We start from the raw sequence: 72,089 nt of genomic DNA on the forward strand, positions 1-72,089 counted from the left end.
GTCCACTTTTGAAATCTAATATTTTTGGGATGAGAATACATGCAGTTTTATATATGTTTAACAAAATAGACACAAGTACGCGAAACTACATTCTATGGTTGGATTATCGAAATTGAATATCGTCCTTCAAGTCTGGTAACCTAAGAATTAGGGAAATGGCCCCTAATTGACGCGAATCCTAAAGATAGATCTATTGGGCCTAACAACCCCCATTCATGTCTATGGATGGCTTTAGTACTTCGAGATTATTATTAAACAGACGACGATGTCTGTGGGGATATTCTATGCATTATGGTTAATGTCGGTTACCAGGTGTTCAATCCATATGAATGATTTTTATGCAGATGGCTATATGCATGCATGATGTTTATGAGAAATGGAAATATGAAATATTGTGGTCTATTATTACGATTTGATAAATATATAGGCTAAACCTATAACTCACCAACATTTTTGTTGATGTTTAAAGCATGTTTATTCTCAGGTGATTATTAAGAGCTTCCATAGTTGCATGCTAATTTAAGGACAAGAATTGGAGTCAGCATGCTTGTAATATATTGTTTAAAAACTGTATTCGGAGATTTAAATCGATGTGTAATATTATTGTAAACCATTATGTAATGGTCGTGTGTAAAATGTTATCTTTTAGATTATCATTACTTAATAATCTACGTTATGGTTTTAAACCTTTATCGATAAAATAAAAGTTATGGTTTGTTTTAAAACCAAATGCAGTCTTTGATAAACGTCTCATATAGAGGTCAAAACCTCGCAACGAGATCAATTAATATGAAACGTTTATAATCGATATGAACGGGAAATTTCACTATTGATGTCAAGCATGGACCGAACCCGACCCGATTATTCCATGCATGATCATTTGGCGCCATCCGTGGGACACACAAGTTACAAGATTTCGATTTGATCTTTTTTCTGTATGTCTGATAACAACTCGCTTGTCTCTTTTTGATACAGTAATAGGTGTTGAAATGACTAGCAATCAAGAGATACCCAAGCCTACACAAGCGCGAGCTACCTCGCCTACGAGATCTAAGCCAGCAATCAAGGGATCAGCGGGAACTTCTAACAGCGCGCCACCAAGGGGCGCCCAGATGCCGCCCCCTGGTGCACCCGCGTCATCTTTCAAGACCCCAGAAGCAATTAGGCAGATACCATGGGCCTCGAACACCACAAGTACGGGATTCATACCCATCTACCCAACAACTGAATCCGCGCGCAATAGCCCTAGCCACACTAGCAGTCTTGCTGGTTCACAGGGCGCATGGCCTTCACATTCGCCCCGAAGGGATGCCTCCCCAACCACCCCAGGATCTAGCGCTGCCACCTTTGCGCAGGGAACTTCCTCTGCAGGGAGAGGTGCATCCATAGAGTCACCGACTCGAACACGCGAACAATGCGCCCAGAGCCAAGCTAATCTGATTTATGCTTTGATGAACGTCGCGCCAGATGATATGGTGCATGAGTTTGAGCAACCCGGAAAGGCCGAGCTCATGGTCAAAAACTTGTACGTGGGAATGAAAGGAGTACCGATCAAACCTTCTTTTGAAACAGCTCCCAGTGGAGAAAAGTTTTCAGCGCAAATACTGAACCACATCTCAACATCGCTACCCGTGAAACCGATAACGTTGGGATACTATGACAGATTCTCAGACCCTGATGACTTCTTGCAAAAGTATGAAGGAATAGCGCGAAACCAGCACTGGGTCGACGAGACAAAATGCATGGAGTTCCCACCGCTACTTGAACGCGTAGCTCGGCAGTGGCTTAACAACCTACCAGCGCCAGTTATAAGCTGCTACGATGATCTCCGAACGCGCTTCCTGCTTAACTTTCATAACATGCGCGCAACTCGAAGGACGCATGTTGAATGTCATGACATCAAGCATGAGCGAGGGGAATCCTTGGGACAGTTCATTGACAGGTACTGCCAAGAGGTGACCAGAATCCCTAACTGTGCTGAATCATTGAAAGTATCCGACTTCATACACGGAATCTTTCGGGAGCGCCACCTAACGTTGCGGCAGAGGCTTAGGAAGCGTCCTCCAGAGACACTTGCAGAAGCAATAAGAGAAGCGCACGAGCACATGCGCATTGAAGAAGACACTACCAGGTATTCGATTTACCGAGGTTCGGGAAGTGGTCGGCGCGACGGTTACGAATCGCCAAGGGGTGGGCGCCCGTCAGGCGGTTTCGGGAGAAACCAACACGACTCTACTCTAGCCACGACAGTAACAATCATCATAGTGATAGGAAGCACCAGCGACATCACTAAGGGAACAACAACAACCAGCAATATCATCGGAACAGGGATAGCGACACCAGGGAGAAAAAGCAAGACTTAATCAAAAGCCTCACCAAGAGTTTGAAAGAAATCTATGTGATTAAGCCCATCTCAAAAACGTTCGAGAAACCCGCGCGCATGTCTGTGTACGCGCGACGTGATAAGTCCAAGTTCTGCGACTTTCACGATGACTTCGGACATGAAACTAATCGCTGCAAGGCGTTGGTTGATAAGGTGGTCATTTACCTCAAGCTCGGAGAGTTGAAACATTTGAAACCGGGAAAGGATGAGTCAGGCTGGCATAAGAAGGAAAATGAAGGAGTCGAGAAAGACAAGGTCATCTATGTCTTTTCATGGGAGAAAAGGAAGAAAGTTGAGAAAGAGCCACTGTTGCCGTATGAAACCCTCAAGGCGCACCTCCCACACGAGCCCATTTACGAAAGGAAATGCGATCCGCTGGTGGTAGAAGGCTACTTGCCTAAATGTACTCAACACATTGACAAAATTCTCATCGATACTGGCAGCTGTGTCAATGTCATGTTCTTTCACTGTTTCGAGAACCTAGCCTACAAAGTGAAGCGCAACCTAAGAAAGGTAAAGCAGCAGTTTAGGGGAATAAGTGGGGACCCCGCTTGGTCAAAGGGGATACTCGGGACAGCGTTAACCTTACGAGATGATCAACACAAGGAAAGGGTGTACACGACGGTGGTTGACTTTAAAGTGATACGCGCTGAATCGGAATACGATGCTATCCTTGGACAACCGGCGTTATCACACTTCGCCATCAGCACCTGCCTTTACCGAGGGATCATAACGCTACCCACCCCGCTAGGGGAAGCCACACTCAAGTCCAAAGTGACCGCATAGGACTATCGACTTCGACAGGTAGCATAAACATAGGTAGCTAATCGTTTCGAAAATTAAAATCACAGATCACGCGCAGCCATATAACAGCAAAATTGGCGCTTGCATACTTCGCCGAATGAAATGCAATAAATGTGCAACAAGTCTGCGCGCTTACCGCATTAAAAATGAGCACAATCTTACATAATCCGAAACATAAGAAGCATATTAGAGTGTACTTGCACACATAATCGCGCATTCGTTGATTTGTAACACTATTTAACTGGTATCCATAGATCTGAAGTATTCAAGCCGCGGCAAAGGTGAATAAAGATGGGCCGGTTCTTCTGGATCCGGAAACGACGAGGGAGACGAAATTGCCAGTGTGGACTATGAGTTCGAAGTATACAAGGACGAGAAGTTGAGGGAGGAGAGAGAATGTGGCTACAGTTATGATCAAGGTGGATACAGCTATTACTGGTATTAGAAAGTTTGGAAGTTCTTAAGCGCAGCCTGTTTAGCGCGTATTTGAAATTTGTAATAATGACAATCTCTAAGCGCTTTACGCGCATTATCTATCTATGTTTAATTATTGTCTCCAAGTTATTGTCTGCCATAATCTTTGTGCCATTTACATTCAAAGTAGTTCTGTAACTTGAAAACAGTGCACACAATTATGTAGGCAGCGCACTCCTGCCTTTGAAGGGTTGCTTTCTCCGGTACCCGTGCGGCAGAAGCTTGTTTGGCGACAAGCTAGTCTATTATAACCGGACGGTTAAGCTTCATTGGATTGACCTAACCACCCCACGCAGAACTTGAGATCTGCAAGTCATGACTATAAACGACGGCGTTGGTCGCGCATAACCTCAATCCTAAGTGTTGGCACACTTAGAAGACTCTCGATGTGCACACACGGATGCTTAACTTAAGCATATATTGTGTGTACAACAATATATGTGATAAGTTAAACATTGACATGCCTCGAGTATAATTACGATGAAAATTAATGAAAACTTAGCCAAACATTTTAAACAAACGATCTTACGTGCATGATCATACTATAATCGCAAACAAAACACATATACTTGGTCGTGCTAGTACTTAACTATCGTCACATAGAAACGTGCAAATCACAAAGGGTGGAATCATGTTTAGCGCACATATACAATCTGTGACTAACAACGATGAAATATGCTCAAGTATAAATTACTGACGCACATTTATAAGCTTTCACGCATTACAATATACAAGTAATACACAATGAAGAGAAATGAACAAGATAAAATTTTTATTCCCAAAAGAGTCATTACATTTTTAAAGAAAAAATATAAATTACAATGTATCATTCAACAAACGCTGAGCGTCAGCAGTAGGGCCATTAGACAGAGCTACCAACGAAGGGACCATGATGTTCATCAGTGTCAGCGCCACCTCTTGGCTCTTTTTCACCGCAAGAGGATCCACCTCCTTAGCAATAATGGCATCCAGGACCTCGGAAGATTAGACATGAGGCTGGATCTTCTTCCAGAACTTAAGCCGCTCTTCCGCCTTGAAGGCAAGAATGGCGTCCACAAGCAGATCGCTCACATATTTGGAATTACAGGCACGAGCAACTAGCGCTGGAAGGCCCTTCTTCAAGGTCTCAAACTGACACTTTGCAGTGTCACGATCAACCTGGCAAGTAGTCAAGCGATCAGTCAAATCTTCGCGCTCTTCTTCCAGAGAGCTCTTTTCAGACTCAAGGGACTTGATCTTTTCAGTCAAATCCTCAACTTGAGAGGCTAAAGATACCTTCTCCACAGCTAGAACAGACGAGGCGCTGATTGCCTCTTCGCGCGCCTTTTCAGACTGCTCAAGATCCGACTTCAGATGCACGATACTATCATGCAACTGTTTAGCAGTCAGTGCGCCTGGTGTAGAAGAGCCAGCGCCGTCCAAACGAGCCTTTACTTAATTAAGACAACATTTAGAGCGCATCAGGTTCAACATAGCCAGTTGAACATCAAAGTGCCACGCTGCCTCGGGCGACAGATGCCCAAAGTAATTGGGAAGTTTGATATCTTCCAAGTAGTTGAATTGAAAGGTCGTTGTAGCCTCCGGGATAGATAGCAAGTCGTTCATGCCGTAAAATTGCAGGCGAGCCTCTGCAAATAAGAAGATAACTGGTCAGCAACATAAAAGGTAGCACAAATTTCAGTGACTTGAGGAAAGTAAGACTACCTTTTGCCTTTTTAGCGGGCTTGCGCTTACTCCCACTCTCGGTTGGGGGCTCAATAACTTTGGCCCCTTCAGCATCCGTTTGATTCGTCACCTGTACGACCCTCGCGTTGGCTGGCGTCACCGGGACCACCAGTGCCAACAGCAGTGTTACCATGAGCTTGCTCATCAACATCCATGTCCTGATCGTCCTTGTTTTCTACTTCGGGCGTCTCAGTATGAAAGCCCTCGATATCGCGTGAAATAAGAAGTCTGTCTAGACGCATCTCTGCAAATTCAACAAGCTAAGTTAGACAAAAGTAATGATAGGAGAACAAGTACAAAAATAAAGCCCATCTGCCGCCAACCATTATCATCAGCATCTTTGATAACTGGCATGGCAGGCGGATAAGGGCACATATTAGCAATTCGTAAAATGTCTGAGCTATATTGGCGGATGGGGAGCTCGCGGTTGTAGAAATGCCCAAGTCTCTGCTGATCGTCTGGGGAAAGGGAAGGCCTGACATTTAACTGCGCATTCGTAGCGTCTGTGTGCCATGCGCAAATATTTCTATACACAAGAGGGATAAAAGAATCATCGATAAAGAAGAACGAGTTCTTCCACTTCTTGCGCACACCGGCTTTAAGGCGCTTTACAAAGTTAATCCGATCGTTGAAAGAATACCAACTTTGTTGGTTTTTACGGTACAAAAATACGTTCTTAAACAAATCCAGCGATCGAAGAAATTGATAGTAGCGGCAAATCATCTCGAAGAGGGTAACGCGACACGCGCTATAAGGGTGCATCGGGCCAATACCAATATTAAAATGGCTAAGGACCTCCATGAAGAAAGAAGTGGGAGGATAGCGCACATTCCTTTCTACCATTACTTGTCGATAAACGGTAACCTTACCGTCAATAACGTCATTCGCGCGCTGGTTAGGCAAGGGCGCTATAGGATTCAAATCGGCCAAAGGTGGGTACCAATCCACCAACAGCGCGATTTTGCGCTTTGTCATAATAGACCTAATAACCTCGCAGTTTGGAGGCTCAGAAGTAGACGAAGAAGACGCCACCTATTAACACGTACTTCAATAGATCGTAAGAAAAGAAACTAAGCGTGCGCTAACCTAAAAAAGCTAAAGAAGCAAAGTCGAAGTAATAAGCCGATATGATTTGCGCAGGATTAGAGAGCATAGTTGATGTAAAAACTGAAATAGATGATTATGAGGTATTTATTGGGGAGTAAAAACACGGAAGAGGCTTCAAGAGAAGTTGAAAAAGGGCGGTTGAAAAATGGAAGGCGGAGATGGAGCCACATGTCGCAAGATGGAAAGGAAAGAGTACGAGGTAAACGAGGGCGGCGAAACGGCGGAATGACAACTGTAGCAACTGACAAACGTCGCTTCGATTTCTTTGCATTTAATGCAGCAAGACAAAAATATTTTGTTGAAATATTAGAAGAAAGCGGAAGCGCGTGGAAAAGAATAGATGAACGGTGGTTACAAGTTGAGTTCAACGCCATGCGCAGTTCCTGCGCATACCATTGAACTGGGGGGACTTAATGATACACATACCCGATTAGCTCGTGTAGCGCATCAAACAGCATCGCCATAAGGATTTACAAAGGTGCGCGCTAAGGCATATAGCGTTATATTCACAACCATGGCGCAAATCCCATCCGCGCGCATTGGCAGCATCCACATGTCAGACGATGTTGTAGCTGGTAGAGGACACCTGGCAGACAAAAGGTCAGGTTCGACAAGAACACTTTTTGCTTTTGTCGGACCAGCTTGCTCGAAGATGTACTATTGGCGGGCCACGATCCTTTTAACCTTATTACGTGGCGATAGAAGACAAGAAAGATTACCCTATAAATACAGGACTTCATCCACAACATAGGGGATCTCCAAAATTCACTTTTACACATATATGCTCTAAAGAACAGCAGCGCATAGCGCAACTATACCCGCGCTACCGGACTTATAGCCATTCACTAGATATCCTCGATATACAGGTAACGTTCCATGAACATAAACCCTCCAACTTAGCGCGAGCCATCGCTGACCGGTATACCCTCCGATGGTGGGTCTATGTTTAACCACCCCTGTTGAGATCTGCATCTCGCAAGGGGTTATTCACGGTATTCCGGACCGGAGAGTTAAATCCAATTGACCCTTAAATCCCCCTCTATTGATGTCAAGCATGGACCGAACCCGACCCGATTATTCCATGCATGATCAGGTACCTTGGTCTATAAAATAAAATAAGATCCGAATTTAACTTTAGAACACGGTTGCTAACTTGCTACTTGTCAAACACTCAAACAGGAGTACTTAATCATCATCTCATAAAAGACTTCGAAATGTTAACTTTAACAAATTTTAATGCATTCAACACTTAAATCAAGTTTTGTAGCGACACTGTGATTTCATCATCACTTATTTTTCACAAGTGCGACGTAACAAGTATTGTAATATTTGTATTATATATATATGATATAAAAATAATCATATACTCCGTATATGTTTGCTGATTCAAAGATGAAGCAAGCATCTTAACGATTTCCCTTGAATCAGCAACTCGAAAGCTTGATCGATATCATTGAATGAAAGCTCGTGCGTTATGAACTCGTCCAAGGGCACACCCTCCTGAAACATCCATACACATACCATTAGATTCATTGTTTCAAACTTTATATTATACTTGAACACAAAATAAGTCAATAAATAAGCATACCGGTTTCATACAATCATCGACAAAGAAAGGGATTTGGGTCTTCCCTTTACAACCACCAAACACCGAACCTGTAATCGTTCGTCCATCAAACAACTCCATTGGATGCAATGGCAACATTCTTGGTGTTGGATGAATCCCTAATATTATTGTCAATCCCCATCCCTAGATATTCAAATAAACATAGGGTTATGTCTACCTACCCTGACCAACATATAAATCTATAATCTATAAATGTATGTATATTCAAGTGAAACTCCAATAAAGTATAGATAGTTGTGTGAGAACCGTTAAACTACAAAGGATTTTCTGTTTTTCACCTATAAGTAGATTAAATCATTTTTTTAACAGCAGTTTGAGATCATTTAGAGGGACTAAATCACACACGTGATCATCTCTTGCAATTGCATAACCGCTCCCAACTGCTACCCTGAAGGAAACCGAATCAATCAGATATATAAAAATTGTGCAATGAGAGTTATGTAACTTTTGTGATTCTCGGATGAATCTAATTCCAAGTTACATTTTGACATGAAAGGTCAGGTTTCAATAACTACTTTGTATCATGTTAGAAATGTTAATTAGGGTTGCAGTACATAGAGATGATAATGATCAATATCTTTTATTGAATGAATAATGTAAAGACTACACACCACAATATATAACCAAGATTGCAAACCTAATGAGCTGGAAAACATTATGGGCCCTTATAAGATGGGCTAGTATACATAAATGATAGGCTAACATATATTAGTGAATAGCCCTCTAACATCCCCCCATAGTTGTAGCGGGAGCTGGGCGAACGCTTAAACTAGATCGAAACTCATCAAAAAGTGTAGTAGGTAGGCCTTTGGTAAGATGTCTGCAAACTGATACCGAGAAGGAACATGAAGGACACGAACATGACCCTTAAGAACAAGATCACGTACAAAATGGATGTCAATCTCAATGTGTTTGGTGCGCTGGTGTTGCACCGGGTTGCCAGACATGTAAACAGCACTAACGTTGTCACAATAGACAAGAGTAGCAGATGAAAGCGGGCAATGGAGCTTGTAACGACCCTGGAATTTCCAACGTTTATTTATTAATAATTGTTATTATTAATACGTGTGATTAAACGAATGTACGTTACTACATTTACATGTTGCCATGATTGCCCGAACTTGACTTTAATTGCCCGAAACGTCTTTGTGACACCCGGAACTTTCACGAATAATATTTTTAGAATATTATTTACATTCATGATTAAATTTATTAATCATTTTAATTAACTAAGACTATTAGTTAGTTACTTGGGCTTTGTTGGACTTAACTTATTATTATTGGAACTTGGGCTTGTCTTAAGTTAATGGACTCTTGAACTTGGGCTTATAAGCCCACCCTACATTATTAGTGGACTTAGTTAGCCCACTCTTCCACTTGTAAGTATTACTTGAAACATTAACTAGTTAGTTGAAAGAATTGGAATCTAGTTACCTTATAATCCCCATGTTACCCATTCTATTAACCAACTTTTAACCTCTTTGCATGCTAGAGACCACCAAACAAATCCCTCCTCTTCTTTTCTGCAGCTGACCATGGGCTAGAGCTCATGGGGAGGTGATTTTGGCTTTCAAATTTTGATAACTTGGCTACTAGTTCTCTCACACTTCATTCATTCCAAAATACACACTTAATTCTCTCAACTTTCTCTCTCACTTTTCTCTCTAAGTCTTGTAAGTATCTTGAGTTTTTCTCTTCTTCTTTCTTGATTAAAACCGAACCTAACACCCTTAAATCATCATCATCTTTGTTCTTTGTTGTTAAATGTTTGTAGTTGTTAGTTGTTGTTACTTTATTACTTGTTACTTTACTTACTAGTTTCCAAGAATAAACTTTCTAGTTTGATTCTTCTTATTTCTTGTATTTATCAAGAACACTCAAGAACATAACTTACTAGTTATGATTCTACATATACTTTCTTAAAAGATTGCAAGTTCATGTGTTGATTAAATTCATACTTGAAGTTCATGAAGTAACTTTAAAGTTTACTTTCTAAAGATCAAACTTTGGTTTGAATCTTTAAAGTATGAACAACCATGAATAATTTACTTGTTTACTTAGTTTACTTCTTCTTGCACTTTACTTTCATGTAATTAGTTTAAATGGTCAAGTGCTACAAGTTAGTCTTGATCTCATTAATCTTGAACTAAAAGTTAACCTTGAAAGTTCAAGAACACATAAATAAGTTTTCTTTAAATATAACTTTGTATACTTATGCTTGATCTAGACTTTTGGGTCATGGATCTTCAAGATCTAACTAAGAACTATGTTCTACATCTTAAGATCTTGATTAGTTAGTTTACTTTCAAGTTTGTAACTTATTATTAGTCTTAAAGTTCGTGTATGTGTTAGATCTAAGACTTTGATGTAACTTTGGTTCATCAAAACACTTGCAACACTTAAGTGATTTGTGCTTCATGTCTTAGACTTGAACTTGGGTTATGATGGTCAAATCTTCGTCAAGATGATGCAACACGTCAACGAGTTGTACACTTGAAGCTATATGCATCAAGGATGAGAACCGTGATAAGCATCGAGCACCGGAACCCATTATTTTACTGCTTTCTGTCTTATACCTACTGTTTTGGTGATTCTGTAACAGACTAGTAGACCTGGGCTGTTGTGGTTATGATTTTCAAATAGCTCTTTTCGATTAGATAACTTTTCATTTAAGACTCGTCTTCATCCGAGTTACGGTTTAGGATTTATGGCCCTCCGATCGTCACTAGGTCCTTTTAACTTTGTGCAGAAATTTCAGACCTACTCGCACTTAAACCGTCACCACGGTTAAACGAAGACGAGTTTACTTCTGTAAATTTTACCACACTTAAAGGACTCATATACGGAGACATGGCCACTGGTCTCACCTTGTTTCAGTAAGGGTAGAGTCCATGGTGACTGATCGAATCAGCTTTTATTTTAAACTACTTTCATGAACGAAACTTACTTTACGCCTTTTGTTTGATGATGAATGATGATGACCCTTAAGACCTTATTTACATACTTTTAAACCTATTAAGACGATTTACTGACTTAGTACTATTTGCCTTAGGTTGAGGACCTTCGGACCGATTACTTGCACACCTTTTCCGAACCGACTTTACGACTACATTATTATTGTGAGTTATAGCATTCCCTTTTTACTTTAACTTATTTTGGGAACTGAGAATACATGTGGATTTTATGTTTTACATACTAGGTACGAGTACTTAAACTTTATATATGTGTGGGATATACAACGGCATAAACATTCCCTTTAGCTCGGTAACGTTTAATCATTGGTTTTTGAACCGTGAACGCGAATCTTAGATATGGATCCATAGGGTTTGACATCCCCACTCGGGCTAGTAGCGCTAGCATTTAATGAGTGTTTAATACTTCGTAGACATACGCACTTTCCAAGTGTACTTTCAGGGGGTATAAACGTTAAGTTAGTTACCAAGTGCCCACGGTTAACATATACTTTATCATACTGTTTTGAAACGCTCTTTGTAGCACTGAATTCTCGTGGCCTACCTTACATACTGTTATACTTAAACTATAGCTCACCAACCTTTGTGTTGACGTTTTCAAGCATGTTTTTCTCAGGTGCTTGAGGTTAGCTTCCGCTGTGTACTAGTCGTGCTGTAGACACCCGCTGCTTAGAGTTGCTATCGCATGAACTACTTTATTTTGCATTCAAACATTCGTACTTTTGAACTATGACTTGTAACGACCATTGTGGTCACATACACTTATTATTTGCTTCTACTTAGTGAAGCATGCTTTTGAAATGTAAAACATTTGATGTCGGTTATGACATCACCTTTTAATCATGAATGCAACTTGCTTTGAAAACGCATATAGTACTTAACCTTGTAATGATCCTGTTGTTGATGATTCGTACACGATGGTTTTGTACGGGGCATCACATTTGGTATCAGAGCATTGGTTGTAGGGAATTAGGTTGCATTAGTGAGTCTAAGACCGACCCGAGTAGGATTCACTAATAGGACTAATCTACAACTTGCTAGTTTACGTGTTTCTGCTGAACTTACTGCATGCTGCTGCTTACTTTTACTGCTATATGCCGTATGCTACTACATGATTTCACTACTGCATGCTATTACTTGCTTTCGATTGCATGCCACCTTCGTACGATTTGCTGTTATTGCCATGCTACTTATTGTTATACATGATTTAAACTGTTGGCCTAATACGTGCATGCTTTATGACTTACTGACATGGAAAATTTATTTTTCCTTGTTCAGATGTCGGATACACCACCTGCTACTGTTGCTGATACACCGGTTCCATTACCCACTAGTGATCCCGGCGCTTCGTCTTCCGGAGCGAGTAGTAGTGCGCCAGCACCTGTGACTACTTCTGACCCTACGGAGATTCCAGCTCCGTCTGCTCCTGGACCCTCGGGGTCACAGCCCCGCATCGGTGGGATTGAGATTCCCGCGGAGTTCGGGGAAGGGCCGTTTCGTAACCACGTGCGCACGCCTTGCCGACGCACTCCCGACGGACGTTTAGTGCCGATTCCGCCAGGCAGACACAGACAGATGTTGGCCGCCTTCGGACTGCCAGTTGAGCCACCCGTGTCGCCACCACATGATTCAGACAACGGGTCTTCCACTGATACACCATCAGACGACACCTCTTCGGATGACTCCAGTGATGATGAGGATCCCGCTGACGTACCTATTCAGGAACCCTCCACCCCGCCGAAGAAGCGGTACCGCCCTGATGGCACCGTTATTCCAGGGGTGAATGGAGGTCGTGCTTTCACTGACGCTTTTGGTCGGCGTCGGAGGGTTACTGCCCGTAAGCGGCTTGTGCCGTACCCTGCCGACCCACAGATACGTAAGGTTCCCCGTTACGTATTGACTATTCCTGGAACCGTACCGCCTAGATTTAGATACGGACCATTCCCATCTAGGGACATACCGTCTACATCCGGAGCTGTACCATCTACTTCAGCACCACCCGCACCACCGGCACCACCTGCACCGCCAGCACCGCCAGTACCGCCTGCCCCACCATCTCCCACAGTCGAGGAATTGACAAGGGAGGTGGGAATCCTCCGAGCTCGGGTTACTGAGCTCGAGGAGTAGTTGGCTCAGGTTTTAGACATCCTACACCCACCTCCACCGTAGGACTTTTGTATTTAGATTTCGATATGTAATCTAGTTGTAGTTTATTGTATTACTCATGTATTGTACAGACTTATTCAGATGTATGAAACTTATTATTATTAATGAATGAAACTTTGCATTATTAAATTCTTGCACGATGTTCTATTTACATTACTGTACGATGATTCTGTGGTATTTGTACCTAGATGCGTTATTTAATAACATGAGATGTTTTGATTCCATGTTGGTTGCTATATACTATATTATTACTATATTGAATGCTGGATTTTGACTTGGGTCAAAAATTTTGTTTAGAATACCATGGCCAATGGAAGAACCACTCCTACTGCATCCCAGATTGAGGACATGATCAACGAACGGGTCGCTGCAGCCCTAGCAGAAAGAAATCTCCAAGCTTCACCGCCACCACCACCAGTTATCCCACCCGTTCGAAATGGGTGTACTTACAAGGAATTCCAGAGCTGCAAACCGCATAACTTCAGTGGAACCGAGGGACCGGTTGGTCTCACCAGATGGTTCGAGAAACTTGAATCAGTATTCCGAGTCAGCAACTGTTCGGAGGACAACAAAACCAAGTTTGCCTCTTGCACGCTATCTGACGGTACGCTAACGTGGTGGAACACGTTAGCTCAAGCGAAAGGCATTGATGAGGCGTATGCTATGCCATGGGAGGAATTCAAAGCGGCAATGATTGATGAGTATTGTCCAAGAACCGAAATCCAGAAGATGGAAATCGAATTCATGCAGTTAAAGGCCGTTGGGAACGACCTTGACGGTTACAACTGGAGATTCTTGGAACTAGCTCTTATGTGTCCGACAATGGTCACCCCGGAATTCAAGCGTATGGAGAGATACTTCTGGGGACTCCCTAAGTCCATCAAAGGAAACGTCACATCGTCCAAACCACCGAATGTTCCCGAAGCAATGCGCATGGCGCACACCCTCATGAATCAGATTCTCATTGATGAGTCGGAGAAGGATAAGTTTGAAGCTGGTAGTAGCGAAAAGCGGAAATGGGACAACAACCACAACAACCACAACAACAACAACAACAACAACAGGGGGAGAAACTACGATCAAACCCCCACCAAGAGGCACAACAATGGTGGAAACCCTAATCCCAACAACAACACCAACACCAACACCAACCCGAACTACAAAGGAACCTTACCACAATGCAAGAGGTGTTACAAATACCACACTGGGTATTGTAATGTTGTCTGCGAGAAGTGCCAACGATCTGGGCATATCGGGAAAGACTGCAAGGTCACCACTTTAAATGGGAAGCCAAACACCAATGGGCCGAAGAAGTGCTACGAATGTGGACAGACGGGCCATTTCAGAAATGCGTGCCCAAACAAGCGAAAAGATGGCGGACCACCTCGCGCTAGAGCTTTCAATGTTAATGCAAGGGACGCACGCGAAAACCCCGACTTGGTGACAGGTATATTCAAAATCAACAATCTTTTAGCTTCTGTTTTGTTTGATACTGGTGCGGATAGAAGTTATGTATGTAGACATTTTTGCGATAAGATTAATTGGTCATTAGTCCAGTTAAAAGAGAGTATGCTTGTCGAGGTCGCCAATGGAAAACTTGAAAAGGTTGACCATATTAGTCGTGGAGCTATTATCAACATAGCTGGAGCAGATTTCGAAATTGATTTGATACCAATCAAACTGGGAAGTTTTGACGTGATCGTCGGTATGGATTGGTTGAGCAAGACAAAGGCCGATATTATCTGTGGAGATAAAGCACTTCGCATACCACAAGGAGATGGCGAACCACTGGTTATCTATGGAGAGAGATGTACCTCGAAGCTGCACCTCATTAGTTGCGTGAAAGCGCAAAAGATTATGAAGAAGGGACGTTTTGCTATCCTAGCACATGTGAAAGCGGTAGAAACTGAGGTGAAGAGCGTGAACGACGTTCGAATTGTGAACGAATTTTCCGATGTCTTCCCAGAGGAATTGCCTGGATTGCCGCCGCAGAGAGCAGTAGAGTTTCAGATTGATTTAGTGCCAGGAGCTGCACCTGTAGCTCGCGCACCTTATAGACTCGCACCTTTCGAGATTCAAGAATTACAGAGTCAACTACAAGAACTGCTTGATCGAGGATTTATCCCACCAAGTTTCTCGCCTTGGGGCGCACCTGTGTTGTTTGTGAAGAAGAAGGATGGATCCTTCCGTATGTGTATTGACTACCGTGAACTCAACAAATTGACTATCAAGAATCGGTATCCTCTTCCACGAATTGACGATCTTTTTGATCAACTACAAGGATCAAGTGTCTACTCAAAGATCAATTTGCGATCCGGTTATCACCAATTGAGGGTGAAGGAAAGTGACGTGATGAAAACTCCTTTCAGAACTCGTTATGGTCATTATGAGTTTCTCGTGATGCCATTCGGTTTGACCAATGCACCTGCCGTGTTCATGGACCTCATGAATCGTGTCTGCAAGCCGTACTTGGATAAGTTTGTTATCGTCTTCATAGATGATATCCTCATCTACTCTAAGAGCGAAGAAGAACATGAGCAACACCTCCGACTAGTGCTCGAGCTCCTGAGACAAGAGCAACTTTACGCCAAATTCTCCAAGTGTGAATTTTAGTTGAAGGAAGTTCAATTTCTGGGTCATGTTGTGAGTGACCAGGGTATCAAAGTTGATCCCGCCAAGATTGAAGCCATCAGCAAGTGGGAGACCCCCACTACTCCGACGCATATTCGCCAATTCCTAGGTTTCGCCGGTTACTACCGAAGATTCATCGAAGGATTTTCTCTGATTGCGCGTCCTTTGACCGCGCTGACTCACAAGGGCAAGAAGTTCATTTGGGAACCCGCACACGAATCAGCATTTCAAACTTTGAAGAAGAAGTTAACCACCGCACCTATCCTACCACTTCCTGAGGGCAGTGACGACTTTGTTGTTTATTGTGATGCATCGAAGAGTGGTTTTGGTTGTGTACTGATGCAACGATCAAAGGTTATTGCCTATGCCTCCCGCCAATTAAAGATTCACGAGCGGAACTACACTACTCACGATCTTGAACTTGGAGCCGTTGTCTTTGCACTCAAATTGTGGAGACATTATTTGTATGGAACTAAGAGTACTATCTTCACCGATCACAAGAGTCTCCAGCACATCTTTGATCAGAAGCAACTGAATATGAGACAGTGTTGATGGATCGAGATGCTCAACGACTACGATTGTGAACTCCGTTATCACCCTGGCAAGGCCAATGTGGTAGCTGACGCTTTAAGCCGGAAGGAGAGGACGGCACCTCTTCGTGTTAGGGCTCTGAACATCACCATCCATTCGAACCTCAACAGCCAGATCAGAGTAGCCCAAGATGAGGCTCTCAAAGAGGAGAATATATCTCATGAACATTTGAACATACTTGTCTCTCGATTCGAGGTTAGGGAGTCTGGACTCCGATGCTATGCTGGAAGAATTTGGGTACCTCTTTATGGAGATCTACGGAACCTTATACTTGATGAAGCACACAAATTGAGATATTCGATTCATCCTGGAGCGGGAAAAATGTACCACGACCTTAAAGAACAGTATTGGTGGCCGAATCTCAAGAAGGACGTTGCGACTTATGTTGGTAAGTGTTTGACTTGCTCGAAGGTTAAAGCCGAGCATCAGAGACCTTCTGGGTTACTTCAACAACCAGAAATCCCACAATGGAAGTGGGAACGGATAACAATGGATTTCATCACCAAGCTACCAAAGACGGTGGGCGGATACGGTACTATTTGGGTTATTGTTGACCGCCTTACCAAATCTGCACACTTCCTAGCGATGAAGGAAACTGATACAATGGAGAGGCTTGCTCAACTTTACATCAAGGAGGTTGTATCTCGTCATGGTATACCTTTATCGATCATCTCCGATCGCGATCCCCGTTTTGCTTCTAGATTTTGGCGTTCTTTGCAAGAAGCCATGGGAACTCGTCTTGACATGAGTACTGCTTATCATCCTCAGACGTACAAAGTGAACGAACGATTCAGACGTTGGAAGACATGTTGCGTGCATGTGTTATTGATTTTGGAAAGGCCTGGGAAAGGCATTTGCCACTCGCCGAATTCTCGTACAACAACAGTTATCACTCGAGCAATAATGCTGCACCTTTTGAAGCATTGTATGGCCGTAAGTGCCGATCCCCTATTTGTTGGGCCGAAGTAGGCGAAAAATAAATCATCGGACCCGAGGTAGTCCATGAAACAACGGAGAAGATTGCTCAGATTCAAGCTAGACTTAAGACTGCTCGTGACCGCCAAAAGAGTTATGCCGATCTTAAACGTAAAGACTTTGAATTCAATGTTGGTGATCGTGTAATGTTGAAGGTTGCACCTTGGAAAGGTGTGATCCATTTTGGAAAACGTGGAAAGTTGAACCCACGATACATTGGTCCTTTCGAAATCTTGGAACATGTTGGACCCGTTGCATACCGTTTGAATCTACCAGCACAATTGAGCTCAGTTTATCCTACCTTCCACGTGTCGAACTTGAAGAAGTGTCTTGCTGCACCTGAACTTATCATACCACTTGAGGAACTTACAATTGACGACAAACTTCACTTTGTGGAAGAGCCTGTTGGAATTATGGATCGTGAGATCAAAACTTTGAAACGCAACAAGATTCCGATTGTACGAGTACGATGGAATGCCAAACGAGGACCTGAGTTTACTTGGGAGCGAGAGGATCAAATGATGCTGAAGTATCCTAACCTTTTCGCGACTCCTCCATCTACCTCAACTTAAATTTCGGGACGAAATTTTCTTTAACAGGTGGGTAATGTAACGACCCTGGAATTTCCAACGTTTATTTATTAATAATTGTTATTATTAATACGTGTGATTAAACGAATGTACATTATTACATTTACATGTTGCCATGATTGCCCGAACTTGACTTTAATTGCCCGAAACGTCTTTGTGACACCCAGAACTTTCACGAATAATATTTTTAGAATATTATTTACATTCATGATTAAATTTATTAATCATTTTAATTAACTAAGACTATTAGTTAGTTACTTGGGCTTTGTTGGACTTAACTTATTATTATTGGAACTTGGGCTTGTCTTAAGTTAATGGACTCTTGAACTTGGGCTTATAAGCCCACCCTACATTATTAGTGGACTTAGTTAGCCCACTCTTCCACTTGTAAGTATTACTTGAAACATTAACTAGTTAGTTGAAAGAATTGGAATCTAGTTACCTTATAATCCCCATGTTACCCATTCTATTAACCAACTTTTAACCTCTTTGCATGCTAGAGACCACCAAACAAATCCCTCCTCTTCTTTTCTGCAGCTGACCGTGGGCTAGGCCTCATGGGGAGGTGATTTTGGCTTTCAAATTTTGATAACTTGGCTACTAGTTCTCTCACACTTCATTCATTCCAAAACACACACTTAATTCTCTCACTTTTCTCTCTAAGTCTTGTAAGTATCTTGAGTTTTTCTCTTCTTCTTTCTTGATTAAAACCGAACCTAACACCCTTAAATCATCATCATCTTTGTTCTTTGTTGTTAAATGTTTGTAGTTGTTAGTTGTTGTTACTTTATTACTTGTTACTTTACTTACTAGTTTCCAAGAATAAACTTTCTAGTTTGATTCTTCTTATTTCTTGTATTTATCAAGAACACTCAAGAACATAACTTACTAGTTATGATTCTACATATACTTTCTTAAAAGATTGCAAGTTCATGTATTGATTAAATTCATACTTGAAGTTCATGAAGTAACTTTAAAGTTTACTTTCTAAAGATCAAACTTTGGTTTGAATCTTTAAAGTATGAACAACCATGAATAATTTACTTGTTTACTTAGTTTACTTCTTCTTGCACTTTACTTTCATGTAATTAGTTTAAATGGTCAAGTACTACAAGTTAGTCTTGATCTCATTAATCTTGAACTAAAAGTTAACCTTGAAAGTTCAAGAACACATAAATAAGTTTTCTTTAAATATAACTTTGTATACTTATGCTTGATCTAGACTTTTGGGTCTTGGATCTTCAAAATCTAACTAAGAACTATGTTCTACATCTTAAGATCTTGATTAGTTAGTTTACTTTCAAGTTTGTAACTTATCATTAGTCTTAAAGTTCATGTATGTGTTAGATCTAAGACTTCGATGTAACTTTGGTTCATCAAAACACTTGCAACACTTAAGTGAGTTGTGCTTCATGTCTTAGACTTGAACTTGGGTTATGATGGTCAAATCTTCATCAAGATGATGCAAACACGTCAACGAGTTGTACACTTGAAGCTATATGCATCAAGGATGAGAACCGTGATAAGCATCGAGCACCGGAACCCATTATTTTACTGCTTTCTGTCTTATACCTACTGTTTTGGTGATTCTGTAACAGATCAGTAGACCTGGGCTGTTGTGGTTATGATTTTCAAATAGCTCTTTTCGATTAGATAACTTTTCATTTAAGACTCGTCTTCATCCGAGTTACGGTTTAGGATTTATGGCCCTCCGATCGTCACTAGGTCCTTTTAACGTTGTGCAGAAATTTCAGACCTACTCGCACTTAAACCGTCACCACGGTTAAACGAAGACGAGTTTGCTTCTGTAAATTTTACCACACTTAAAGGACTCATATACGGAGCCATGGCCACTGGTCTCACCTTGTTTCAGTAAGGGTAGGGTCCATGGTGACTGATCGAAATCAGATTTTATTTTAAACTACTTTCATGAACGAAACTTACTTTACGCCTTTTGTTTGATGATGAATGATGATGACCCTTAAGACCTTATTTATATACTTTTAAACCTATTAAGATGATCTACTGACTTAGTACTATTTTCCTTAGGTTGAGGACCTTCGGACCGATTAATTGCACACCTTTTCCGAACCGACTTTACGACTACATTATCATTGTGAGTTATAGCATTCCCTTTTTACTTTAACTTATTTTGGGAACTGAGAATACATGCGGATTTTATGTTTTACATACTAGGCACGAGTACTTAAACTTTATATATGTGTGGGTTATACAACGGCATAAACATTCCCTTTAGCTCGGTAACGTTTAATCATTGGTTTTTGAACCGTGAACGCGAATATTAGATATGGATCCATAGGGTTTGACATCCCCACTCGGGCTAGTAGCGCTAGCATTTAACGAGTGTTTAATACTTCGTAGACATACGCACTTGCCAAGTGTACTTTCAGGGGGTATAAACGTTAAGTTAGTTACCAAGTGACCACGGTTAACATATACTTTATCATACTGTTTTGAAACGCTCTTTGTAGCACTGAATTCTCGTGGCCTACCTTACATACTGTTATACTTAAACTATAGCTCACCAACCTTTGTGTTGACGTTTTCAAGCATGTTTTTCTCAGGTGCTTGAGGTTAGCTTCCGCTGTGTACTAGTCGTGCTGTAGACACCCGCTGCTTAGAGTTGCTATCGCATGAACTACTTTATTTTGCATTCAAACATTCGTACTTTTGAACTATGACTTGTAACGACCATTGTGGTCACATACACTTATTATTTGCTTCTACTTAGTGAAGCATGCTTTTGAAATGTAAAACATTTGATGTCGGTTATGACATCACCTTTTAATCATGAATGCAACTTGCTTTGAAAACGCATATAGTACTTAACCTTGTAATGATCCTGTTGTTGATTATTCGTACACGATGGTTTTGTACGGGGCATCACAGAGCTCACGTAAAAGATTACGAATCCAACATGTCTCTGCAACAACGTTTGCGACTCCACGGTATTCAGGTTCGGCACTGGAGCATGGCGTAGTATGTTGTCGTTTAGAGGACCAAGATATAAGACTATTACCCAAAAATACACAGTATCCAGATGTAGAGCGACGAGTAGAGGGACAACCAGCCCAGTCAGCATCTGAATAAGCAACCAATGAGCAAGTGCTAGATGAAAACAGCTGTAGACCAAGATCCAGAGTGCCCTGTATATGGCGAATAATCCATCGGAGAGCAGCCATATGAGGCTCGAGGATCATGCATAAATAAACAGATCTGCTGGACAGCATAAGAGATGTCAGGCCTGGTAAAAGTGAGATACTGGAGAGCACCGACAAGACTGAGATATAAAGTGTGATCCTTAACTGGGGGGCCAGCAGTGGTCAGTTTGGTACCAATATCGACCGGTGTGCGACTAGAATTACAACCAACCATGTCTGCACGCTCAATGATCTCAGATACGTACTTCTTTTGAGAGAGAAACATACCAGAAGGAGTACAAGTGACAGCAATGCAAAGAAAATAATTTAACGGGCCAAGATCAGTCATGGAGAACTCCTGATGTAATGAGCTGATAACCCGATGAAGAAAGGGTGTTGACGAGGCAGTCAAGATAATATCGTCCACATATAATAACAAATAGGCTGTGTCCGCGCCTTGCTTATAGATGAACAAAGAGGTGTCACATCTACTGTGTTGGAATCCAACACGCTGAGCATACCATGCAAATCGCTGAAACCAAGCTCGAGGAGCTTGCTTCAATCCGTATAAAGATTTCTGCAGAAGGCAGACATGATCGGGACGAGTAGGGTCACGAAAACCAGGGGGCTGATGCATGTAGACGGTCTCAGAGAGAGTACCATGGAGAAACGCATTCTTGACATCTAGTTGATGAATGGGTCAGTGCTGAGATGCAACAAGACTGAGTACAGTCCTAATAGTAGCCGGTTTTACAACCTAAAAGTCTCATCACAATCAATACCAACATGCTGGCTTCGACCGTTATTAAAAAAAAAAAAAAGAGAAGAAACTTAGTACTGTTATTTTACTAACATATATTAGTAAAATAGCCCTCTAACAAGAAAGTGAAGTAACTTGTGAGTAAATTGGTTGTAGTAACCCTTTATATAATATAATTAATATTTTTATTTTCTCAAAAGAAAGTAAACTTTGTGTTATAGCTCATGTAGTAGTGGTCTGGCTCTCTTAGTGAGTGGTCATGAGTTCAACTCCCATGGGTTCAGCATTGCACACAAGGTTGCCCATTTACCCTTGGATTCCACTCAAGGGTGCCTTCCGCACATCGCGTTGCGGGAGGAGAGGGGTTTTACCGATTATGCCCTCGGATTGGGCTGAGTTTCCTCCTAGGCAGCAGTTGGGGATGAGTTATGGAACTGCAAGAGATGAACGCGTGAGTGGTTAAGTCCTCCTGAGTGATCTCGTACTACTGTTAAAAAAAGAAACTTGTGGTGATTTAAATCCTACAAATAAAATTATTAATTTGTACACAACCAAACATTTATCATACACAACCAATTATGTATTAGAATGTTATAATCTAAAACACTTTAAAGTATAATTGGGCATTATGGGTTGTGTATGGTTAAATTTTAGTTGTGTACAAATCAACATCATACAAATAACGTACATCATGGGTAGACAAGAAGGCCTCACGAAGCACGTCTACATTTCCGGCACATTCGAAGCTGAAATCTACCCCTCCGTCTGTCATTTCCCTTATTTTCTATAAAACCGTTAGTATTATAAATTGATAACGAATATAAATATTTTTTTAAGGCTACAGGCCCATAACTACCTGAGACTTTTTACCGCTCAACCAATAGTTTGGTATTGAATCTTTCAAATTGTGTTCAAAAGTTACATTACCTCGTGTACTGGTTCTTTCAAATTATTTGGATTTATGAATTCTGTCATTCCCATTATTTCGCCTGTCCACATAAACTTCAAACATTATTCAAACTTTTTATAGTAATAAAGTAAATGCAATATTTCCTACAATACATAGTAAAACTAGAAAAAGCGTATGCGCGATGCTACATAATTGTATAGTTATTTAAGCGTAGCGATAAGTGAATAAAAAGTTGTTATAAAGACATACAATGTAAATTTTTCTTAGGTGAGAGATCCTATATCACTGTCTTCGACCATTTCCCTCTTTTTTTTTTCAAAATATGACTAACAAATTTCGAATAATAGCTATCCAATTTCAAATAATGACATAATAACTTTGCAATTTATTTTTTAAGTAATTATTCGATTTGAAATAATAGTAACAATAATCCCCATTCCAAATATATTGTCACTAGATAAAAAAAAAAAAGTTTAAGAAAAGATTGACTGGTATATATACTTTTTGTTAATTTTTTTAGGTTTACCTTTTACTTTTTACCCATATTTTTTTGTTTAAATGTATAAATAGGGGTACAAAGAAATTTTATCACATTACTCTTTTTCCTTTATAGAAATTGATAATTAATTTAGGATATTTTAAAAAGAAGACAAAATTTCATTCCTCGTCCTTGAGCTTTACATCAAATTTGAATCCTCGTCCTTTTTCTTTTTTTTGTGCATCCCTCGTCCCTAATGTATCACAATTCTACATCACTCGTCCTTTTTCTCGACTCCTCGTCCTTTTTCTTTCTGTCAATTCTACATCCCTCGTTCCTAAAAAGGACGAGTGATGTAGAATTGTGATACATTAGGGACGAGAGATGCACAAAAAAAGAAAAATGATGAGAAGTCAAATTTAATGTAAAGTTCAGGGACGAGGAATGAAATTTTGTCTAAAAAGAAATATTGGACAATTAGTTTGGGATAACCAATCTCCAACAATGAATTTGTGATTGAGGTAATAATAATGTGTAAAAGTATATATATATATATATATATATATATATATATATATATATATATATATATATATATATATATATATATATATGAAGATGATCCAATGAGATCTTTTTTAGTGTGAGAACTCTAGGAACTAAAAATAACACTGAAATTCGAACAAAAAGGGACACAGACGAACAAAAAACATGAAATTCGAGCAAAAATAAAAACACGGACGAACAATTTTATTTTTTTTGTTCGAATTTCACATTTTTGTTCGGCCGCCATTTTTTTTGTTCGAATTACAAAAATGTAGAACACATTTTTGTTCGAATTTCTTTTTTTTGTTCGACTATCAATGTGTTCTACATTTTTTTGTTCGAATTTCAATAATGTAGAGCACATTTTTGTTCGACTTTCGCAATTTTTGTTCGAATTTCGTGTTTTTGTTCCCCCGCCTTTTTTTGTTCGACTTTGTTGTTTTTTGCTCGCCCGCCACTTTTTTTGCTCGAATTTCCCCTTTTTTGTTCGAATTTCAGTGTATTTTTGAGTTCTCAGGGTTGTCACACCAAAAAAGTTCTCATTTGATCCCTTATATATATATATATATATATATATATATATATATATATATATATATATATATATATATATATATATATATATATATATATATATATATATATATATATATATATAAGATGCACAAATCAAAGTCTAATTAATTTAGAAGGATATTTATACATAATAGAATGCATCTTTAGTAAAAAAAATTTCTTTATTTCCATCAAAACTATTTGCATTTAAGTAAATATTTTTCTTGATTAAAATTGAAAGTCAGCTTAGTCCCTACGGTTGGATCATCTTTGACGAAAAATGCGAACCACAAGGACCATCAGTGATTCAAAACGTAAATCACGGGAACCATGAGTAATTCAGATGCAAATTACAAGGATCATCCTTGACCATAAAAAAGTTCAAATACAACCAATGATTTCTAATACAAACCACAACGATCATTTTTGATATTTTGTCTTTTTTTTTTTAAACAACGTCAACTATATAACAAGTTCGGAGTTAATTTTGTCAATTCCAACTAGGAGATAAGATAAAGTAAATGTTGTAGACAAATTAACATGAATTGGACAGTAAATGCTTTATGGGTTTCATAATGTTTTATATTGTACAATTATTATTATATATTACATATATTAATTAATATTAATATTAATATAAATATGAAATATGAATAATTAATGTTGAAATATTGAAATATATTATTATTATTATTATTATTATTATTATTATTATTATTATTATTATTATTATTATTATTATTATTATTATTATTATTATTATTATTATTATTATTATTATTATTATTATATGATATATATCATTTTTTTATATTATAGTATATATAATATATATTTAAGCATATAACATTTGTGGTACCTTTGATACGCTTATCGTCGTTAATGTCAACGCCTATAATTTTAGATGCTCCTCTTGTTTTAGCTCCTTGTATGACCTGTTTATTAAAAGAAACATAATAGCGTTCAGATCACAAATTATTTCTTCAGGAGTTCACCCGCGATGATTTCATGTTGCTCGTAAAGCATGTAGTCGGCCTCACTAATAATTAGATTGCTAATCGAGTAGGATATATACCCAAGTATACTTAAAAAGACAGGTAATGTTATGATGCACAAACTCATTACTTCATTGGTAATATTAGTTCCACCAAATGATTGATGCGTAGTTAGTATCATTACCGCTAATCCAACCGCACCCAAACCAAAAACTGAAATTGTTGAGCCTTGCTGCACGTTTGCCGTACTGATTACGGCTCCAAATCCTTCACATACATACATATACACAAAATATTACATTAGAGGGCAAAAGTCTTCATATATATAACAAAAATCTTCATATATAAAACAAACTATTATTATTTTTTATTTTTTAGTTAATTGTAAAGTGTTTGGACGTGTAATTCTATATAGATTGATGTCTGTGTGTTTTATATGACTAACACATCATCCGCTATTTTCTTTTTAAATTTTAACTTAAATATTTTTATTTGTACTATGTAATATTTGATGAAAATTATATAATAGATTCGATTGTAAAATGTATTTTCATTGATAGAAATTTCATCAAATTTATATAATACAAACAAAAATATTAAAAATCAATTTTATACAAAAGACTTAAAAAGTCAAAGTGGAACAATATTTCAAGATGGATGGAGTATTACATATATCACATACTTACATATATTACATATATTCTCAAGTTGAAAGAAAAAAGTAAAACAAACGAAAAGAAAATAACTAATTTGATAAAGATAATTATCATATAAAAATGATCAAGTATAAAATATAAAATTAGATGGGAATACATCTATCTATACTATCTATTAAATCTTTAAATTGATGATGTCACCTTATTCAATTTTTTTCTTTTCTAATTCAAAAACATGCCACATGTCATCACTACATGAGACTAGGTAATGTCATTATTCAATAATTAAACAATAACTAGTTTTTTGACCCCCGCTATCGCTGCGGTTTGGTTTTGAAAAAAAATAAATAAATAAAAAAGGTACTGTAGCTACAGTAGTGGATGTTCGGGTCGGGTTAGTGGAGCGGGTCAGGGGATCCGGATGGTATTGGGTTAGTGGAATGGGGAATCATGTTTTGAAAAAAAAAAAAGTTACTATTCACGGATGGTGTCAACCAATCATAGGTTGACAACATTTACCACAATTTATATATATATAAATTTAATTAATTATATAATTAAGTGATAAATATTATATACAACAATTTAATAACATAGATAATTAAGTGATATTATTATCTAAAAAGACTGTTATGTGAAAATTATTTGATGATAATTAAGTGATAATTATTTAAACATAATGAGAAAATTGTCTAAAAATATAACGAATATATAAAAAATATATATTGTACAACGAATATGAATCCATTATATTTTTGTCAATTATATTTCTTAAAGATATCTTAAATGGTTATAGATCATTGATATATTTAATTTAAAATATATGATACATAGTGGTGATTTTTTACATAGTTTTATACGAATATCTATCAGTGTTGGACTTTTCTTGTGTATAAAGAAAAACGAGTGATGAGATCATACAACATAAAATAAGAAAATGATGTCGCAAAATTAATTCTCATAAATACTTCCATGTAAATAATATGAATTTTTATAAATAATAGTTGTGAATTTCTTTAGAAGCCGGTCGTTATATGTGATAATCAGTGTTTCAAAGTCAAAGACAGGGAGATTGAATGTGGCTTGATTTTTAAGGTCAAAGAGAGAGTTTGAAATTTTTGTGTAGATAGTGATTTAAAAGTTAATAAAAATATATAGAGTTTTTATGCATCATAATTTTGGATCTCAGTATATGATGGTCCAAATGTGCTTACTTTAAAGGTAACCATTTAGGTTTGATATATTTTATTGAAGTTTTTTTTTTTTTTTGAAAAAAAACTGTTAATTGTTATTTACTTTGAACAAGTTTACTTAGTGTCTTGGTTAAATTGAGACTCATTCGAAGTTCCGTTTATCGACTTTTCGAATTGTTTTGCATATTTTTTTAACCATCTGATGTTTTAACGGGTCATAAAACTAGGGGAACCGAAAACGAACTATTGCGATGATAACATATTGACGTATGTGTTTAATAACACACATGTTTATTTAATAATATTGGATTCATAATATATCATTCAATAATTTTCAATAATTTTCTTTAACGAAGCCGTGATTTTACGGGTCTTTCAACTAGTTGGAAGTATATCATTCATCAGAAAAAGATTTGTAAGATAGACACACATATTTTCTTTCGATTTGCAATCATGTCAATTTGGACCGAAATGACAAAAAAACCAACTAAACCATTCATTTTCCATTTATCATCTTTTCTTTTTCATCCAAATTAAAATCTCAAAGGGACTTGCATCTCTTTTCTTTTGTCATCCATTCCCTCACGTTTAAAATAAATTGAGAACGCAAAGTTTTGGATGATAATATATACAAATAATTTGTTGACATAGTTTAGTATATTTTAACACGTTTAACCTAGACAATAAACAATAGCTCGGTCAATTGGAATATCTAATCACCACCGAGGCATCAGCATGAGTGGTATCGCGGTGGTGTTTAACACCCTCGCCGGGTAAAAGGTCCAGGGTTCGAACCTGGCTTCTGAATGACCAAATTAAACATGGACTGAAATAGGCTCCATTGAGGTCAGCCCAAAGGGAAGTTTTTACCGACCCGATCCGGGACTAAGGTCCGGCCCGCCTGCCCCTCGGGATGGTTTAAGGGTTCGGATCCCTGTGATCGTGGTTCGGATTTCCTGCCCGAACGTGTGTGTGTGTGTGCAAATGATGACTAGGCTTCGGTCCGGACTGATGCAATCTTGCCGTTCAAAAAAAATTGGAATATCTAATCAACTAATTTTGCAAATATTTTTCTAAAAAAATTAACTCGAACACTTAACACTGATTTTTTTATAGACCAATTAATTACAAACCTGTGGAGAGACAACAACTAAGTAAGGTCATCTTGTTGAGTGGAGCTTTTGGATCAATCTTGACAACACATGCCGAATCAACCACTGTGTACTCACTAAAAGTCGAAGTATTTAAAAAATGGTAGATTGGTTTCCCATCAAGAGTGTAGAATCTTGTCTTTCCATCATTTCGCATTACACTTTGAAACGGGTTAACACGAAATTTTTCACATAGATTGCTTGTTTTCGACTTGCAATAAACACATTCGCCACACTCGCCGTTAAATATGGTAAGAACATGGTCCCCTTCTTTCATGTCCTCAACACCTTCCCCTACACTTTCAACAATCCTAATCCAAAAATAGCGATTAATCGATTTTTTATATTTAAATGTTTCATGATAGAGTTTTTTTGAATTCTTACCCGGAGGCTTCGTGTCCAAAAATCCGAGGATACACCCTTTGAGATTCATTCTGTATATATACATAAGTAGTTGATCAAATGAATTAGACAAAAAAAAATCATTATAGTATTCGAATTATTTGAGTACATGGTCATTTTCAATGATGTTCATGAAGACGTGTATGTTTGATCACCTACAAGGTGTTTATATTGTACGAGTAATTAACTTGGAATTAGGCTAGTTTGGCATTGAAGTTATAGAAAATAATACATGTTATTGTTATTTATCTAACTTTGAAACAACTTTAATTGAAATCATACACTATTACTATATATTCTTTCCGTCACAATGTTCTAAATGCAAGTTTTATTATATTATAATTAAAAATTGTTAGGAATTTATGGACCCAACAACGACCACCAATCGAAAGATTGTGATCCCACAAAATACAAACGGACAGAATAACAACAAGAAAAGTAAACGACACAAGATATTACGTGGTTATATGCAATCGGTGTGATTGCTTTAGTCCACGGCCAACTAGAGAGCTTTTTTATTGATTTTTCATACTTAGGGTTACAGATTACAATAGGTATATTTATAGTGCTAATCAAAATTAGGAAACAAATCGAATAACTTGCTGGCTACGCACACTGTCGTGTTTCGCGACACTTTGTCGCGTTCCGCGACAAACTGCATCAGAACGTGACAAAGTGGTTTAGAACGTGACAGATTCTGACACCCACTTCTGCCACATTTGTCTCGTTTTAGTGCACTTTATCACTTTCTAGTCGTGTCGCGTTTTACGACAAACCTCACTCAAACCCGATACCAGAACTCGACAATTTCTTGTTTTGATCTTCTTTGCAACTATCCAACAAATATATGTTTAATAAATATCAATTTTATTTTATATTCAACGTAAGTTTAATTGAATTTATTTAAGAGATATATGCTCAATATTAATATATATTAAGAATAAATTATGAAGTTTATTGATATTTATTAATTATTTTTAATAAGTAAATAATCATTTTTTTGACATACAGAATATATATAAATAATTATAAATTATTTTACAGCTAGATAAATATTTGAATTTATATCTATTGAGCTTTAGATTGCAGACAAAGACGTCTTATATAGCCGAAAAAAAGAAGAACAACAATTCAACAAACAACTTTAGACCTTTAATTCGTACGAATGTATATGTGTGAGATGTCCGTACGTACCTGGCCTTTCCAAGCACTAAGATCAGTGTGACATATCGACGTAAAATGGATTTTAATTCTGACTTCCATTTTCTGAGGCGGTTTAACCCGAATTTGTTGTATAGAGAAAGGCTCCCCAGGACCCCATGCCACCGCAGCTTCACGTAGTTAGAAACAAATTAAAGAGTATGTGAATTATTTTATTTGTCGTTCTAAAAAGACCGTCACATATATAAATTTGTGAAATTTTAGATCTAGGAACACTGGAACACAGTCTAACGATGAAACAAACCTGTGCATGTAATTTCTTTGCCGGAATTAGATCTTTGTTCGGAGTCCATCTTTAATTCCTGTGTTTTTTTTTTTTTTTTTTTTTTGATATGTTAATTGAAATATAGTTAGGAGATGCAATGTTTATATTTATATTGTTTCACGAGATATATATGTAGGAAAGATAAATGAGCTAGGTGAGGCGTTGGCTTAATTACATTCAATGCTAGATATATATGTGAAGCAACCATACCATGACTTAGTTCAATCAAGCAAATCTAAAATTAATTTCAACATTGCCTAGACTTAATTAATCATAAATAGAAGGGTCCTGAGAAGAAAACGACCCTATTATATTGTAACTAGAAAGATCTCTTGAGATAGGTTGGGCAGGGTTGAGGAGTGACTACGTGTAACCAACTCTAGCCATCCGGTTTAGGTCAATAAAATTATATATATGTGATGTATGATCAAAGTTGGTTAGGGCTAGCTTTTAATTTAGAAGTTGATGTTTGGAAATAACAATGTGGTTTTATAAAAGTTAAATTTTTCAATACATATAAAATGATGATACTAATATATTATCTAATAGTTGATACCCCATTATAGTTAAACTATATTTAAAAGTGATCTGTTTTTTTTTTTTTTAATGACAAATTTTAGCATCGAATACTTTCATTTGCGACCCACACATGCTAGATAGGAAACTCTAAGGATTGACCCGGGTTGTTTGGCAACTAATCACGGGTTCCGGGTTGCTTAACAACTAATTGCGGAAAAATCCTGGAGAAAACCTCCCCCTCAATTATCGGAATTGAACCCGTGTTGTTTGACAACTAATCGCGGATCCCCCTGCTAAGACTTGAAAACCACTCAGGCAATGACTCGCTGGTTAAGAGTGATGTATAATAATGCAAAAGATTTATTTGTTGCGATTAAAGAGTTTGTTATATGATTTTCATGATATGAATTATGTAAAAAAAATTAAATGAAAAGATTATTTTATATATTTTTCAAGATTTTGAGCCTTTTAAAATTTGAGTGATAATCGATTGAACATTTTTAACATGCTCAAAGATTAAAAGATGTCTATACATATGTGTACATCATATACTAATACTTCGTATTTAATTAATTATTATATTTTTTACTAAACATAGCTTTGAGAAAATTAACAGGTAGGTAATAGGTAACTGTTAAGAAGTCACATAAATTAGTTGTTCACATAAATTAGTTGTTGTAGTTGGCAGTTATCTAGCAGTTGGTGCCTTGGTGGTAGTTTATGGACTTAATTGCGCCAATAGTCCTTAAAGTTTACCCTTTTTTTCATCCTGGGCCTTAAAGTTTTTTTTTTCCATCATAGCCCTTAATGTTTTAATTTGGTTTCAAATTTGTCCCCTAAACTAACATCCACTAACTCAATACAGTTACTACTAAAGCATACGAGGGCAGTTTGATCATTGTAGTTTAATAATAATAAACCTAAACATGCCGCCACATCTAAACCTACGTCTGCTATAAGTTCCCGAGTTTTCATCTTCGACTTCACATTCACGTAAATTAAACTCTATCAAACAAACTTTAGTATCTTCAATCCAATGGATGAATCCATGGATGTTTCAACATGCACAAAACTTGGATAAAAAATGTGCACTACATTTTTTTAGTACATTCAAAAAGGTTTCATTGATGAATCAAACCAATGGAACAGTACATTCATCTATAGATAAACCTACTGGATCAACCATGTTATTGAGTACAAAAATGTACACCCAAACTATTTTTATGCTACTGTTTTTTACTACTACTTTGTGACCCATACTTGGACAAAAATGTACACATAAACTGCACAAATTGTACAAACTAATCGTATTTATGACACAAACTGCACAAAACAAGCTTGCTACATATTATGACCCATAAAGCACAAAATGCACGAACACAACATTATGATGGTATATTGGTATTTATGACCTAAACAGCACAAAACAACATTCACAATTAGTCTTGTATATAAAGTGATGGAAACTAATATATACTCCAAAACATTATATAACTTGGACAAACAAAATCCGTAAACAAAATTTGTTAAAACATTCAAAATGAAATTTTATTAATGGATCACAGTATATTCATTGATGGCTCACATTAGATTCACATAATCAAACTGAAAAAATTTGTTTACAAAAAAAGTACAATATATCAAAACATATAACTACTAATTGTTTGACCATAAAACTGAAGTGTTCTTGTACTATTATGCCATTCTAATTTTCGTTACTCATTAAAGGTAATTCATTCAAATTAAAGTCATGAACCATCCTATTCTCATCTTTTGCAATTCTCGAAGGCACATTTTTCAGCATCAATAAACTATCAACCGCGTATATCACTCGATACTGTTAATACCTTTGGGCTTTGAATTGCGATGATCTTGAGACATAAGTACTAAAGTTTTTGCTGCAAATCGTATCTTTATCAACCTCCACTCAATCAACGTCATCAAGTAGTATCCCTGGACGACTTGCGACACTTAACCTCCCACTTAGATAAAGACTTAGTAACTATTTCGCAATTAACCATTTCACAATTTCATATTGTACGAGCAAAGGTGAATCAGAATTGGGGGCTAGGGTTTACTAAGAGTGAAAACTTGAATGGGATAGCAGTTGTAAACGATTCATATGTTTGGATTATGGATTATGTATGGTATAATAGACGGAGACACGAAAAGACCATTTTACCCTCGTTTGGGCTGCACGTGCTAAGAAACTAACATAGGTGACTTCCCATATATTAGGATTGGGGATGAAAATGAAACCAATTATAAACATTAGGGGTTAAGATGAGAAAAATAAACTTTAAGGTCTATGATGAAATTTATATTAAACTTTAAGGACGAAGTGCGTAATTAAGTCTAGTTTATGAAAAATTACATTAAGACAATTTTTCCATCATCATCATTATTATTATTATTATTATTATTATTATTATTATTATTATTATTATCATCATCATCATCATCATCATCATCATCATCATCATCATCATCATCATCATCATTATTATTATTATTATTATTATCATCGTTGTTGTTGTTGTTGTTGTTGTTGTTGTTGTTGTTATTATTGTTGTTATTATTATTATTGTTATTACTACTATTACTATTACTAATATTAGTATTATTATTATTATTATTATTATTATTTTGCAAAATATATAACTTTTTTTAAGGGCAAAACAGTATATATTATATATATTAAAACAAAACATTTACAAGAAGTTCCAATTACATAAAAGAACCTACATCTATAAAACCGAAAACGAAAAAACTATAGAGACCAAGATGAAAAGACTCCACAAATGGCGATAAAATGTCTTAGTCCGTTCATTATCATTAAGGGCGAGATTGGACTTGAAAAGAGTTAACGAGCTAGATGGGAACGAGGCACAGTGTTGGCAATTCAACGATAAAGCACCCCGAACCACCCCTAAATTCTCTCGACCAAAACGACTACTCCAGGAGTGGGGCAAAAAACCTGCGTGGAGTACAACATATTAACCGATCTCTGAACTCTTTGATGATAAAGCTAGCGAATCATAAGCACGTGCCTTTGCTGACCATACATCCCATTCGATTTTGATACCTTTGATCCTGTTAGAGAACCATTCAAAACTTTTAAGTTGGATGTCTTTAAAGACCAAAGCGCTTGTCGGTTTAGCTTTAGTAAATGTGAAAGCGTTTCTATTCTTCCAAATCGAATACCCTGTAACCCATTCGGTAGCTTGCCACAATTGTTTACCAACATCGGTGGTAAACTTGTGACCGTTCCCGAGAAATGCTTCATTTATACTCATGTTTGAAAAAAACCAAGATTCCACCCATCGAAAACCCTACTCCATACGTCGAAAGCGAAACTACATAAAATAATGGGGTGATCCACCGATTCAAGCCCGTTGTCACAAACCGGGCATCGAACCGTACCCAAATCCATCCCACGCTTATCAAGTTCGACTCTCGTAGGTAACCGTTTGTGACGAGTGCGCCAAATAAACAATTCGACTTTAAGCGGGACAAGGTAGTTGCGAAGCGTCTTGATACACGAGGAAGTGTTGGGTAGATTGGCCCGAACTAAGAGATCCGTGAGCTTCTTAACCGAAAATGACTCATCCTTGCTCCAAGACCATGACCATTCTTCACGACCTGAGCTACATGGAACAAAACTAGATAAAAGGTTAGTAAGGTTGGTGAGGTCCCAGACCAATCTCCCCGAAATATCGCGGGACCAACACCAAAAAGTATGAATATTGGTGCCCTCCCAACGGACACGGTCAAGGACGATGACATCTTTATTGGAATCAAGTCGGAAAAGTCTATTAAAATTATCTTTAAGTAAATAATCCCCAACCCAAAAATCGCCCCAAAACCGAGTGCTAGAACCATCAACAATCCTTTTTTAAACGAAAGAGCGAAAGCAGAGTTATCGATGAAAATATTTTTACCCACTCTAAGAATACCCGCCCGTGTGGAAGAAGCTCGAGAAGAAGGGGAGAAAATGATGAACTTAGACCCCCATCCTCACCATAAATAATTTTTATAATCGACACCCAATGTGAGTCATTTTCATTATAAAAACGCCACCACCATTTTGAAAGCAAAGCACGATTTTTAAAAGCAAGAGAGGCAATATCCAACCCACCATACTCACGAGGCAATATACATGAATCCCATTTAATCCATGCCATTTTTGAGACCTCGGAAGACCCACCTCAAAAGAAACGTCATATCAAACCCTCCAGTTTTTCAATGACACACGATGGGGATAAGTATAATGAAAAAAGTAGAGAGGTAGACTAGATAATAACGCTTTAATTAGAGTGAGCCTCCCATCATATGATAATGATCTAGCTTTTCAATCCGCGAGTCGCTTACCAAACTTATCGAAAATCGGGTCCCAAGCTTTAGATTGTTTCATAGACAAACCAAGTGGAAGACCAAGATAGGTGATCGGGAGTGTGCCTGCTACACAACCAAGCCAGGCCGCCATATTTTCAGTTTCAGATTTGGATACCCCGAGACCATAAACACAACTCTTATGGAAATTGATTTTTAATCCCGATGTCGATTCAAAGCATTTAAGAATTTTAGTAAGGTTTTGAAAGGACCCGTTCATATACATTATAAACGATTCACAATAGTTGATTACATCGCGAGGTATTTGACCTCTATATGATACATTTTACAAACATTGTATTCGTTTTTAAAAGAGAAACTTTCTTTACAACGAAAGTTGACGGCATGCACACCATTTCATAATACATCCCACTATAATTGGCTTAATAATAATCTTAATGAACTCAATTACTCGAATGCAACGTCTTTCAAAATATGCCATGAATGACTCCAAGTAATATCCTTAAAATGAGCTAATGCACAGCGGAATATTTCTTTAATACCTGAGAATAAACATGCTTTAAAGTGTCAACCAAAAGGTTGGTGAGTTCATAGGTTTATCATAACAATCATTTCAATATATTAATAGACCACAAGATTTCCGTTTATAAATATATGTACACTCGGAAGTGTATAAAAGTATTCTATAAGTTGTAGGCACCCGGTAACAAGACTTAACGTTCATGTTTTACCCTCTGAAGTACACCAGATCAGGTGTGTTTAAAATAACCTCGAAGTACTAAAGCATCCCATAGTCAGGATGGGGTTTGTCAGGCCCAATAGATCTATCTTTAGGATTCGCACCTACCGTACATAGACAAGTAGTTTAATGTTACCAAGCTAAGGGTATATTTCTGGTTTAAACTCACGTAGAATTAGTTTTAGTACTTGTGCCTATTTCGTAAAACATTTATAAAAAAACAGCGCATGTATTCTCAGTCCCAAAAATATATATAAAAGTGAGCAAATGAAACTCACAATACTGTATTTCGTAGTAAAAATACATATAACGTCATTTAACAAGTGCAAGGTTGGCCTCGGATTCACGAACGTATCAATATTGAGATTCAATATTGCAGGAAAGTACGTAGACGCAACGGAGATGATAAACACTAGATTGACCTCACGAGCATACCCATGAACCATACCCATCACCTCCATAGCTATAACCCATAATTTCCTTAGCTTCGACTCATTCAAAAAAAACTATTTTGAAATCACTCAGACAGTACTTCGTCGTAATATTTTATGTATACTAATAATATCTTGAAATAATACAGAGCAAATATATATATATATATATATATATATATATATATATATATATATATATATATATATATATATATATATATATATATATAAATCGATTGAGAGAGTTTAGAGAAATATATTTTCAAGTTTCTATGAAATAATGAAACCTATTGAATTCTATTTATAATAGATTTTTGAATTATTAAAGTGAATTATTAAAGTATGAATTATTAAAGTGAATTATTAAAGTATGAATTATTAAAGTGAATTATTAAAGTATAAATTATTAAAGTGAATTATTAAAGTATGAATTATTAAAGTGAATTATTAAAGTATGAATTATTAAAGTATGAATTATTAAAGTGAATTATTAAAGTGAATTATTAAAGTATGAATTATTAAAGTGAATTATTAAAGTGAATTATTAAAGTATGAATTATTAAAGTGAATTATTAAAGTTAAAGTAAAGTAAAAGTAAAGTAAATGTAAAGTTAAAGTATAGTAAAAGTATAAAAACTATGTATGTATAATACGCGTATAAATATATATAATATTAATTTAAATCGTTATATATATTTAATGAAATAAAATATAAATATTGTTATATTTATTATACTGTTAAATAATGAGTTGTCAAAAGTGATTCTAGATATTTATAAAAGTTATATACGTTTTAATAATAAAGTTCTTTTTAAACTGAAAACGTCTTTGTACGTTTGAAAATAGATTAATAGAATATTATAGAAACCAATTCTCCACTAACTTTTGTCTAACTTTCATAAATGATACTTTTTTTTTATTTATAAATAGCTTTACAAATTATTCTGAATATCGTTAAGAGGAATAGATTTTCTCAAATCATAGTGGACCTCTCAACAGAGACTTGTAATCATAATTCAATGTTTCTGATAATTCAATCATTTAATATTTTTTTTTAATTTCGTCGAAAATCATATTGAAACAAATACGTTCGTGTAAAGTATTATACGTTTAATACTTTATTAATATTCTCAAGTTATAATATATATACATATACATATCTATTTATATATAACGGTTCGTGAATCGTCGGAATTTGGTCGAGGTTATAATGAATGTATGAACACAGTTTAAAAATCTTGAGATTTAACTTAACAAACTTTGCTTATCGTGTCGGAATAATATAAAGATTAAAGTTTAAATTTGGTCAAAAATTTCCGGGTCGTCACAGTACCTACCCGTTAAAGAAATTTCGTCCCCGAAATTTGATAGAGGTCGTCATGACTAACAATGAGAATGTTATTATAACGATTATAGAGTTTTATCATGTTCAAGAAGAATGGATAAAATAATTCGATTACTCGAAGCGTGTGAGTGAAGTTATCGTAAATGAATGAAATAAGATAATAGTGATTCGTCGTATCTTTTGACGTCATCACGAATGATCTCCGAAAAGAAAATCTTTGTAATCTATATTGGATTTGATTATTCGGCGATTAATGAAATTATGATCCTCTTCGAATTAATGCGATAATCCATTTTGATTTCTCTGTCGGATATTTCACTATAAATCCACCTCATTTGTTTTCTTACAGCTCACACCTTCTCAACTCATATTTTAAAGTATTTGTTAATATGCTTCATCCAGTGCTAATTCTTGATATACTCCTCACTTTCATATCTGTCGCTCTTCTTTTTCATCTGCCTCCGGAAGAATCTATTTACTTCTACTATACTCTTGATTTTATAGTGTTTTTAGTTCTCCCGTGTCTTTATATTGCTATATGCATTGATATATACGGTTTGTGATTTCTGGGTTGTTGTTGGGTTCTATATCTTCCCTTATATTTCAAAGTCCTTGCTTCTTCTATAATCATTGTCATCCACAGTTAATGCTCTCTTCTATTTGCTATGATTTATACTCCCATTTCTAGTTCGGAGCTTTGTCCTTTCGTTTCTTCTTCTTGCGATTAAGCACCGCTTGTAATGGTCCAGAATTCCCAGATATAAATTTTGGAATGAACATTGTTAATGTTCTAGGAAGGAAATTGTAATGGCACGATCTTGACTTGTCAAATTACCAGAATACCTCGAAAAAGGCCGAATCGTCAAGAAATATTTTCTTGATATTTAGAGTTCAAAGAGAATACAAGAGTCGTGTAACATAGCACATGATGATGTTATGATCTGTGAATCATCATGTTCCATTTAGAAACTCAGCATGAATTACTGTAATATAATCACGTTGATCAAGTGTCATTATATTATACTAACTCATGCTTCAGCTCCGAGCACTTCTTCAAGAATATTTCTATTTTAAACTCGAATGTTTCAGAATTTAGAAACTAAAAAAAGTTTCTTTTATGATATAATATAGATAGCGCGAAGAGGTAAATGATTTCAGATAAGAATAATTATAAAAATATCTTCAGAAGTATGGATGATATTTATAATGAAAGATACGATGATATCTTAGAATGTCTAATATCAGAGGATGATGAAAGATATTGTCCGCAGGGGTTTAGAGTCAGGAGCAAGGTATTCGTTAATGACTTCAGCAAGTACTGAATCATTTGGATTCTTTGAAGGCAGGTTCAGCCTTTGTGATTTGTCCACAGCCTCCTTCATACTTTGCTCAATCCGTTTTCCAGTTCCAAAGCTTCTCTTTTTCTGAGCTTTGCCAATATACTATCCTTTATCATCCAACTTTTTACTGTTAAGGTCGTTTAGAGTTTTTGCTGCTTCATCAGCATTTTTCAAAATTTCGAGAACTGGTTCGCAGTTTAGGGTGTTTTTCAGAAATTTCTCACTTAAAGAATGTAAGTCTTGGAGGTAGACGTTGTGTTGTTGATGTAGACATGCTGCGAGGTTTCAAAATACTGATTGCTGATTCTCAATAATTGGTTTGGAAATTCTTGTTATAAGGTACGAATGAGTATATGATAGGGTTTCGATAATTATAATGATTTTTTTTTTTTTTGAAAGTCAAAGATCAGTGAAGTTGTTGGTAAGTTTATTGCTAATGTGGTGAATATAAACGATTCCCCGATAACGTTGGCAAAAGGGCAAGGTATTTATCAAGGTTATAATAAGACTGTTTTGATTGAGAAGTCGAAGTTGACTTGCTGGAGCTGTGATAAAACTGTCTATTTTGAAACGGAATTGAAAAGTTATTTTAGCTAGTAAATGCCAAAGGGTCTAACACGGATACGTGTCAAACTATGACTTGGGTTTTGAGAGTTTTTCAGGTGTATAACTGTGGGTAACATGTGGTTGGATCATCATCTTGATTGTTCCTTAGTTGAAGTGTCTTCAGGAATTTCGAAGGGTTTGAGCACATATTGTAATCGTTAATACATATGATGTTCTAACACAGTTTTGAAGTCAAAGTATAGCTTTGAAAGATATAGGAATCTAAGAGTGATGATACTGGTTATATTTCGAATTGAATTATGCGATTTCAAAATCAGAATATGTAATTGAATTTGAAGGAGTATGATTGTTTTGATTTATATGAAAGAATGGATATTGTTGTGAAAGTAGGAAGTATAGTTGATGATTGCTGAATCAGTTTCGAAAAATGTAATATCTTAATTGTGAATTTATATATCTCTCGGGTATTACCTACCCGTTAAAAAATTTTCACAATTAATATTTTGTACAAAAGAAGTTTATTACAGTCTTTATGAAAATATATGTGTATATTTTCTTTAGATGTAATATAGATTTAATGAGTTAATATTAAATTAAACTCATTTGTTTTATGGTTGGAACTAGAATTGAGTAATCCCTAAAACTTTATAAATTACATAAGTATTTCTTCAATAATATTGAAATTATGAATCATTACTTTGTTATTTGTTGGTTTTCGTGAAATTCTTCTGAACTTTGCAAGGTACGAATGATGTTATTTGGAAAGTTTCGAGTACATCGATGATGAAAGTGTAAAATCAAACATATATTCGAATAATACACTTGATTTATTATAAATTGGAATTTTATTGAATTGAGACAGAGATTGTAATTAACGATGGTTAAGTTGCGGACGAAGGATGTATATCATTGCATATTTGTAATATGAATTAACTGAGTAGTTAAGATTCACACATAATAGCTTAGTACGGGAAGATTTATTATGGTTTAAAATTTTATACATATAAAATATACATATAAATATTTCGATTAGAAATGAGTTAATACTTCATAACTCGTTGATACAATATATTTGTTGTTGATTCGTAATGATGTCCACAATGATTCTTGAACTGACAGAGTTTATGATGTTACAGGTGCTGTTGATTCTGACGATACTGACGGCACTGACTGTGTTGATGATTCTACAGTCCTGTTGATGCTTTTGGTAAAACAATTCTAGCTTGTAAATCGTACACCATTTTCGATCAAAGTTTCTACTCTACCATCTCCGTTCACTCATCCGATTTACGGTCAGAATTAAATAATCTCTAAAATTTTGGAGATTACATAACCGCCGCAGAGATATCTCTTCAATGAAGTTTATGAATTAATACTTCATCGTTTGTTGTTGTTGATATTCCTGGATATTTACAGGGCGTATGACGTTGATGTTTGAGATACAGATTGTGATGTTGCGGTGTGGGATATGGATGTTGTTGTTGGTGGTGGTGATGGTACTGTTGGTGTTGCTGATGGTGGTACTGTTTATGCTGCTGGTGCTGCTGCTGGTGTTTGTAACCTTTGCACCATATTCTCCAAAGCCACTACCCGAGCGCGAAGCTCGTTGACTTCTTCTATTACACCGCGGTGATTGTCGGTTCGAACGAGCGGATAAATAAAATCTAGAATTTGGTGTAGTATGTAATCGTGACGAGATACTCTAGAAATAAGAGAGAAAATGGTGTTTCGGATAGGTTCGCCAGTAAGTGCTTCAGGTTCTTCGCCAAGGGGGCAATGTGGTGGATGGAAGGGATCACCTTCTTCTTGTCTCCAATGATTAAGGAGGCTATGAACCCATCCCCAATTCATCCAGAATAGATGATGACAATTGGTTGATCCATTCCGGTCACACTGCTTTCGGAACTTGAGTGGGATTCCATTTCGGAATCCGAGGGACTTGAACTAATGACGAATTCCATTTCGTACGATTCAATAAATAATTTTTCGATATGAAATGATTTTCCGGCTATCGGGTGGTATTCTAATTATATATAGCAAAAGGTTTCGTAGAATACGGAGGAATTTACGGAATATGTCAGGCAAAGTTTACAGTAACAGATACGCTAAGATATGAATTAGCAGATACGCTAAGATATGAATTTTGTCTATACACTATTCATGCAATCAATGCAATAAGATGTGTCTAGACTAAGAATGATAAGCAGGTAATTTTCGACAAAAATGATGAGCAAAACTTTTGACATGCAGACACGGTCGAAGTCCAGACTCACTAATGCATCCTAACGACTATCAGTTAGACACACTAATGCAGACCTGGTTCGCTAAGACCACCGCTCTGATACCAACTGAAAGGACCCGTTCATATACATTATAAACGATTCACAATAGTTGATTACATCGCGAGGTATTTGACCTCTATATGATACATTTTACAAACATTTCATTCGTTTTTAAAAGAGAAACTTTCTTTACAACGAAAGTTGACGGCATGCACACCATTTCATAATACATCCCACTATAATTGGCTTAATAACAATCTTGATGAACTCAATTACTCGAATGCAACGTCTTTCAAAATATGCCATGAATGACTCCAAGTAATATCCTTAAAATGAGCTAATGCACAGCGGAAGATTTCTTTAATACCTGAGAATAAACATGCTTTAAAGTGTCAACCAAAAGGTTGGTGAGTTCATAGGTTTATCATAACAATCATTTCAATATATTAATAGACCACAAGATTTCCGTTTATAAATATATGTACACTCGTAAGTGTATAAAAGTATTCTATAAGTTGTAGGCACCCGGTACCAAGACTTAACGTTCATGTTTTACCCTCTGAAGTACACCAGATCAGGTGTGTTTAAAATAACCTCGAAGTACTAAAGCATCCCATAGTCAGGATGGGGTTTGTCAGGCCCAATAGATCTGTCTTTAGGATTCGCACCTACCGTACATAGACAAGTAGTTTAATGTTACCAAGCTAAGGGTATATTTCTGGTTTAAACCCACGTAGAATTAGTTTTAGTACTTGTGCCTATTTCGTAAAACATTTATAAAAAAAACAGCGCATGTATTCTCAGTCCCAAAAATATATATAAAAGGGAGCAAATGAAACTCACAATACTGTATTTCGTAGTAAAAATACATATAACGTCATTTAACAAGTGCAAGGTTGGCCTCGGATTCACGAACGTATCAATATTGAGATTCAATATTGTAGGAAAGTACGTAGATACAACGGAGATGATAAACACTAGATTGACCTCACGAGCATACCCATGAACCATACACATCACCTCCATAGCTATAACCCATAATTTCCTTAGCTTCGACTCATTCAAAAAAAAACTATTTTAAAATCACTCGGACAGTACTTCGTCGTAATATTTTATGTATACTAATAATATCTTGAAATAATACAGAGAAAATATATATATATATATATATATATATATATATATATATATATATATATATATATATATATATATATATATATATATATATATATCGATTGAGAGAGTTTAGAGAAATATATTTTCAAGTTTCTATGAAATAATGAAACCTATTGAATTCTATTTATAATAGATTTTTGAATTATTAAAGTGAATTATTAAAGTATGAATTATTAAAGTGAATTATTAAACTATGAATTATTAAAGTGAATTATTAAAGTATGAATTATTAAAGTGAATTATTAAAGTGAATTATTAAAGTATGAATTATTAAAGTAAATTATTAAAGTTAAAGTAAAGTAAAAGTAAAGTAAATGTAAAGTTAAAGTATAGTAAAAGTATAAAAACTATGTATGTATAATACGCGTATAAATATATATAATATTAATTTAAATCGTTATATATATTTAATGAAATAAAATATAAATATCGTTATATTTATTATACTGTTAAGTAATGAGTTGTCAAAAGTGATTCTAGATATTTATAAAAGTTATATACGTTTTAATAATAAAGTTCTTTTTAAACTGAAAACGTCTTTGTACGTTTGAAAATAGATTAATAGAATATTATAGAAACTAATTCTCCACTAACTTTTGTCTAACTTTCGTAAATGATACTTTTTGTTTTTATTTATAAATAGTTTTACAAATTATTCTGAATATCGTTAAGAGGAATAGATTTTCTCAAATCATAGTGGACCTCTCAACAGAGACTTGTAATCATAATTCAATGTTTCTGATAATTCAATCATTTAATATATTTTTTTTAATTTCATCGAAAATCATATTGAAACAAATACGTTCGTGTAAAGTATTATACGTTTAATACTTTATTAATATTCTCAAGTTATAATATATATACATATACATATCTATTTATATATAACGGTTCGTGAATCGTCGGAATTTGGTCGAGGTTATAATGAATGTATGAACACAGTTTAAAAATCTTGAGATTTAACTTAACAAACTTTGCTTATCGTGTCGGAATAATATAAAGATTAAAGTTTAAATTTGGTCAAAAATTTCCGGGTTGTCACAGGTTTTGCACGTTTCGTCTATTCCATTCGCCAAAAAACAAGGTGTCATCTGCGTATTGCATGTGCGTGACACGAACATCCCCTCGCCCGATAGGATTCCCCGAGAAACGGTCGTGAGAGGCGGCCAATTTAGTGAGGTGGTTTAAACCTTCGGCAACCATGATGAATAGATAAGGGGATAGGGGATCCCCTTGTCTCACGCCTTTCTGAAGAGCAAATTCTTTTGTTAGGACCCGTTGACTAAAATTGAGATAGAAGCGGATGAGAGACATGCGTGAATCCATGTCCACCAACGTTGACCAAACCCCATTAGTTCCATGATTTTCATAAGAAAGTCCCAACTAATACTATCAAAGGCTTTCTCGAAATCGACTTTAAATAAGAAGCCTTTTCTTTTAGTAACCTTGACGTCATGAAGCACTTCGTTTGCGATTAAAACACCATCTAGAATATAACGGTTTTTAATATATGCACTTTGCTCGAAACCGATGACTGAAAATATCACCCTTTGAAGCCTTTTAGTCAAAACTTTTGATAATATTTTATATAGACAACCGATTAAACTGATTGGTCGATAATCCCCGATGCCTAGTGGGTCGTTCTTTTTCGGTATTAAAGCGACAAAAGAAGAGTTACAACCTTTAGAAATTTCACCGACCTCCCAAAAACGAGTAAACACCGCAAGAAGATCCTCTTTTACTACATCCCAACGTGTTGTAAAAAATTTCATATTAAAACCGTCGGGCCCCGGGGCCTTTTTGCCACCACAATCTTTAATGGCATCGTGAGTTTCAGAAAGTGTAAATGGTACTTCAAGGCTCGATGCCTTGTCGATATTAAGCATTTTTTCTAATGGACCAAGAATTTTGAAAGTACGCTCATTCGTGTTGCTAAATTGATTTATGAAATGTCAAAAACTTTATAAAAACAACAACACCTCATTAAAACGACGAAAGTCAAAACAAACAAACATATGGGAAAAAAACTCAAGCTCAACCTAAACATGATAACTGAAACTAGTAACCCGAACACCCAAGAAAACCGATCCATAACCAATAACGATTAAAACAAACGAGAAACAAAACCAAACCACGCGGAAAAAAAAGAGAGAAGAGAACTCATAATTTATGTGCTATCAAAAGATTAAGAGCTATCTTCTACTCAACCCAAGGCAACAACGTTAGACAACTAAAGAAAACACCACTCAAGCAAACTAAGTTTAATGCTCTCATACGTTGAATTTCTTCAATTAAACCCCCGGCATTTTCTTCATTATTTCGGCTTATCTTATAACTCTCGGCTTATAGACAATAACTAGTCCGGGTCCGGTCCGCGCGATGCGGCGGGGGCTTTCGGCATGTGTATTCATATTTAACGTAGCGTTGTGTATTTACAGAGGGGAAAACGGCCCATGTCTTAAGTGCCATTTTAGATGTCGTTGTCTTAAGCGTTTTTTAAAAAGTGTCCGTTTCGAACGTAGTTAGTTTTGTTTTGTTCATAAAATTTTTTTGAGTGTAACGGTGCTGTCGGAAAAATTTAACTTGCGGCGAACAGAAAGATACGGGTTGTCGTTGTGTTAAGCATTTTTTAAAAAGTGTCCGTTTCGCGTATAGTTAGTCCCGCTGGGTTCGTGAGACTTTTTCGAGTTGAACGGTGGTATCCAAAAATTTTAACTCGCACCGAGCGAAAAGATAGAGCCCGTTATAAATGCGGGAGAAAATAGTTTATTTTATTTTAATAAAATTTTATGTTTACGCTTTCTACCCCTGAAAAATTGTAAACTTGAGGGGCTATTGGGTAAGTTGAGCCGAAATTGAGGGACCGAATGTAGTGTGAACGCAAACTCAAAACTACAATCAGAATAAATTGAAACTACACATTTTGTCATGAGGTTTAGTATATAAGAGATAATAATAATTATGTTATATGTATGGCCGACACTTTTTTATAAAGTGAATTTTGTGGATCAAAGTTAGTTCACGGATATTATTATTCTACCCAACTGTACAGTAAATTATTGTATTATAAATACCAAAGGATGTGATTTGCATAAGATGCACACAGAGAATATATTTCATATATCATCATTCTTTTACTCTCTCTTATTTTAAGTAGCCTATAGTCAAGAACAAACCACTAAAGGTAGTTATAAGCCTACTGAATTATAACACGAACCAAACCACTAAAGGTAGTTATAAGCCTACTGAATTATAACACGTTATCAGCACGAAGTGCTCCGTATAATCAAGGTAATAAAAAAAAATTCTTTAACGATATCTTCTATTATTTATTAGTAAGATAAATATTATTATCATCATAACTAACATTTATATTTATGTTATTTAAGTTATATATGGTCGGTTATACCACCTAAATTATATTTATGTAATCTAACTTTTATTAACTTCATTAACATTTATATTTATGTTATATATGGTCGATTATACCGCCTAAATTATATTTCTGTAATCTAACTTTTATTAACTTCACTAACATTTATATTTATGTTATATATGGTCGGTTATACCGCCTGAATTATATTTTTGTAATCTAACTCTTATTAACTTCACTAACATTTATATTTATGTTATCTAACATTTATGATTATTTATGCAATTAATCATTATTTATTTCATGCATACTAATGTTTATTCTTAAATTTATTATTTATGCATAATATGTTTATTCTCTTAATCTTCGTATTTATACTAAACATATTTATACTAAATGTATTTTATTGTAATCATATTTATATTAATAAAATTCTTTTAATAAAATGATTATTAATATAACGAGTACATAACATTCGTTAACGTCAACTAACGACGTTACAACGGTCATATATACATAACGGTTGTTAACGTCAACTGACGTTACAACGACTATATTTTTCAAATATAAAATAAACATCTCCGTTTTCACATTTTCACAAATCAATCTTCATTTTCTCATATTACCACTCTCAAAAAGTTTTTGTAAAGATGTTTCACACAAGGATGATTTTTCCTATTGTATTGGTCATATTAACTATCATCATTGTTGCTAATATACCACCGGGTGAACCTATATTCTATCCTGCCCTTGTGGTTTTATTATTTATAATCATACCATTATTCTGTTGTTTGCTACTTATGAATTTAAAATGATTCTAATTTCATGTTGTTAGAAATTGATTATGATTATAATTTATGTTGTTCATCTTTCTGAAAATATAAAATGTCAAACTTATCAAAGCTTGAGTTTGATGCCCTAGACGTATCGGGAACAAACTACACATCATGGGTCATGGATGTAGAAATAAATCTTGGATCATTGGGTATTCTAGAAACTTTAAAAGAAAACAATACTTGTTCTGATCAAGATAAATTAAAATCAATTGCTTTTATTCGCAAACATATTGATATCACCTTAAAACATATGTATCTCACTATCAAAGATCCACATGTTTTATGGGAAAGTATCAAGAGTAGATTCGGGAATCAAAAGGAAATATTACTCCCAGCTGCGAGGGAAGAATGGAGAAATCTAAGGTTCCAAGACTTTAAAAAGGTAAGTGAATACAGCTCAGCCATGTTCAAAATCCGTTCAAAGCTTCAATTCTCTGGTCAAGAAATAAGTGATGCTAGTATGATGGAGAAAACTTTCTCCACAATACATTCTGCAAACATTACTATACAAGAAAATTTAAGATTGCAGAATTACAAAACTTTTTCCAAACTTCAAACTTATCTCTTAGTTGCAGAAGTAAATAAAGAATTACTGATGAAGAATCAAGAATCTCGTCCTACGGGTGTGCTAGCATTCCCTGAAGCTAATGCTATTAACAATAATAATAATAATAATAATAATAATAATAATAATAATAATAATAATAATAATAATAATAATAATAATAATAATAATAATAATAAAAAGAAATGTACTCGGACGAGGACGTGGGCGAGTTCGTGGTCATATTGGCCAAAACCATCATCATGGAAATTAACATAATAATAATAAAAATCATAACTATGTTCGAAATCATCCTTATGATAATGGTCGTGGTGGTGGTCGTGGTCGTAATGGTTACGGTGGTCGTGGTCGTGGACAAAGAAATAATAATCCACAAAATTATAAATCTCAACTACCATACAATCCCACAAATCATAATGTTGAAGGAAGCTCTTCAAAGAATTCTGAAGATTCTTGTTATCGATGTGGTAAAATTGGACACTGGTCTAAGAACTGTCGAACAAATCAATATTCTGTTAATCAATATCAAGAATCCCTAAAGGGAAAAGGAAAAGAGGCAAACCTTGTCGATGACCTTGATACAAAAATCACTGAGCCAACAAGTGACTACTTTAATGAATAAATTTTCTATTATATGTCCATATCAAATAAATGGATGTAGATTTACGATCTATACCATATTTACTTTACTATATGTTTCCTTATTATGTACTTTCATTTATAACATATTTTGAATATAATATATTGATGAATTATGTACTCATTATTTGTTTCTCATATTTTGAAGATCATGATGTACACTACTGGAGTGCAAAATCAGTCAAATGGTGGGGATCTTTGTATTGCAGACAGTGGTACCACACATACTATACTCAAATCTAAAAAATATTTCACTGATTTTAAAGCAACAGAAGGAACGGTACATACTATATCAGATCCTGCGAATTTAATAAAAGGAATGGGAAAGGCAAAATTCATGTTACCAAATGGTACAAATTTTCTGATAAAAAATGCCTTATTTTCTCCCATGTCAAAGAGAAATTTGTTAAGCTTCTCTGACATATACCAAAATGGATATGATTATCAGTCAGTGACTACAGAAAATGATAAATACTTAAGTATCACTGACAAGAATCATGTGATTGAAAAACTACCAAGACTTAGTTCTGGTTTACATTATACATATATAAATGTACTAGAAGCACACATGGTAGTTAATGAAAAGGCATGTGATCCTGTAATGATCAATCTGTGGCATGAAAGATTAGGCCACCCAGGATCAACAATGATGAAAAGAATAATTCAAAATACACAGGGACATCCATTTATGGATCAAAAGATCTCTCATGATGCACTTATCCCATGTACATCATGCTCACTTGGAAATTTGATAATAAGACCATCACCTCTTAAGGTTGAAAAAGAATCACCATTGTTTCTTGAAAGAATTCAAGGTGATATATGTGGACCAATTCATCCACCATGTGGACTATTTAGATATTTCATGGTTCTAATAGACGCATCTAGTAGATGGTCTCATGTGTGTCTATTATCAAGTCGAAACATGGCATTTGCAAAATTTCTTGCTCAAATTATTAAATTGAGAGCACATTTCCCTGATTATACTATTAAAAGGGTGAGATTGGATAATGCTGGTGAGTTTACATCTCAAGCATTTAATGATTTTTGCATGTCTATTGGGATTGTTGTTGAACATCATGTTGCCCATGTGCATACACAAAATGGTTTAGCCGAATTACTAATCAAACGATTGCAGTTAATAGCTAGACTATTGATAATGAGAACAAAACTCTCGGTATCTATATGGGGTCATGCAATTTTACATGCTGCATCATTAATTCGCATTAGACCAAGTGAAAGTCATACATATTCTCCCTTGCAACTTGCTTTTGGCCATCAGCCAAATATTTCTCACCTTAGAACATTTGGTTGTGCGGTTTATGTTCCTATCACACCACCACAATGCACTAAAATGGGTCCTCAAAGAAGAATGAGAATATATGTTGGATATGAAACATCTTCAATCATAAGATATATTGAACCCATGACGGGTGATGTTGTTACAGCACGTTTTGCTAATTGTCACTCTAATGAAACATTGTTCCCTAGATTAGAGGGAGAAATAAAAAATAAAGAAAATGATGTTTCATAGTGTGAACCTCAATTAATGTATCTTGATCCTCGTACAAAAGAATGCGAGACCGAAGTTCAAAAAATAATGCATATGCAAGAACTTGCGAATAAATTGCCTGATGCATTTACATATACAAAAAGAGTGACTAAATCATATATACCAGCAGCAAATGCTCCAGCTCGAATTGAAATTCCAAAAGCTGACAATAATGTCGCTCTTGAGTCTTTCCCACGCCTGTGTAACGACTCAACCCGTTATCCAATCGAATACGCAGCAAAAGATTTTTTTTTTTTTATTTCAGAAGGGTGCGCGGTGTGCAACCCTTTAGGTGCGCAGCACGCACAAGGCCTGACAGCCTCTGTCCGAATTTTCCAAATTTTGATTAAAGATCTCCCACTTCCCGACACTTTTAGACGAAACGCTTTTCACAACACATTATAATAAACAAGACTAACACGTTCCAATAATAAAACGAGTTTTACGACACCGGGCCCACGTCGGCCGTTTTACGACTTTCGTACAAAATACAAGTTTCAATCCCAATTTACACTTAGACGAGTTAGGACTCTATAACCCAACCCGACACCAAGAGCATAATCCCGGGGACTACCAAATCCCCAATCCGCGTCCGCATATCCAAAAGATACCCCATCGAGCCTAAGCGCTCCTATGCAACTAGTCTAACAACTAGCTAGCCTCATTACAAAATACCTGAAAAAAGGTAAACAACGAGAGGGGTAAGCATAAAGCTTAGTGAATGCAATAATTATACACATACATATATAATATACCTACTTGCAGTCACACACATACCGCATACATGCTAGCAATATAATTAGCAACCAACTCAAGTATAAGGCTAATAACCTCCAATATCGCAAGCTAGCATAACCAATAGCATATACTCAAACAATATAATATGCTACACTACAAGACATACACAAATTATATGGTTAACCATTCTCGCGTCATGGTGCTACCGGCTCTTTCGTTCACACCATACGCATCGGTTATGATGCTACCGGCTCTTTGGTTCACATCACTACCCGAGTCATACTCGCGCTAAAGTGCTACCGGCTCTTTGGTTCACACTCTAACAACTCGTGCCGTAGTGCTACCGGCTCTTTGGTTCACACTACAACACACGTACTATGACGCTACCGGCTCTTTGGTTCACATCATAGCACAATCGCACATACTATGGCACTACCGGCTCTTTGGTTCATACCATAGCATACAAATAAATACATTATATACATACATATATAATCATTCCACTCACCTTGGAATGCCCGCACAAGTCATGTATAACATGATCTTCGTCCTCAAATCCGAGCAAGTAACCACCTATATCACATATAGGTACAATATACACATAAATAACCATTCTCTAAAAGAGAACCCGACACAAACTTCCCTTAGCCGAGGGATCACACCTTGCTCGCCAAAACCCGCCCATTTAACACCTAATGGACACAAACCAATTACCACTTCGGGTGGTAATTCAAACCAACACAACAAAGTACAATTTAACCCAAATCATACTTTACACCAATTAATACCTAAATCAAGTATTTACATACTTGATTCGCCAAAACTTGACTCAAAACTTATTTTGACACCAAATCAAGGTTAACACCCATTTAACCAACAAACATGTTCTTACGAACATCTAAAACACCAACACACTTACAATCTAGTGAATTAACACCCAAACCATGACGAATACTTCCAATTTCATCATCAAACCCTAAACCCACAATAATCGGGTTTACTTACACTAGCAATACAACAAAACCCCCAATTTCATGAGAAATGGGGTTTAGAACCCTAGCAAGCTCAAACCCTAACATGAACAAGAATCATAACAATTAAATTCAGAGTTAGAGCTTACCAACACTATCAAAACGTAGCCAAGAACGAGATGAACAACTTTAACACCCAAGCTTTTAATCGATTCAAGCTTCTTCTTCTCCAAAACCCCAAATCTCTCTCTAGAACTCTCTCCCTCTCTCTAAGATTAATGTGAGTGTTTGTGGATGTGAAAGTGATCCAAAATTGGATCTAAAACTGCTAATATGGCCACAGATCCGTTCTTAAGTGAAAAGACCAAAAAGCCCCTCATTTATCTCAAAATAGAAAAAGGCAGAAAACTGTCGCTGGCAGTGTGCGCGGTGCGCTCACCTAATGGTGCACGACGCGCACAACGGTCTGAGCAGTTTTTGCAGTTCAGGGACTGATTCTGACTAATCCTGATTCTGATGTAAATTCTGAAAACGCATGTGTGTTAGGTAGACTTTTAGTGGCGCTTTCTGATGCACACATTTACTGACACTTTCAGGAACATTTTCTGATGCACAAAATTCGGGATCTAACAACTCTCCCCCACTTAAACTGGATCACGTCCCCGTGATCTCCGTCATTTAACCCACAGAAACTCACACTATGGTCCTCCGACACACATCCAAACTCGATGTCCATATAATTTCCATTAACCCGAATATCTTACCACACGCTAACAATTACTAGCATGCATTACCGCAACAAGCGGTATCTCATACGCTCAACGTCCAAAATGCCCAATTAGAAATTACAGAAAACACCATATATTCCTTTAAGTTCTCTCGGCTACAACTCGCAACAAGCTACATCCATAACTATATCACCCAACGCGATCTACTAGGTCTACTACGTCGTGAACCAAGTCTTGCATTAATCCGAATCGAGAAGGATTCATGCCTCATCAAAGCTCAGTAATTCGTCGGTTCATAAACGCACCACTCAACCGGTTATTCATGTATGTTCTCTATTTCAAGAACTAACTTCCCCCGTCTCCACAACCGGGTTATTCCTTCAACGAATAAATCTCGGTACCCCAAAATAATCCATTTAGGAACACCACTTTCCCATCAATCGATCCGCACACGACCATCCATCGCTGGATTAATCCAGGATGACAATAATACACCACATGCTAAACAATACATCAACACTCGACACATGGTTTCTCCTCCAAACCCTACTACACAATCGCACAAGACGGCCCCCCTAGTACTAGCATGAAAACTATTCGTGTACTAGAATCCCGTCAACAACAAATTATTTTCACAACAAATTCGCAATTCGCCACACGACCCACAAAATATTCACCAACGCCGGGTGAATCCTCCTACCTAGACCGTCCATTAAGGATGGCCGCGACATTCCAATGCAACCTACGGGTCACATCACTGGGGTACACACTCTCGCAACCAAACAACATCCGCGTGTCTCTACGCGAGACAATCAGAATCGACAATCTTTGCCTCACAATCGTCCATAAAGTGGAATAGTCCACTGATGATCTCCACGATTACGTTTTCCTGACTGGGAAAGTAAAGTATCCTTTGCGATAACGAACTCGTACCGATCAAATAATACTATCCGAGTTCACGACAACCCAAATTTCCACTATGAGAGCACCCGCAATGACATCTTCATTCTCTCACTCCGGAATCTCAAAACTTCACATTCGGTCTCATACCGCACATTGGTACCACACAACACCTTACATAAGAAGACTTACACTTCCTTTCACCCTATCATCAGAATCTTCACGGATAACATTCCGGAATTGTAACTCACAATCGTAAAGCATGGTCTCGAGTCGACATCAATGACCCGTCACTCTTCCTCGTTAGGAACTCTGAATACCTATCGAGGCTTAGCACGATACACTCTGACACTTCACTATACATAATACCACCAGAGCTTCCTCGGGCAGCAGCAATAACTCCCTCACTTAGGATTCAGCTCCACATTCTTACCGCCAAGATGGTAACATCCTGCGGAATTTGTAACTCCAATTCACACATGACCATTCTCATCGTTGGTCATGTACCCCAAATCACCCTGTATTCACTTCAGGCTCTCAGAGCCGACATACACATTCACTTGAAAGGCTGTACACGCGACGACATCGCACCTTCATACCATAAATCACAATTAACAGCCCTTCATTGTTCGCAAAGCGAACTCCATCAAAAGTCCCACATACGACTCTAAGCCTAGGCATATGCCACTCCGCTTCATCAATCGCGCTTTTCGGTCGAGATCACTCGACCTTCCATTCAACGAACCATTATCAACAGTTGCTCACTCTCATGGTGAAGAGTGACCAATCCGACATAATTATTGCGTCGACCAAAACGTCAACGCTTCAACATAACCTTCGGCCTAACCGAACATTAAGTCCATCACCGGCTCACCGGTCATCTTTACCCGTTTATCACTTAAGAGCAACAAGATTCGCTCATCCGTCACTTCATAAGAAGTATTTACCGCGATGCTCTTAAACTTCAACTTTCACAACCGTCGAATTACTATCACCCGTCGATCACTATTACAATCTTCGCTGCTTCCAAGGGTATCTCAAGGACACCCTAAGAACAAAGTGATCACACCATCACCGGAGTTGAACATCACACTGGAAGGTATAAGGAGGCACCTGACGCAGTGTCACGCAGACTCCCACCGCAACCTATCTAGATTTAGAAACTCGACCTTTGGGTTCCATACACCTGATGTCACCCATCTCTCCGCAATAATGACCCGAAGTCATACCTACCCGGAAAAAACCTTACGGTTTATTGTCTTTTCAAAAGTTCCTAGCGATCACACGCTACCTGCAATTTCTGCAAGGCCAAACGATATAGCCTAGCAATATCTTCCGCCTAACACTAAGCGGTGTTTGGAAACACCAAGTCTTACACCCTTCCACACATCGACACAACCACTACTACTAGGGATATTCCGTTAGGAATGTTACCTTATAATCCACAACACGCTAACACACTAACACAATCATCATCATACGGGTCCCACTCCCATGAGTTTAATGACCCCAAGACTCCCCGATTCGCCAATTCCAAGGCGGCTCACAACTGGAATCCTTACACGATCCTCTAACCACACACTCTACCGAGTGCAACCCCAAACCAGAATCATTAGACTTGTCGTCTCCCATTACGGAATTTAAGTCCTCGACGCACACACACACATACAATAATCGGTCATCTTAGTTACGATGGGTAACTACAACCAATGATGATCTCAAATAATGCACCCACTACGTAGGGTGACTAATTATGCGCCGAACTCGTGAGTTGGCTCACTCACTTAACTAACCGAATCCATCGTAACAATTTTCGACTCACAGCAAATCTGATGTGACAACAAGCACATCACCCGAGACCACTATAACCTAGGAACCAATAAAAGATTCCTAACTCGTCCCGATTCTACCCCAACCATGCTACGTTTCCTCCGCTCGGTACTCATCATGTCATGCTTGGTGTCAAGATACACGGTTGTAATAATGGTGATCAATCACTATTACAAATGCGTACCTTACCATTTTCCCATGATCACGCAAAGTACTTTACCCAGACTGACGCAACATTTACACAAGATAACACGCGATAACTCCTAGTAACCGAATGACCAAAGTCCTTACCGTGAACTTGATCACTCAACACCGTCAAACATTTGAATCTCTCCAATAGATTCGTCCCTCGGACACTGCACAAATAGATACCGGTATATATACACCTATATACAATATAATAATAGATGTACCCAAGTACACCGCAACAACAAGTCAACCTACAACCTAGGTGACTATCACTAAAACAATGCCCAGGTTCACCTAATTACATTAGGCACTTTCTATCTAAGGCACTAATTTACACACGAAATAAAGCCCCACATAATCACACTTTGGACAAACGCAAGCCCTAGTTAGTCACCTACTCTAAGGCACTAATAAATTTCAATCCGACCCGTATTCCTACAAGTCCCGCTATTAATACATAACCGCCAATAAGTCTAAGACTAGGCACCTATTCCAAGGTCACCTAATTCTCTTAGACTATGCTCTGATACCACTTGTAACGACTCAACCCGTTATCCAATCGAATACGCAGCAAAAGATTTTTTTTTATTTCAGAAGGGTGCGCGGCGCGCAACCCTTTATGTGCGCGGCGCGCACAAGGCCTGACAGCCTCTGTCCGAATTTTCCAAATTTTGATTAAAGATCTCCCACTTCCCGACACTTTTAGACGAAACGCTTTTCACAACACATTATAATAAACAAGACTAACACGTTCCAATAATAAAACGAGTTTTGCGATACCGGGCCCACGTCGGCCGTTTTACGACTTTCGTACAAAATACAAGTTTCAATCCCAATTTACACTTAGACGAGTTAGGACTCTATAACCCAACCCAATACCAAGAGCATAATCCCGGGGACTACTAGATCCCTAATTCGCGTCCGCATATTCAAAAGATACCCCATCGAGCCCAAGCGCTCCTACGCAACTAGTCTAACAACTAGCTAGCCTCATAACAAAATACCTGAAAAAGGTAAACAACGAGAGGGGTAAGCATAAAGCTTAGTGAATGCAATAATTATACATATACATATATAATATACCTACTTACAGTCACACACATACCGCATACATGCTAGCAATATAATTAGCAACCATCTCAAGTATAAGGCTAATAACCTCCAATATCGCAAGCTAGCATAACCAATAGCATATACTCAAACAATATAATATGCTACACTACAACACATACACAAATCATATGGTTAACCATTCTCGCGTCATGGTACTACCGGCTCTTTGGTTCACACCATACGCATCGGTTATGATGCTACCGGCTCTTTGGTTCACATCACAACCCGAGTCATACTCGCGCTAAAGTGCTACCGGCTCTTTGGTTCACACTCTAACAACTCGTGCCGTAGTGCTACCGGCTCTTTGGTTCACGCTACAACACACGTACTATGACGCTACCGGCTCTTTGGTTCACATCATAACACAATCGCACATACTATGGCACTACCGGATCTTTGGTTCATACCATAGCATATAAATAAATACATTATATACATACATATATAATCATTCCACTCACCTTGGAATGCCCGCACAAGTCATGTATAACATGATCTTCGTCCTCAAATCCGAGCAAGTAACCACCTATATCACACATAGGTACAATATACACATAAATAACCATTCTCTAAAAGAGAACCCGACACAAACTTCCCTTAGCCGAGGGATCACACCTTGCTCGCCAAAACCCGTCCATTTAACACCTAATGGACACAAACCAATTACCACTTCGGGTGGTAATTCAAACCAACACAACAAAGTACAATTTAACCCAAATCATACTTTACACCAATTAATACCTAAATCAAGTATTTACATACTTGATTCGCCAAAACTTGACTCAAAACTTATTTTGACACCAAATCAAGGTTAACACCCATTTAACCAACAAACATGTTCTTACGAACATCTAAAACACCAACACACTTACAATCTAGTGAATTAACACCCAAACCATGACGAATACTTCCAATTTCATCATCAAACCCTAAACCCACAATAATCGGGTTTACTTACACTAGCAATACAACAAAACCCCCAATTTCATGTGAAATGGGGTTTAGAACCCTAGCAAGCTCAAACCCTAACATGAACAAGAATCATAACAATTAAATTCGGAGTTAGAGCTTACCAACACTACCAAAACGTAGCCAAGAATGAGATGAACAACTTTAACACCCAAGCTTTTAATCGATTCAAGCTTCTTCTTCTCCAAAACCCCAAATCTCTCTCTAGAACTCTCTCCCTCTCTCTAAGATTGATGAGAGTGTTTGTGGATGTGAAAGTGATCCAAAATTGGATCTAAAACTGCTAATATGGCCACAGATCTGTTCTTAAGTGAAAAGACCAAAAAGCCCCTCATTTATCTCAAAATAGAAAAAGGCAGAAAACTGTCGCTGGCAGTGTGCGCGGCGCGCTCACCTAATGGTGTGCGGCGATCACAACGGTCTGAGCAGTTTCTGAAGTTCAGGGACTGATTCTGACTAATCCTGATTCTGATGTAAATTCTAAAAATGCATAAGTGTTGGGTAGACTTTTAGTGGCGCTTTCTGATGTACACATTTACTGAAACTTTCAGGAACATTTTCTGATGCACAAAAATCGGGATCTTACAGCCAGAAACGTGGGAGACCAATTGGTTCCAAAGATAAAAATCCTCGAAAAAGAAAATCAGCTGATAATGAGGTAAAAGAAAGTGTTTAAGAAGAACCACAAATCAATACTCCTTCTACAGAAGAGATTGATGATGTCAATACGGAATTTTCAATTAATTATGCACATTCAAAAATATTATGGAACCGAAATGAAATGAAAAATCTTGATGAGATATTTTCATATAATGTTGCATATGACATCATGAATGATGATGATGATCAGAACCAAAATCTGTCATGGAATGTCAAAATAGACATGATTGGGATCATTGGAAATGAGCAATACGAGCTGAATTTGAATCGCTCAATAAAAGAAAAGTTTTCGGATCTATCGTTCTCACACCTAAAGATGTGAAACCTGTGGGATATAGATGGGTTTTTGTGTGAAAAAGAAATGAGAAAAATGAAGTTACAAGGTATAAAGCTAGACTTGTAGCTCAAAGTTTTTCTCAAAGACCGGGAATTGATTATGATGAAACTTATTCCCCTGTTATGGATGCAATTACTTTTAGATACTTAATCAGCCTGGCAGTTTCTAAAAATTTAGAAATGCATCTCATGGATGTTGTGACTGCTTATCTATATGGATCACTTGATAGTGATATATATATGAAGATACCTGAAGGATTTAAGGTATCAGAAGCAACCAATGTAAAACCCAAAGAAATGTACTCAATCAAGTTACAAAGGTATTTATATGGGTTGAAACAATCGGGTCGCATGTTGTATAAACGATTAAGTGATTACTTGATAAGCAAAGGGTATACCAATAATCTTATTTGCCCATGTGTATTCATTAAGAAAACAACATCTGGATATGTGATCATAGCCGTTTATGTTGATGATCTTAACATCATAGGTACAAATAAATAGATCCATGAAGCCATTCAACTTCTAAAGAAAGAATTTGAAATGAAAGATCTCAGAAAAACCAAGTATTGCCTTGGTTTGCAGATTGAGCATATGCCTAATGGTTACTTGTACATCAAACAACTTATACGGAAAAGATTTTAAAACGTTTCAATATGGACAAGGCAAAACCATTAAGTACTCCTATGGTTGTTAGATCACTTAATATTGACACTGATCCATTTCATCCCTGTGAAGATCATGAAGATATCCTGGGACCAGAAGTACCATATCTTAGTGCAATTGGAGCTCTTATGTATCTTACAAATTGTACAAGACCTGACATTTCTTTTGCAGTTAATTTGTTGACAAGGTTCAGCTCATCTCCTACCAAAAGACACTGGAATGGGATCAAACATATATTTCGATACCTTCGAGGAACTACAGACTTAGGAATATTTTATTCTAACGAATCAAAACAAGATTTGGTTGGTTATGCAGATGCAGGTTATTTATCTGATCCACATAAAGCTAAATCTCAAACTGAATATGTATTCCTAAATGGAGGTACTGCAATATCATGGCGTTCTCAGAAACAAACACTTGTTGCAACATCATCAAATCATGCCGAAGTGATTGCATTACATGAAGCTACTCGGGAATGTTTTTGGTTGAGATCAATGACACAACTCATTACTGATTCTTGTGGACTAGAACGCGATAAAAGTCCAACAACTATCTATGAAGATAATGCAGCTTGCATAACAAAGATGAAAGAAGGGTATATCAAAAGTGACCGAACAAAACACATACCTCCTAGATTCTTCTCATATACTCAAAATCTCATCAAAGACAACCAGATTGAAATGAGATATGTTCAATCCAGCAAAAACTCTACCGATATTTTCACCAAAGCACTTCCAACTGCTATTTTCAGAATGCATGTTCACAATATTGGCATGAGGCATGTTCAAAAGATGTGACAATTCAGCAATGTATACTTGAGGGGGAGTCAACTCTATGCTGCACTCTTTTTCCCTTGGCTAAAGTTTTTATCCCACTGAGTTTTTCTTTAGCAAGGTTTTTAATGAGGCAGTAACTTGTAGTTGATCTTAATAAAATAAAATTATCGTCCAAGGGGGAGTGTTATATGTATGGCCGACACTTTTTTATAAAGTGAATTTTGTGGATCAAAGTTAGTTCACGGATATTATTATTCTACCTAACTGTACAGTAAATTATTGTATTATAAATACCAAAGGATGTGATTTGCATAAGATGCACACAGAGAATATATTTCATATATCATCATTCTTTTACTCTCTCTTATTTTAAGTAGCCTATAGTCAAGAACAAACCACTAAAGTAAGTTATAAGCCTACTGAATTATAACACGAACTAAACCACTAAAGGTAGTTATAAGCCTACTGAATTATAACACGAACTAAACCACTAAAGGTAGTTATAAGCCTACTGAATTATAACAAATTAAACAATCTTTCCATTCTTATTATCTAGTTAATACGTAAGAAAGTACCATGAAATAGTAATCACTCCAAAATTATTAATTACCTTCAGAATATTAATTAAATAATACTCCATAAATATTAAATATAAATGACAAAATTGTCAAAATCGTCCTTCTATTTGTTTTCTTTTTCTCTTTTCATCCCCGATTTTTAGTTTATGCATTTTTCATCCCTAATCACGTAAATATGTTCTAAGTTAGTCCCTACTTTAATGTTAGGTTAAAGTTGCCGTTAGTTGCATGATAACGTTAGGTAAATAATGTGGTGTTCAAGAAGTAACTATTTAAATATTTAACTAGCTAAATGACCCGTGGAACTACGGGTTTGTTTAAACGAAACAGTTTAATGATATGTTGTAGGTATTAAGTGAACGTAAATGTTAAAGTCATTTAGTTTAATGATCCGTGGAACCACAGAGTCCGACTAAGAAACTCGTCAGCTGAACATTTCATCTAACACCTAAAATGCATATTAAATAATCCGCATCCAATCATAAGAGATAATGTTGGTTGTCATTTTATTTTAAAAGCGTAAATTAAAATATAAATTTAGAATCGGTTTTCTTCTACCTAGCTTTTATACCTTCTCGTATTTAATTCAAAATATTTAATTAAGATAATTCAAAATTATTTAATTTTAATAATTAAAATAATTATTAATAAGATTTAATAATAATAATTAATTAATAAGATTTAATTTTAATTGAAAATTATTTAGATTAATGAAATCACCCATCATGCTTCGATTTTTTTCTTTTATTTTTTATTTTTTTAACAAATGAATTAACCTAATACTAATAACATCATCATTATAGTATTTTAATAGAAACTATAGATTGCATTTTATTACGTTATATATATGGCGTTTTTTGGTTTGTCACATGCAAACATGGATATGGATAACAAAAGAATTTAGAATTGTAATTTAATAAAACGAATCATGGACGGCTTACATGACACGATTTACGATTACGATAACTTAGTAAAAATTATATTAAACAATCTACAGAAACGAGAGTTTATTACCCTTTCTGTTGACAATAGTGCTGAACAACCCTACCAATCTTGCCTATAAGTTAAATACGATTTCCTTTTACCCCCATCATGTTTAGCTCGTTGTTGCATGTAAAACAATTGATGAACCGACGGTTTCGATCTTCCGGCGGAAATCACGACGACTTCACCGGAACTCCGTTTCAGTTTCGAAACTTCATCAAGTTTCTTCCTATTACTATTATTAGTCAACAACATCATCGGTTCCTTTCCTTCATTGTTACTCCGTCGTAATAAGTCTTTAATTCTCCACCGTTTTGATCCAGATTCGGTTGAACTACTCTTTTCACTTATACTTAAAGGCGATGAATTACCTGTATCTGTTTTATGTCTCCATAAATAGGACACTCCAGAAGCTTCTTCACCTTCTGAAGATGAAGAAAACGATTATTCACGCTCACTGATAAACAAATTTGCTAACGAATCCGTACAATCAGCTTTTTGTTAACGATATACTTGATTTTGAGTCGGTAGATTCCAGTTAAACAAAGGAAAAACGGTACGATCATCGAAATTATATTTTCGTCAGATAATTCATTTAACGAGAATTCAAAATCGTCTCCGTTGTGCAACGGAATGGCCCGTTGTTGTTGTAATGGTGACATATTAGATAGGGTAGTAAAATCACGTGACATGCACGTTCCATAAACTAACGGCAACTTTAACCTAGCGTTAATACGGGGAGTAATTTGGGACATATTTACATAATTAGAAATGAAAATGTGAAAATTGAAAACCAGGGATGAAAAGAGAAAAAATAAACATACACAGAACGATTTTGACAATTTTGTCAATATAAATATAAATAAATACTTGTAATATATGACGAATGTAGTACGGAGTACATATTTATATTTCTAAATATTACTATCAGCGCTAAAAATGGAAAGGCAAACATCACTAAAATGACATGATGATGAACATGAGAAATCCAAATTTCTAACTACTCAAATGTGAAAAGTGAATGAACTTATAGATTAATGAACCATTTTATATTATAAATTGTGACAAATAAGGTCATCTTACTTTTAATTTACATTATTACCCTTAAACAAGATTTTCCCGTTTCTAGAACTGAAAAGGTTTAAAAAGTACTGTGTTCTGTATGATAAAAAAATGTTCATGTCTTTTAACATACAAATTAAACGAGGCCAAATAATTACTCAATACCTAATTACCTAATTCAGTATAAATTGAGATATACCATTGAATTCCCCTACTAGCATGATATTATCCAAATTTATCACTAGCATATGAGGCAATGAATAATGAATCCAAACCCATTAATCATTTCAAAGTTCGGGAATTGAACGATGATATTGTATCTGGATTTTATCTAAAGTTTTAATGTGGATGCGGTTTTTTTTTTTTTTTTTTTTTTTTTTTTTTTTTTTTTTTTTTGTGTCACCTTTTTGTGGGCTTTTTATAAGTATGGGCTACTAGAGATATTGGGCTAGTATTTAATAATTATATTGGGCTTACTTACTTTTTTAATTATGTTGGGCTAGTATTTAATAATTTTCTATGATAATAGTCAAAACAATAAATGTAGCAACATGTTAGACAAATTAAATGCAACTTTTTTTTTCCTAATATTACAAGCTAAAGAAGCTGGTCCTGTTTCAAATACAGCCAACACATAAATCTCCAAAAACAGAAAAAAGAAAATTTTGAATGCTAAAAACCTTGATAAAAATCCGTTTGATGGGTCGTCTCAACCAGGTTTTGATGATGATGATGATGGGTCGATGGGTTCACTGACCCCGTTAATGACAATTCACAATCTAGCCTACCCAAAATAATGCTAAACTCGTTAACCCTAACAAAGAAGCATTAAAAATAAAAGTATAACGATTTTTTTAGTGGAATGAGGCAATATGGTGAACCACCTACTAAAAAGCATAAATGAGATTGACAACTTCGAACACGAGAGGCTTCGGGTCTTTGGACGGAAGTCGTATGGTAGGTCGATTGGTGGCTAAATACCATATTCACTTTGTCGCTTTTCAAGAATCTAAAAGGTTTTCAAGCTGAAATTGGATTCTTTGGTCGGAGAAAAGGTGGAAGGTTTTTTAGCATAGGTGTGCAAGGATGGATAGCAACCATTATGATATAAAATGAAGATCAAGTCTTTCGTTTGGGCACTTGGAGCTATATTGTGGTACTCTATAATTATATGTCTTTGATACAATCCTTTGGATATTGTTGTAAATCATGTGGTCGGTTAGAGGAGCACGAAACTAAGTTTTTTCTGTTGTTGTACGTCATTTAGAGGCTCCAATTTAAGTGTTTGTAATTAACGAGCCTTGTGATCGGTTAGACATAAAAGATTATGAAGGCGCCTTGTTTTGTTCTCGGACTAAATCATCATTTTGATGATCGGTCTTTTTATTAATCTATTTTCTTGTTTTTTGCCAAAAAATAAAAATAAATAATAAATAAATAAATCATAAATCATAAATGCTAAGCTTTTAGAAATGAGTAGTGTGAAATTCACTCCTCTTATTCAATTGACTGGAAGTTTTTGTAGTGTTGTGTAAATGGTAATCAGAATAGATTTTACCTGTTTAAATCGAAAGGACGAATATTCAATTGTTTGGACGTTGTTGAATTAAGCTGTTTTGTCTAATGTTTGTCAATGGAAATACATCCTAATACTATGCAATAACTTGTCCTTATTTACGAATTACTGACACTTTTCAAACCATCATAAAATCATATAATAAAATTAAACGGCATCATATCAGTTATAGCCATACGCAAAAATTATTCCAAGTCATATAAAATCAAAGTTCTATCTCTAAACAAAATCAAGCTGCTTCAAATTGTTAAGAACCTTTACTAATTAACCCCAAGGATAGTCTGATCTAGTTGTGGAGACTTGAAAATCTCTACTAGAGAGTCAAGTTCAAACACCATAAATTACACTTTAGGGTCTTAGCTTAAAAAATAAACTTACAAGTCACGGGATTGGGATTTGCCTTTTTTGCTTGAGTGAATGTTGTTGTGTGGAGTTGAAAATGCCTTTAATTTTGCAATGCTCCTGGTTGGAGATCAAGTTTTACTAAAATATAAATTTGAGAAGTAAGTTAGTAAATCACGCAGGCTTCCTTGATTGGCCACTGAGTTACCCTATGAAGCACACCATCTGAGTTCGAATTTTGACAGAGCCATTTCGTTCAAAAAGAAAGTGTGACTAGAAGGTTCGCCTTGTGCGCAATTCACACGGTATCAGGTATCGCTCTCAAGGGGATTAATTAATTACCCCAAGTTTATCCTCTATGGGGGAGTCAATGTACTGGTTCATAAGAGGGGTTTCCTCGCTAATCCAAAAAAAAAGAAGTAAGTTAGTAGGCTAAGCTGTAAATCAATCAAATAATTAAGTTAATTACTAATATATTTTTATTTTGAAACCTTAAGGTGTTGGTGTATTGATAGTGACCTGACTTACTATAAGGGCGGTCAAGGGTTCGACCCTAATGAGCTGCAAAATATTTTCCTTAAGGCTAACCACCCATGTCATGGGCATCGGAGGTGTCAGACGTCTTGCGTTTAAGCCTCATCGCGTTGGGACACTCGTTAGTGAGTCTGAACTGCCGTTACAAAATATTTTTATTCTAAAAAAACATTATGTAGTGATTATAATGTTAAAATATTGTAAATCGTAATTTTAGTTAATTACGGCTCTAGTTATTGAGTCGACAACAAGCGTCAATTTATTGACGACTTGACTGACTCTTAGAGCCTAAAGTAAATTTCAGGCGGGAATTAAAACTTATGAAAATTTGATTTTACCATTTTCATGGTGTCTCAATTTTATTTTTAATTTTATCTTATGTTTTTTAAAAAAAATTCCTACATATTGACCGGAGGTCCACTCGGAAGCAAATCTCTCTATCCGTCGAATAGAGAGAGTGATGACTTTCTCTACTTTTGAGAGTGTTTTAACTCTGTGTGGAGAAATGACTTGTCTTTATTCTCGGATAGAGGAAAGATTGTCTACATCTCACCTTTCTCATACACCACTTATGTGGTATTGAGTTTTGTTATTGTGTACTAGTTAATTAATATGTATATTCGATAGTCAAAAGGAAGTTGGATTAATTGATTACTACGGAGTAAATTGTTTGTAGATGTCACACATGGTCATGTTCCACTACAAAAATTATTTGGAAGTATTATTTTAATTTATATATCAATGAATTTGCATGCAATGACTGATGCTAATATGACATAAGATGCATAGGATATTAGGATTGATGGATTATACACCGAGTGGCTTGGGATGATACTTACAAAATTACAAAGTACTCCCTACTAGGGGTGTTCATTTTCGGATATCCGAAATTCGGATATCCGAATTTTCGGATATCCGAAAATTCGGATAGTGAAAAACCCCATCCGAAATCCGAATCCGAAATTTCGGATATCCGATTTTCGGATATCCGAAATTTCGGATTCGGATATCGGATTATCCGAATATCCGATATTTTTTAAGAAATTCCAATATTTTCGGATAATTTGGATATTTTTCGGATATTTCGGATATTTTTTCGGATATTTCGGATAGTTTTCGAATATTTTGGATAATTTTCAAATAATTTTCGGATTTTTTCGAATTTTTTCGGATTATTTTCGAAATTTCGGATATTCGGATATCCGAATATCCGAAAATTTTGAAAACTCCATCCGATATCCGAATCCGAAAAATCGGATATCCGATTTTTCGGATATTTTCTGATTCGGATTTCGGATAATTCGGATTCGGATTTCGGATTCGGATATTTTGAACACCCCTACTCCCTACATTTCATAATAAGTTACTTGTTTAGTTATTTGACGTTTAAAAATCTTGCTTTCTTAATTTTGACTTTAATTATCGTTATTTTTGTAATAGTTGACAAAACTCATAAATATAACTAAGTATATTTAAAATTCAATTCACTCTTATAATTTTTATCAAATATTATATAACAAATAAATATATTTGAAATCAAAGTTAAAAAAAAAAAGATTTTGAAAAATCAAAACAGAACAATTATTATATAACGTAGGGAGTATAAATTAGTGAACATATTCTTATACTTAATATAACTAGCCAGTAGTTTATAATCCCACAACGTTGCAAAACTAATTAAATCAATAATTAACAAATAATTAATTTACAAATAAATAATAATTTAATAATAATAATAATAATAATAATAATAATAATAATAATAATAATAATAATAATAATAATAATAATAATAATAATAATAATAATAATAATAATAATAATAATTAAGCTAACTTATATTTACATTACCAACTCAATGATTAGAAATCCGCAATGTAAACTAACAATAATAATTCAGAAATTAAAATTGAACGTAAACCGAGCATTGCAATAACAATAAAGCGAATTATTTTAATCTTCCACCATCCACGCCTTTCTTAGCATTATAGCTTCTCGTTCTTGGCCGGTCATCCATCAATTGGATATCAAGAACGCCTCCCTGCACAGAGAGTTCTCCGAGGTTATGTATTTAAAACATCATTGGGGTTACATTAATGTCACACTTACATCGCATGTTTGCCTGATTTATAAGGCCCTCTATATTAGAAGCAACTAGTACATGTATGATTTGCAACATTACCTCTCATTGGTTCACGAGCAGTAAATCGAAACCGTTCTATTTTACCTTAGGACGCACATGGAACCCTTCTCGTTCATACCATTTGCTTAGTTGCTAGCATACATTTTATTTCTTGATAGCTTTCGAGGTGAGTCTTTATAGCCCCGTTTTACTATATTTTTATACATGGGGTGAGATAACATGCACATTTTGTTTTACATACTGAACACAAGTGTAACAAAATTACTTTATGCATGAATTGATAATCACAAATCCCTTAGCTCAATAATGATTAATTACCAGTTTGGTAAGCGCAAATCATATTGATAGATCTATCGAGTTTGACAACTCATCCGGGTTGGTCGCGTCAACATTTAATAGATGTTTAATACTTCAAGTTTGTGCACGTGATTAGGTGCATAGTTATTTACATAGGGTACTTATTTGATACGTTAAACTTAATTACTGAGTGCTCACTTGCATAGAATTTTTTTGTTGTTTTTAAACAACCTAAAATCTTGTGGTCCACGGGTTTGATATTTATTTGAAACTATGAACTCACCAACATTCGTGTTGACATTTTTAGCATGTTTATCTCAGGTACTTAACTTACGGTTCCGCATTGCATTGGAGTACACATGGTCGTGTCATAGAATTGCCCGACGTCTTTTGCTTTCGCTTAAACTTGATACATTCATTATCTTTTGTGATTAAGTGCTTACATGTCATGTAATCGTATTAATGTATTTTGGTACTTATTTTATAAACTTAGATTATGTCTTTTGAAACGTTAAATGAATGTATTTTTTGAAAATGTTGCACCTTAGAGGTCACCAATGTTATTTGAGACAGGTTAAGTCGTGACTTATCTCGGAGTCCGAAATGAGGCACGACAAAAACCCAGATTGTACCAAGATCGGGTTCTAGAAGTAAAAAAAAGTGACTGAAACTCGGCGTTGGGGAAGCCAGGTTCAACCACCACGTTTGAATGTTCGGAGCCACGTATGTCTAAGCCGGCCTTAACAAGGCCGGGTATGGGTGAGCTGGCGAAGCCGACTTTGAAAAGTCAGGTTATAACAGTTCTACATAGGTTTTACATGGAAATACTATTATTACGAACTCCCTCCAAAATCATACCATTTTGCCAAAAAATTGGGGTCAACACTTAGACCATTTATATCCGAGCGTGATCACCAATAAAACACCAACATCACACACTTACGGCGCGGCGCCTCAACGAAGCGTGATGGGGTCAAAAAATGGTGGCGCGATGGCCAGATCACACACGCGTGATCGAAGATTGCAGCGATCTGATTCGAATTTTGCCCGTTATCCGTTGGGATATTTATTAATAATATTAAATAAAATTTATTTTATAAATAATAATCCCTATAAATATCGAACTTTCAAGTGACGACGAGTAATTTGTTATCTTTTATTATAAACGTACGTGTTAATTTCTAGGAGTTTAATAAAGTATTCGTAATTGTATTAGGATTTTATAATTATCGTAATTTTTAGGACTTTTATAAATTGTAATCGTTTAATTTTTATTATTTTAAGTGTGTTTTTATAAATTTTTATTATTTATCTATGTAATATTTTTATAAAAAATAAACAAGTTAAAAAAATAATCAAACTAAGATGAAAAATAAATTAAAAATGTCGGACCAATTTAACCCATCACACAACCATCACGCCTATCACTACAAACTCCATCACGTCATCACCTTTGCCAAATCAGTACTATACTAATAGAGTCAAGATAATTCAAGATAATCACAAACCAACTATCCGGTACTATAGGCATTGACTATTATGGTTCTGTTGTACAACTTAGTCAGTAGCTTGTTCCTAAGATTATGCAAAGTCAGTTGTAAATTTTATGTATAAAAACAACATTACACTGTAAGACCCGAATAATTATCTTACTTACTTGTGTATTATGGTGTTCAAGGGTGTGGGTTTTATTGTATATAAATTAAAATGCAAAAGAAACTGTTTCAGTAGGATCGCGCACCGCGCGGGTTTGGGGCGCGCCGCGCCATTTGGCGCTGACAGAATCCTTTGTTTTAAATTGGTTTAAATGAAGGGTATTTGGGTAATTTCACTTGGGGCCGGATTTGTGAGCCACATTAGCTGGTTTGGATCAGTTTTGGATCATTTTCACATCCATTCATCACTCCCAACTATCTAGAGAGAGAGAGAGAGAGAGATTCTAGAGAGAGATTTAGGGTTTTGGTGAAGAAGGAGGCCGAATTGATCAAAAGCTCGAGTTCTAAAGTTGTTCCTTTCGTTCCTAGCTACGTTGTGGTAGTATTGGTAAGCTCAAACTCCGAAGTTCATCTATTTGATTTGATATTCAAGTTAGAGTTTGAGTTAGTTTGATGAAAAACCCTTTTAGATGATGAAATGGGTTTAGTGATGCTAGTAATTGGGTTTATTGTTAATTGTTGGTGGATTTTGGGTTGGTGAACTAATTGGCCATGTTTAGGACTTGAAATTGAGTTTAATCACTTAAGTTAGTGATTATGAAAGTATTGAAACCCATTTAAGGTTATTTGGTTGACTAATTGTGACTTTGGGTCAAATTAGGGTTTGGTGGTGATTATGACCCATTTGGAGATTTAATGAGGTTTATAAACTTAAAATGGATTAAGTTGAAGTATTAAACCGAGTTAAATGTGTTTTGGTGTTAAAACTTGTAAATGGTGAGATTTTGACTTAATGGGTCAAAATTAGGGTTTAAGTGTCAAATGGGTATGACGCGTGTTTAACACTTGAGTTCGGGTTTAATTGGCGTATTAGGACCATTCTCACTTGTGTGAGTGATTATCGGTTAGTTTGGGCGCGGTTTGTACTTGGTAGTGCATTTGGGTCAAATTTGCACTAAGTGTCGAATTGGGTTGGTTTGTAAATCCAATCTAAGTGTGTTGTTGAATTTGTGATAATGGAATAGGTACTTTCCATTGACGAGTTGCAGATTACTTGGAAGCATTCTTCAAGACTTCAAGGTGAGTGATAATATCCTATGTGCATATGTATGTGTAGGATGGGTGCGGGTCGGGTGAAGTGGTTCTCGGTTATAGAGCCCCCTTCACATATAGGTGGATTTGATAGACTTGCGTTTAGATCCAATTGGCACGGTTGTGCGTTTTGGTTGACCACCTTTGGCGAGGTACACATTTTGTGTGTACACTATCACACGTGGTTGTGATGTGGATGATATAACCCCAATGGCGAAGGGTTTTGAGTTGGAGAAGTGAATCGCGTGTAGTTCGGATTCACGATGACGCGTGTAGTTCGGTCATCTTATCAAAAAATGAATCTCGTGTAGTTCGGATTCATGGTGACTCGTGTAGTTCGGTCATCTTATTGAGGTAGTAATCTCGTGTGGTTTCGGATTACTAAGGCTCGTGTAGTTCGGCCAACCTCGATGTTGTGAAGATAGTAATCTCGTGTGGTTTCGGATTACTAAGGCTCGTGTAGTTCGGCCAATCTTCATTGTGGTATTTGGTTCTCGGTATTGGGTTAAGGTGTTAACCTTGTTCGTTTATATTGTTATATATTAATGTATTGTTGTGTTGTAGCTAACCCTCCGGGTGTAGCTATTTGGCGTTGTTCACATCGTCGTTGGTGAACTTATATTGTTGTTGTATCTTTAGCTCGTTGCTTAGAGATCGTATGGTATGCTTAGTGTAGTGCCTTATATGGATGCTTCGGTATGCGGTATTTGTTATTTTGTGGCGTGTCCATTTTATACATATATATGTATGTAGTATATTATCATTCACTAAGCGTTAGCTTACCCTCTCGTTGTTGACTCTTTTTATAGATTGCATGCGGATGGTGGCTCGGGTAAGCGCGAGGGTTAGAGGACTTGCATAGTTTGCGTAGAAGGCTTTCTTTTGGATTTTTTAGGATTGGGTAGCGTATCCCCAATCGCCATGCTCGGCTTTGTTTGTATTAAAAGTCTTATGGTCGAAAATTGTATTTTGATACTTAAAGGGTAATTTGGGTCGATGTGGGCCCCGCTTCGTAAACTAAATTTTATTAATGGAACGCGCTAGTTTTCATATATTGAACATGCGGTTAAAAGCGTTTTGTCTAAATACGTCGGGAACTAGTCAAACATTTTCGCATTTAAAGACTTTCCGGACAGTCAGGTTTGGCGCGCCGCGCGGCCTATATGGCGCGCCGCGCCAGGTGGCAGTTCAGCAAATTTTTTTTTATTGTTGTAATTTTACATGGTTTAATCGCGGGTTGGTTTGGGTTGTTACAAGTGGTATCAGAGCATGGTCTAAGGGATTTAGGTGACTTGAGATAGGTGCCTAGACTTAGACTTGTGTGTGCTTAAATTGTTGCGGGACTTGTAGGATTACGGGTCGGAATGGGTTTGGTTAGTGCCTTGGCTATAGGTTGACTAACGTTTATATTAGTAATGCGGATATTATTAATATGTTGTTGTGTTGTGATAATAATTCTCGCGTATGTTTGTACCGCGTAGAATTTTGGCTGTGTTTGTGTATATCATCGAGCGAGACGGTCGTTGTACTAACGAATCGATGCGGCATGTGTGCATAATAAGAACTTGCAAACCTTATTACGGGTGCAAATCGTGTCTAACAAGTGATGTACGATGAGTGTTTAGCAAGATGGGGCTGTGTCGTGCGTACGGTTTTACACGTTCGTGGACTAATCGTTTTGCATTCTTTAGAATGACGACGCGAAACGAGACCGAGGCGAATGACGCGGAGTTTAACACTAGGGTTGTGGCCGCCGTTGCGGAGCAAATGGGTGCGTTGGAAGAAAGAATGGATAGGAAGTATTCCGAATTTCGGGGTAGTGATGAAATGGAGCGTTATCTTAAGAGCTTCATGAGGACTAAACCCCTGATGTATGACGGAAAGCCGGA

At 36.3% G+C, this 72,089-nt stretch overlaps 1 protein-coding gene across 3 annotated transcripts; it reads right to left on the minus strand.

The window, feature by feature from the left end:
* Positions 1-7,711: 7,711 nt before the first annotated feature.
* On the minus strand, positions 7,712-30,396 carry LOC139862192 (alcohol dehydrogenase-like 4). 3 transcript variants are annotated; one of them, XM_071850754.1, is made up of 10 exons: positions 30,318-30,396; positions 30,047-30,183; positions 28,835-28,884; positions 28,433-28,761; positions 25,635-25,717; positions 25,315-25,390; positions 22,894-22,955; positions 22,655-22,750; positions 8,082-8,243; positions 7,712-7,993 (listed from the first exon to the last, which is right to left on the minus strand). In XM_071850754.1, the coding sequence occupies exons 1-10, from the start codon at positions 30,364-30,366 to the stop codon at positions 7,880-7,882; spliced, it is 1,158 nt and encodes a 385-aa protein (XP_071706855.1). In that variant the 5' UTR covers positions 30,367-30,396; the 3' UTR covers positions 7,712-7,879. The 3 variants fall into 3 exon arrangements, with proteins under 3 accessions (XP_071706855.1, XP_071706862.1, XP_071706870.1); XM_071850761.1 differs by lacking the exon at positions 22,655-22,750; XM_071850769.1 differs by lacking the exons at positions 7,712-7,993; positions 8,082-8,243 and adding an exon at positions 22,133-22,400.
* Positions 30,397-72,089: the final 41,693 nt, after the last annotated feature.

This window comes from Rutidosis leptorrhynchoides, chromosome 1, assembly GCF_046630445.1.
Source record: "Rutidosis leptorrhynchoides isolate AG116_Rl617_1_P2 chromosome 1, CSIRO_AGI_Rlap_v1, whole genome shotgun sequence".
NCBI lineage: Eukaryota > Viridiplantae > Streptophyta > Magnoliopsida > Asterales > Asteraceae > Rutidosis > Rutidosis leptorrhynchoides.

Excerpts from the sequence above, each read along its gene's own strand:
- LOC139862192 (XM_071850754.1), bottom strand. The coding sequence starts at position 30,366 with ATGGACTCCGAACAAAGATCTAATTCCGGCAAAGAAATTACATGCACA. Across the intron at positions 22,956-25,314 it reads CGACGATAAGCGTATCAAAG|GCGAAATAATGGGAATGACA; the intron begins GTACCACAAATG and ends TTATGTGGACAG. Across the intron at positions 7,994-8,081 it reads TCGATGATTGTATGAAACCG|GAGGGTGTGCCCTTGGACGA; the intron begins GTATGCTTATTT and ends TGGATGTTTCAG.